The following is a 72,089-nucleotide window of genomic DNA, read 5'->3' on the forward strand; positions in this document are numbered from 1 at the left end:
TCACAAATTGTCAAAAGTTTGGGAAAAGTGGGGCAAAAAATATTATTTTTATCTAGAAATTTACAGAATTTTGATTTCTATTAGATTTTGCTGTTTTTCTATTAAGTTTTTAAATATTTTCATTCCCCTTTAAATTCGCATATAAGTGTTTAAATTAATCATTTTTTGAAAAATGGAATTTTAATATTATTTATATTAAGTTACAGAACAATACATGAATATGCTCAAAGCGATGCGATATACGTAGTATCGAGTTGGATGCATTCATTGAGAATTCCTTGAAAATGAATAGCAAGGACATTGTTAACCCTTAACTGGGGACGTGCGGTCTGTGAGACCGCTAGCGATAGATTTTCTATCCCCCCTATTCTATTTTTAGCTCAATTGAATGGATTGACCCTGCAGCTTCCTGTTTTGTGACCTTCAATACACATGCACATTTTCAACCGATTACAGCAGATGCTTTTTAAAATAATTCAGTTATTTCTTCGAGCGCGGTCTCTAAGACCGCATCTCCCTGTTAGTGTCCCAGTGATAAATAAGACTTGGCAGATGGCGCTGAAACTTGGGTCCCGAAATATCATCCAGTTTACTGATCCTATTATGAAGCAGCGCTCCAGACACTTATAAATGAAGCAGAAAGTGATTTTAGTGATAAGGATAATTGTACTGAAGAGTTTTTCGATAAAAGTTCGCATTGAACTGATTTTGATATGCATGTTCAAACATAATCAATTTTTCTAGTGATAATGTATTTTAAAAAATTTATAAAATATATTAATATACCAAGAGATATATATACAGAATTTTTAGATTGATTTTTATACTAGTTCTTATCCTGTATGTTTAAAATGCCCTAGAAAATCGGGCTATCTAAGTCATACAAGCCGATAAAAAAAGGGCCAATTTTACCCACTGTCATTTTTTTTTTCATATAACTGTTGAATTTTACATTATATTGTCTTCTATATACCTTCATATACTGTAAAAATAAATATTATTTAAAAAGTAAAAAGTAATAAGCGTTTTCAAGAATATTATTTATTGTAACGTGTAATTTGAGAGGAAAATGTATGTTCCAACGCATTTACTTTTTTTAATGAGAATATATTTTGAAAAATTTCTGAAACATATCTATATATTAAGAAAAATATCTGCAAAATGTATTGGTAATTTTCCATACTAATACATTAATTAGAAAATTTAATTCGAGTCTAAATGAAATGCGGTCTCGTAGACCGCACCTCCCCAGTTAAGTCCTAAAATTTCATCTCCCCAGTTAAGGGTTAAGTATTTTAATGCATTTCTTTGTGATTTTGTCTAGTACGATTAAGCCGAGAAGTCCAGTAAGCCAGATAACGACATAAAACTTGTTAGACCACTAAAAGGGCAATCACAAAGCGCCGGCAATAATACACAAAGAAAGCAATTAGAGAAGTTATCAACGAACACGTATCATCAAATCGTTATTTGAAAAGGAAGCAACTTCGCAAATAGAGACTTTGATTTGTGATAAACAATAACAATCCGAAGAGAAAATAAAAAAAAGAAAAAAAAATCAACAGAACTCTCTCTATTTATTTATCTTGACTTTACATAATCTTTGTAACAAGGTATGGAATTTTCTACACGAATCCACGTAAATCTTTTCCATTTGGTTTAATGGTTCCAATTGGTTAGTCGTATAAATGGATGCAATAACTGAAAATGTATACTATCACTTCATTGAAAGTGAATAATAAGGGCTTTGTTAAGAGTTATTTTGGCATTTCTATATATTTATTAGAGGGGCTGCTAAAATATTGAGTGCTGATATGTAAATCATTTTGTATGCCCGATGTCGATGACAACGCGCTTTGCATTGAAAAAAAAAAACCCGCACACAAAGCAATTGCAGAAATCATTAACATAAGGAAAGCAAATAAATAAATCCTTAGTCCTTTTATTTATTTATTTATTTATTTATTTATTTTTTTTTTTGAGGAGAGGGGGTTGCAGTCTCTCAATTTTTTAAAGAAATGAAAAATACTATTTCTTTTACCACTGAGGAATTTGAAAGTGAAAACGAACGAATAAAGCTCTCCCCCCCCCCCTGTAGTTTCTTGAAAAACCACAATATAGTAGAAACATGTTTCAGAAATCGGTTTACACCTGTCTGTAGTTGGAGGTTTGCTTATAAGAGGAGAGGAAAACATGGGAATTTTCAATTCCATTTACTTCTTCCATAAATGTTATCTTTACTTCTTGTATTACCTCTGATCATTTTCGGATAAAATGTTAAATCTTCTAGATGGTGGACAGATTTCGAAAACATTTCAAAGGAATAATTCTGCTCCACTACATTTTTAAATTTTAACGCAGGATTATCCCCCATCTTTGGAATATTATGGGTTTTGAAGATAAAAATTTTTTGAATCTTCTTATTGAAAAAACATTTTTCAAAGAGCTAGTGAAATATCATTTCCTAGATGTTCAAGACAGAAATGAAAAGGATATTTTTATTGGGAGAAATTTTTTTCTGAACATTAAAATCATCAGTAAACATTGGAATTATAAAAATTTGGTTTAAAAACATATTAATGTGTGTTGGTGTGTTTTCACTCATCTGATTTAGATGTGACATCTAAATTTGAAAAGATAAAGAAAAAGGAAGAAATGACATTGCCGTTGGACCTATTATTAGATGCAATCATTATTGATTAGAATTTTGAAATAAAATAAGAAATGATATTAAATTGGCGAAGGTTTTCAGCTTCAGGATTCTGAAGAAAATTGAGACATATGCAGTAATTGATAATTTATAAAGATAATACTGAATGACTACTTTGCTTACGACTCACAAAAAAAAACAAAAAAAACCGCCTTTTATATGATCCACATAATTAAAACAGTCTTAAATTAAATATTAAAATATCTTACATAGATCCCCCGTTAGTGTTATTTGATACTTTACTCCGCTCAAAAATTAGTGAAAAATATGTCACCTAGATGGCACCACCAGTATAAAAGGATTTAAATTGTTCTAGTTAATCAAGAAGCGAACTCGGGAACTACGTCACTATTCATTAGTTAAAAGAAATCGTAAGAAAAATGTCGAAATTCTCAAAGGCCACTTTTATTATGAAATCACAATGAAAAAGATGTAAAATTATAAATCTTGATATATTTTTAAGCATATACTCAAATTTAGCAATGCAACACTCCTATTTAAATATCCTCTTTTCATTTCTTTGAATTCATGCACTATTATACGCTGAGTATTATATGTATGAAGTAACATTAAGATTCTATGGCAGACATGCTAATGCATAAACTTATTAAAATATTATCTTTTGCCTCAAGAAATATATTAAATATTATATGCTATTAAAAACAAAAGATATGAATACTTCGAAATTAGTGTGAACAATTCTACAAAATGAATAAAAGATTTAACTTTTTCAATTTCTTTTTTTCTTGGTGTATCGACTTTTTTTAAGTAAAGACTAGACTTCTTATACTGAAAAAAATTGCATTCAGAAAATACTTCAAGTTATACATTTCTGAACAATATACGTAATTTATGCAATGACTTCAATCCAGAAAAAAGTGAAACAATTCACTGTATATTCTTCATTGATATATTTTAAATCAAATTGCCCCCCCCCCACTGAATACTGCAAGTAAATTGCCTTCCTCTCTTTAAAAAAACCAGTGCTTGCGCTAGCAATGTCTTGAATATTTAATATCTAAATGACTAAACATTTACTAAATCAAATGTTTCATTTAATTTGAAAGAAAAACTGTGTTTCAGTTTGGAGGATACTATACTATAATTTATATAAATAGTTTATTACAAATGTATGAAATAATTAGTTTTAAGAGATAAAAGAGAAGAGATTTAAGAGAATTTTTTCGATTTAAAAGGATATTTATTTTTAACAATATACATATCAAAATTGCAAAATTGTGATACCTTGCTTTGTTAGCGTTGAAAATATGAAAGAAAGAAATGAAACCGGTGAATGTAAAGCATATTATTTAAAAAAATGAGCGATGAATTATCACTGAAGTTTAATGATACGAAGAAAATAACATCGGAAACGACAAAGAAGTCTTAAAGTCTTATCAATACCCACAACTCAATCCTTTCCGTTAGATGCATGTAGTGTCATCGAAATGGAGATAATTCAACCAAAACCATTACATATCCAAAAGCTATAAGTAGTATAATTGCATCTCTCCCATCTTGCTCGTTACCCAATGTAAGATTATATTTAATTTAATCGTAATCATAAAAGTTACTAATAATCGTAATCGTAATCATAAAAGTTAAAGCCAAGAGAAATCTGATTGATCGAATAGCAGAGAAATGTGACATTGAGCACTGTGGTGAACAATAATTTTAATTCAATCTGAGTATGCACCCATATACAGAGATATAATCCGTCTTAGAAGTGGAGTTAACTCTATTCCTCATCATTTATTTACCCAACATGGAAGCAACATCCCCATATCTGAAGTTCCCCTATAGACATTATATTCCATTTAAAAGGGTGTCCCAAACTCGGATTGTTTATATGCTTTAAGAATAAACCAGGCATTCGCGTCTTGAACGTTGTTTAAATATGATAGAAACAAACTATTTTTTTGCAGTAAAATAAGGGTAGCAAATGCAAAACATATCTTCTAAAGAAAGATGTTTCTTCTTAAATTATGTAAAAGAAAAGGATAAACCAGATATTATATACAACACAGATTTAACGGAATAAAAATTTCAAATAGCACAAAAACAAAAATGGAGAAATAACAACATGAGAGGCATATATGTTCCAGATGATATGTTCTTTGAACCTCACTTGATGTTTTTCTGTTGATACTGAATTATATTTGTCTTTGTATATTATGTTAGAAATGCGATGCTCAAATTATAAATTCTTATATTTCCTGACTGGTCCCTATTGAAAATTGGCATTTCAACAAAACAGTATTGCATCTGGTGCATTATTTTCTTTTATTAATTTAACAAAACGTACAAATAAGATATTTTCCTTTGATTAATTTCACCAGCGGTGGGACACCTTAGAAATGGGTAAAAGGGATAAGGGAAATGGTATTGATTTTAGTCAACCTGGAGATATAGAAACGGTATAGGATTAGTAACTATCTGCCGATGATGGGAGGTGCCCTCTACGGGAAAGGTTGTATAGTTTACATAAAAATTACACAATAATTTTTAATTATTCTTCACCGTGTTTCAATTATTCATCATTTTCATCAAAATAAATTTTGTTTAATATTTCATAGATGTCTGTAAATTTGTCGCAACGACTACATACTAAGTTTCATCTGTCATGCTCAAAATGTTTATAAATTAGGAAATTAGTAGACACTGAGTAAGATGATCAGTTGATGTTTTAAAATGTGTTTTTCGGATTTACAGAAATATAAAATAAAAATAAAAATTATTAAATTGTAAAGTTCAATTTTTTTTTTTTTTTTTTTTGTCTTTACCATTGCAATAATTTCTCTTTGTATACCTCGCATAAGAGAAATGTAAGAGTTTTCCAATTCTGCGATATCTAAAAAGAGTAGATTCATAAAAATTTAAGAGCCAAAGCTCTTATATATCAAAAGCATATTTTTTTTTCTGGAATAAAATAAAAATCCGATTACAACATTCGAATCTTTGGAAATCATTGACTGCATTCAAAAAGTCGTTACCTGCAATTATTTTCATCAAATACCCAACCCAACCCTATGTATAAAAATTAGATTTGAATTATTTTCTGAAGAGGAAAAAAAATTAAATATTAATGTCCAGTTTGTTTGTATTATATGAATTTCGATGAAATAGCGAAGTATTTTTTTTAAATACTAGATATATATCAACAAAAGATTTGGATTCTTTATACTTTTGAGTCCTCTTCAAGCTTTTAAAGAAATGAAAAAATAATATTTCTTTCACCATTGAGGAATTTCAGAGTGAAGGCGAAAGAATAAAGCTTCCTTTTCTTCAATTTCTTTAAAACCACAATACAGCAGAAATGCGTTTCAGAAAATGGTTTATGCTTGTAGATAAAATTCTGGAGACTTTCTGTTTCATTTTATTTTTTCTTACGTTTTGTTGTTACTTGATGCATTTCCTTTCATCAGTTTTCGGATAAAGTGATAAATCTTCTAGATGCGGGACAGATTTTTGGAATGATTACTTGTATATAAAAAAGAAAGAATAACTCTGCTCGACTATATCTTTAAACTTTCACGAAAGATTAAAGTAAGATTAGAGCAGTTCAACATCATCTTTTTTAACATCATGCGTTCTAAAAATTAAAAATTTTATTTTTTACACATTTAAGAAATTTTTTTAATGTTTAAAGAATTATTTTATTTAGATGATAATTCCAAGACAGTGGGGAAAGGAATATTTTTACTGAAGAAGCATTTTTTCTGAGACCGTTAGCTTTCAAAATTCAAAGACAAATGAAGAAATAATACAGACAATGAATAAAATTGTATAATAAATTTTAAATTCCTATAATACTATTTAAAAGTCTGAATTAACTGAAGATTGCAGCTATACCTGAAGCATTATTTTTGCTTCTAGATTGGAACACTAATGTAAAATATTCCCATTAATGATAATTTAGGATGACATTATAACACTTTTTATCATTAAAAAATTATTTTTATCAAAATATATATTAGTGTTATATAGAACTTTATTCCGCTCAAGTGCATTCTCAATTTTGAAACATTAAATTTATACTATTGTTTGACGAAATTCAATCATATGTATGTATAAAATAGCTTCAAAACTGTCTGTAGATATGTAATAGTATTATTTATGATAATAAAGAGAAAATAATCTAATATGCCTTTCACTATACAAGTTTGCGCTAAATGAAAGAATGAATCCTTGGCGCATCATAAATTTCACTTACGTAAAGTCAAAATATTCATTGAATCGTCCGTGGAATGAGGTTTAAAAAATTTAGAAACTATCAGTATTTAACAGTCTTAATTTTTTGTTCCTTTAAAGTAGCGAAATATTTGTCTAAATGAACACTCATGAACACTGAAATTACTTTTTAAATTAATAATCTTTCTTTTATTCTTGGCAATGCATCATTGCCAAGAATATGATTTTAGATTATCTGTAAACGTCTTTACATGTTAAATTCAGACACTCATTCTGCTTCATTCTTATCTGGATTATTTCAAACATCTGATTGGAATTTGATTTTTTTAAATGACTAAAATAACAAATTATGAAACGTCATGACATATAAATTAGAAGTTTATTTACTAAGTCATAATTTATAAATTAGCAACAGCTAATATTCATTAATGGCATCACTACCTTCAAAACGCCTAGCTTATTATTCAAGTCGAGAAATGAACATAAGGGTTAAGCTATAGTTTACCGATAGAAAATTATCTATGTAAAAAAATTTAATACGCTATAGGTTTTATAACATATTTAATTTTTGTAAAGAAAGAATGAAAATAGCATAAATTAAACTGTTGTCAAGCAATCATAGTGTAAAATTTGAAACATTAGATAATTTGAAACATTAGATGTGTTGATATGTTTTAATGCTTATCCTCAAATTTAATAACAATAATACTTTTAAAAAATTATTATACCACATTTTTAAAGTGCACTAAAAAAAAAATCCTTTTTGTCTCATAAAGAGATTCCTATTCCCTAACAGATTGTCCTGAAAGTTTTTGATCACAAAGCTTCAGAATTATCAATCATTAATTTCCAACAGTCTTTACGGATTCTTAACACCATACACGCTGCATTGAAAATTTGTAATCATGGCTTCTTTTTACATTCCCACACAAAAGTTGTTCAGGAAAGTCTTTGTTGAGTTGGAAGAATTAAATTATACTTTTTAGTCGTTTTAGAAAGGCAGGATATAATAATATTTTTTTTATTGAAACAATTATTTTCTGCTTTTTAGTAATGTTTGTGTGGAATTTTGCACTTGATTGAAAAAAACCAAGTTAATGTTGTATTGGCATCAAATTCTACGTTATGTTTAAGCTTCAAGTCTCTAGTTTACGACTCGTCTTTTTTTAACATTCATTAAATTTACTCTACAGAATCTTTCATCGAAATGTGAAAGCCAAGATGTTATGTTTTTGTTTCTAATGGTATGTATCAGTGACAAGCCAACTGACTTTAGAAGTGATTTTAAGCCCAGGGTGCATCTCTTGTTTTCCAGTAGCGCATCTAGGGTCAGGAGTACGACTTAACGATACACACGTCACAACCCTATTTACGGGGCGGACTTCATTCAAGAATTTCATTCACTGATCCACAGATCGTAATTTAACCCTTAACTGGGGACGTGTGGTCTGTGACACCACTAGCGATGGATTTTCGGTCAATCCTATTCTATTTTTAGCTCAATTGAAGGGATTAACCCTGTAGCTTCCTGTTCTGTGACCTTCAATACACGTGCTCTTTTTCGACCGATTTCAGCGGATGCTTTTTAAAATAATTCAGTTATTTCTTTAAGCGCGGTCTCTAAGACCTCACCTCCCTGTTAGTGTCTCAGTGATGAACAAGGCTTAGCAGATGGCGCTAGAACTTGGGTCCCGAAATATGATCCAATTTAATAATCATTTTATGAAGCAGTGCTCCAGGCACTTTTAAATGAAGCAGAAAGTGATTTTAGTGATAAGAACAACTGTACAGAAGTTTTTTTTTCGATGAAAGTTCGCATGCAACTGATTCTGATATACATGTTCAAACATAATTAATTTTTCTAGTGATAATGTATTTTGAAAAATGTATTAAATATATTGATATACCAAGAGATATATATACAGAATTTATAGGTTGATTTTTATACTAGTTCTTAACCTCTATGTTTAAAATGCCCTAGAAAACAGTGCTATGAAAGTCATACAAGGCGATAAAAAAAAGGGTCAATTTTACCCATTGTCATTTTTTTTTATTTTTCATATAATTGTTGAGTTTTACATTATATGGTCTTCTATATACCTTCATATACTGTAAAAATAAATATGATTTAAAAAGTAAAAAGTAATATGTTTTTTCAAGAATATTATTTATTGTAACATGTATTTTGAGAAGAAAACGTACGTTCCAACGCATTTACTTTTTTCAATGATAATATATTTTGAAAAATTTCTAAAACATATCTATATATCAAGAAAACTATGTGCAAAATATATTGGCAGTTTTTCATACTAATACATTCATTAAAAAATTTAATTTGAGTGTAAATGAAATGCGGTCTCGTAGACCGCACTTCCCCAGTTAAGTCCTAAAATTTGACCTCCCCAGTTGAGGGTTAAACTTGAATCAGGGAACGATCACCCCTCATCCAGTACCCCCAGTGGTAATACTCTCGACATGGAGGACTTTGTGGACAGACTACCTACATGGAGGACATGGAGGACAGACTACCACACACGCGGAAAGCCTTCGGCCGGTGGGGTTCGAACTCGCAACCGAAGGGATGTGAAACCAACACCCTACCAAGCAGATTATCCCAGTCCTCGAGTTTTGCAGATCTATAATGGAAACCATGAGCAGTGAATAGATTGATTATTAAAAAGTAATGGTAATAATTTCATCTTTATTATTGCATCATTTTTCTATCCATATTAAAGATAGCCACCTTCACTGGCTGATTCACTCAATTATTATAACAATTCTATTTAAAATTTTCTAATTTAATTTCAAATAATGAAAACACAATCTTCATATTAAATTAAAGGTACTTTATATTCAATATGGCAGTGCTAACTTTACTTATTCTCACAAATACGGCAATAAAATCTCAAACAAAAATTAAGAATTAAATTTATAAAATAAATAATCAAGTATGAAACTGTATTGCTGTTTCTAAAGAATAAGAATATAAATTTAAAAATTATGTGCAAAAGAATTTTTTATCTTCTCTAAATGTTAATGTCTGTTTTTAAAGTGAAAGCCAAAGATAACGACCATATTATTAAAAAAAAATAATATGGTAAAATATTATTTTAAAAATAAATAGATTTTTAAAAGTAAGCATAAATTTAAAATATTATGTATTACATTTCATGAGTGTTTCCAACGTTCATTAAAAACTGGAACCAGAAATATGTACCTGATTTTTCTTTTGTAGAGCATTTTTCTTTTTGTAGAGAATTTTTTGTTGTTATTGAGCAGAATATGAAATACTTTCTAGTAAGAAGTAATGTTAGAATAATTTGTCTTTCTTAATAGATTGTATGTAGAAATAATTATAATGAAATGTAATTATATCTTTAATTACAAAAATCCACTCACCATATGAAAATCGTTTCCTGCTTAATGGATTTGATATTTCTTATTATTAACCAGAAGTCTACTTCAGAATTCTACTACTCAACAGATTGTTAATTTTACTATTTGTTGTGATACAAATTTCGAGTTATTTAACAATTTTGTTTTCTGTAAAATTAAATAATTGTGTAACATGTTCAGTATTTTTGTAGGTGAATAAACCTATATCAGCAAGTGTTTAAAAAGTATGTCTTAGTAAAGAATAAAACATTATTTTTTTTTTATAGAAAAAAGAATTAACTCTAAAGATAATAATGCAGAATTCTTGTTTCAAATCAATACCCTGAAACTGAGATTCAAATTTAATCTAACTTTCGTTCTGATTAATTGCATTAAAATAGAATATTTATTTTTATTTAATAAAAGAACAGCCCAAGTATAATTTTTAAAATGTCATTGATCTTACTTAATTAATTTATCATAAAAAATTAGTTTAAAGAACTTTTTGGCTTAATTGTCTAATTCAGCTATCATAAAAAGTTGACCATACAAAACACAACTAATTGTTCACTGGCTAACTTTGAAATTAAAATATTGCTTTCTTTATATATGAAGCGCTTATTTAAAGTAATTTCTAAGAGCACAATCTAAAATACAAAAAGTAAAAATATCGAAAAATAATTAAATATAAAATAAAGTTAATATAAATTTTCTCTTTCGTACTATTTATTAGCTAAATTTTGAAATTTCCAAAGATCTCGATAGTAGAAAAATTATTTAATTCTCACGAAAATTTGTGAAAATAATGTTCTAATTTATCTTGTTGTAGTGCATTACTCTATCTTTTCTTTCGGATAACAGATGGCGATGTCCGATTAGATATGCATCCCATGGTGCATTGTGATTTTAATTAGAATTAAAATGCTGTTCTGTTAAGATGCGCGCGTAAATGTCTTGTCTTGCCTTCATGTTTGTGTTTGTTTTGTGTGAAATGCGATCATTTAAGTAATGTTCCCAAAAACATGGCCCTCATGCTTTCACTGGACGGATCATAATGATCTTCATTCCATCACATTGTAAAATAATGTAATAAATAATTTTTTTATGTTTGAAGAAAATAGATTTTATTACCAATGTTGATAAATGTTTCTTCATAAAACATAGCATAGCATGTTATTTAAAAAAGGGAACGCATCAAAACAGTGTCTGCTCTGGAAAAGAACTTAAAAAGCACATTGGGAGATGTACTCATGCTATTCAGAAACATTTCAATAATCAAACTTTTGATGGGTTGTAGGTCCCGAATGATTTCTGTAATAGTCTTGGTGTGGATGTGCGAATAATTATGTGAGTCATCGGTCAAGAAAAGAGATGTGTGCTTTTCCATGAACACAATCCATTCGTGCCTTAACCTTTTACCAAATCCAGCATGCAAAGACTCAGCTTCTTCAGTTATCAAATGAAGATTTTCAGCAGACTTTCTCAGGATCATTCGCAGATGCTTTCGCATGAGTTTTCCTAAGATAGGCAGAGAATCGTTTTCGAAACTTTCTTTGGCTTTGTCAACAATGGATTGAGGAAGATGGATGATGGTACCAGGTGGAGTATTGTGTAATTGCCTCTTGTACATTTCATTCATCACCGGGGCGAACGCGGATTTCAACGACACTATCAATTTTATCATATCGAATCTAGTTTCAGGATCAGAAACGAGCTCGGTCACAGTTGGCAAAATTAGTTTGCTCATCACAGTATCCTGATCACCTGACAGGAAATTCAGAAAGCTGTCGAAAATATCCTCAGCAATAGGCCTTCCGATTGAACGTGCAAGATCATCTGTCCATCTTTTGTGTCTTGAATGAATTGCTTTTGCTGATAAATATTTTCCGAGTTGCAACACAGGCTTTAAATCATTAGAAACATCTGATACAATGTCTTCTACTGAAACAAGATTCACATGAGTAGAATTGCTCATTTCCCATGATTGGTAAGCTTTTTTGCATAGCCTTCCAATGAGTTTTTGAATGTATGTAACTGCTTTTGCCATCCTGGGTGAAACTGTTTGCTTGTAAAGGGGGAGAAGATCTTCCTCCAATGATTTAATCATGGGAAAGTAAGTTTTTATTAGTTCCTCGTGAATAGTTGGCATTGCTGATAGCAAAGCTTCATCCAGAGCCTCAACCATTTCTTTCAGTAATTTTTCAAAGCCAGATTTCAAATCTTCCAACGCAATTGAATGAACTTCTATAGACCTTTTCACTCTGTGGTGTTCCTCATCAACACATGTAACCGAGGCAGCTTCCATGCACTTCATTTTTTCACTATCAAAAGCTTGTCCGGAGGGGCATGTATGTGTGGTCATTGCAGATTTGTCACAGTAATGATATACCTGTAAAGATAAGGAAATTATGAATTCTAATCAGCATATAAAAAAATATGAAGAAAATATGTTTCTATTTATTGCAATGCTTTATTGTAAACTTGTTTCAAATTCTGTATATACATGTTTGGTATATTATTCATTTAAAAAAGTGTTTTCTATTTCTACTTCAAATTCTTAATATTTTATTAACTTCAAAATATTAATTTAAAATACAAATAAAATTGTAGTCAATAGTTTTATTTGATATGCTTCTTTGCATGCATTTACAACCGTTTCGTTCTTTCCAAACATTTCATCAATTTTAAGAGACATAATGATTTAAACTTACTTGCTAAAAAGAAATGAGCTAAATCTTTCAATTAATGGTTCAAATACACATAAACCTCTTGCTAACACAATATTTGAGTGACCAAGCTACAAGCTGTGTGTGTGTGTTTAAGAAAATATTTAGATACGAATCATACACGGATTACAGATGAATATTTTTCAACTTGTATCATTAATCAAATCAATGTGTATATATATATATATATATATATATATATATATATATATATATATATATATATATATATATATATATATATATATATATATATTATTGGGTTGGCAACTAAGTAATTACGGATTTTTTTTAGAAAATGAAAGACAATTTTTTCATGGAACTAAATAACTTTATTCTGTAATGTATTGCCCATTTTGATCAATGACCTTTTGCCATCTTTCAGGCAGCATCATAACCCCACGTTCATAAAACTTCTGGTTTTTATTAGCAAAAAACTGAATCAGGTACGATTTGACATCATCATCATTATTGAAATTTTTACCATTCAAGGAGTTTTGTAAAAATCGAAACAAAAAGTAATCAGACGGTGCAAGGTCAGGACTATATGGTGGATGTGGCAAAACATCCCAACCAAGCTCCAATAATTTTTGCCGAGTGACCAAAGATGTGTGTGGCCTTGCATTATCATGATGGAATACAACACCTTTTCGATTTGTCAATTCGGGCCGCTTTTCTTCAACTGCATTGTTTAATTTCGTTAGTTGTTCAATGTAGACATCAGAATTGATCGTTCGGTTGGGTGGTAAGAGTTCAAATTAGACAATTCCTTTGTAATCTCACCAAACTGATAACAAAACCTTCTTTTGATGAATATCAGCTTTTGATGTTGTTTGAGTTGGTTCACCTGGCCTGCTCCACGATCTTTTCCACTTGATATTGTTGTAAACAACCCATTTTTCATCGCCAGTTTAGCAAATCGCAGCTGTTAATGCGTTGCGTTAAATGCGTTTCTTTCAGTTCGTGAGGAACCCATGTATCGAGTTTTTGAACATAGCCAAGTTCTTTTAAGTGATTTTCAATGCATGTATGTGATACATGAAGCTTCTCTGCAATCTCACGTGTTGTATGTACTGTGACGATCCGAATCGATTATTGCTTTGATTAGGTCGTCATCAACTTCAACTGGACGACCAGAGCGTATTTCATCTTTGAGTGAAAAATCTCCAGAACGAAATTTGGCAAACCAATTTTGACACTGCCTTTCTTTTAAGGCTTCGTCACCATAAACAGCACATAACTTTTTGTGAGCTTGTGATGGGTTTTTCCCTTTGCGGAAATAAAAAAGCAAAATAAGACGAAAATGTTCCTTTTGATTTTCCATTTTTCAACGAAAGCCAAACGAAAACTACGCAACCGATCAAAAAACTTTTTTTATTGATTGGCAGCTGAATTGCCAACTGTCAAATAACAAAATGTGTTTTACATTTGTACTACGTCTGCAAACCTAAAAATTCAACTGAAGCCATCTATGAGTGAAATCCGCAATTACTTAGTTGCCAACCCAATACTTCTTCGGAATGGCTTCAGAAATATATTCAATTATGATATTGATTCCTGGCAATGATACTGATTCCCGTAAGAATAGAGAACTTATTCGCTATTAAAACCATCGGTAATCTGATATATAGGGTGTTCATTAATTATTGTTGAGTTTTCCGTACCTCATAACTTTCGAATTAAAAATATTACGCAAAAACCGATTACGTATTCGTAAATTACAACTCAAAGAATTTTATTAATGATATTAAAGTGTAAAGCTTGCACAATTTGCACTTTGTAGGCATTCAGCTGAAGGCGATTTTGTATTCGTAAATTCGCTGAACAAATTTTGACTTTTGATAGTCGTGCGGGTTCTCCGAGCCCCATATTCTACAGTTATGTTTATTCACTTTTTCTGACACATGAAAAGTGGATTCGTCACTGAAGAACCATTTCCGAAGGTAATTTTCATCATCCTCAATTCGAGTCAAAATTTGTTCAGCGAATTTACGAATACATAATCGCCTTCAGCTGAATACCTACAAAGTTCAAATTGTGCAAGATTTACACTTTAATATCATTAATAAAATTCTTTGAGTTGTAATTTACGAATACGTAATCGGTTTTTGCGTAATATTTTTCATTCGAAAGTTATGAGGTACGGAAACTCCGACAATAATTAATGAACACCCTATATATCCCAAACATGAAAAAATTTATTAATTCATAATCGAATTAATTTGGGAAATCTTTATAGTTTCTAATATTTTCTCCGAATTTCATTAATACAAAAAAAAAAAAAAACCACACAAATTTTTCCTTAAAGCTGATAACCGTGTGTAAACATTTGGAAACTACTTTGCTTTCAATTATTTCATATTTAAGATTTAGAAGGAGAAAGTTTTAAAAATATTGAGAAAGGGAACGAATAAATTATAATTATAATTGTTTCGAAAATTCTAAAATGTAAGAATTATTGCTTTTCAATCTCTTAAATATGCCACCTAACGAAAAAACACAACTTTAAGACTTTACTTTACTTGATCCATTTAATAGCTTTATTTATTTTTGAGCATTTAGCCCCAAATTAATAAATAAATAAAGTTACGAAACTATCGAAATAAATGTTGATGAATGGGGAGGAAGGAAAATCACAAAGTGTCGCAACCAGTAATGTAAGTAAAAAAAAATAAAATCCCTAATCAAAAGGACTGGAAATTTTTATGTTTCTAAACACCCTGCCGATAAAGAAAATTATCAGCTTGAAATTTGATAGTTACAGATAATACAGAATAAAAGCTATGGGGAAAAAACTCACTTTTTTTAAGAATTAATTTTTTTGTATTAATACACTAACGCACAAGCGTCATTTGTTTCTCAACGTTCTCTATTTTTATGCAGACGTTATTAAGTATTTGCATAGTCACTTTTGCTCTTTCATTCTTTATTTTATGTCTTCGACGCTGTTTATTTCTGTTTTTCCGATATCCCCAGAACAAGAAATCAAATTCCGAACAGGTTTCATATCGGAAGATTGTGGAGACGATAAATGTTTTTAAGCTCTATGTATGCATTGATCTGAGAATATATCATCAAGGAAATCATGGGCAGCCTTTATTGATACAAAAATTTGTCTTGCCTCTTGAAACTGTTTCAATCGCGATTTAATTGATTGTTTTTCTGGCGGAAGAAAAATCAATTTAAAACCCCTGCGAATTGTTTTAGTAAATTTTGTTTCCCGTAATCGTTTCAATCCCGCAATTTCTCACATTGCTTTCTCAAGGAAGTTGAAATTTTGTTTGAAACATTTAAGTTTCACTCTTACAATTCTAAAAATATATATATACAAATAAAATTCCTTGATTTAAATATTATATAGATGTAATTCATTTCCTCATCTATACTTATAATAAAGCTCAATGTGTGTGTGTGTGTGTGTGTTGGCGCTCTACAGGCCAGGTCATTTGACATACAGCTACCAAATTTGGTACATGTATACCTTAGAGGTCGGGAATGTGCACCTGGGGTCCCTTTTTTTGAAATTTTAATTAGAATTTTAATTATTAATTAAAAACTAACTTTCCCGCCAAAAATTCTTCCATTTTCCCCACCGCCAACTTTTCCGCCAAAATAATCTTCCATTTTCTCCAACGCCAAATGATTTAGGCTTTAGTTCTTTTTTTCTCCCAACAGTAATGAGGCTAGGGTTAAGATTTTTCGGCGAATTATTTCAAACGATTCTGTTTATTTTCTTAATGTTTTATGCATTTAAAATTAAACATTGTTAATTAATCCATGTTTCAGATTCATTCTGAAGTACTTTTGAATTAAAATAACACAGAATAAAGGAAATTAAAAATGTATAATCTGCATAGCGTTACCCCAACTGGAGTAGAAAAATTCACGCATTTGCGTTACCGTAAAAGGCGAAGAAAATTCACGCATGCGCACTGTGTTCTGATTGTTGGCATGGCAACCATTATCAACGGACGATTTAAATTACTTTTAGGTTAGTTGTATGCTTTTGTAAGCAAATTGTATTTATGTTAGTTATATATTTTTTGTATATGCTTATAGTTTTAAGTACATCGTTTTTTAAGTAGTTTTTTTTAACCTGTTTTCAATGATTTAAATTATTTTTAGGCTAATTGCATGCTTTTGTAATTAAATTGTATTTATGTTAGTTATATATTTTTTGATATATGCTTATAGTTTTAAGTACATCGTTTTTTAAGTAGTTTTTTTAAACCTGTTTTCGACCGATTATTTTAAACGATTCATTTTATTTTCTTAGTGTTTGATGCATTTAAAATGAAACATTGTTAATGAATCGATCCGTTCATGATGAATCTGAGAAAATTTTGTTGACAAATTCTTGAGATATTATATAAATTAAGAAAGATATTCTTTAGTGCCCATAAAGTTTAAACGCTCAGTGACTCTATTATCAGTAATCATATTATAAAAAAAATGCTTTGTTTCAGTAAAAAATATTATTATATTAATTGCAGATTAATCCTTTACACTTTAATGTAAAGCATAAATTCTATGAGGGGTAACAGAAAATTAGAGAGATACATATCACGTTATGACTGAAGGCCTTTATAATATTATGAGTGAATTATATGACTATCAAAATTTGAAGTTTTAAAATATTTTGCTGAAGAATCTATTAAAGTTGGAATTGCATAAAATATTTAATTATTAAAATTTTAACGAACATTAAGATTGGCGAACCGGCTGGTCGCCAAAGGCGGCTAGTATATCATAAAAATACTATTCAATTTAATTTTTTAATTTAATCTTAGAAACTAGATATTGATAAACGTTTTTCGCATTTATATTTTTGAATTCAATTCCATAAGTCTTCTTGGAATATTGAACAAAAAACAGAGATTTAAATTATATATATATATATATATATATATATATATATATCATTGATTAGAGCCAAAATGTAAATCACTTTGAAGACATTCAGTTGTAATTTCCATTGCTTATGTACAAAATAATTATTTTAATCTTAGAAACTAGATATTGATAAACGTTTTTCGCATTTATATTTTTGAATTCAATTCCACAAGTCTTCTTGGAATATTGAACAAAAAACACTGATTTAAATTCACTGATTAAACTATATATATATATATATATATGCTGCGATATTCTCAAACGTCACGGTGTAATTCACATATAGGTATATATATTTCACTTCTAACCTTCAAATCCATTTACAAAACAAACTTTATGGTAAAAACAATTTTTTCGTCCATAAAAGCATTTCTGGAAAACTTCAGAAGAAAGAAAAAGTGCACAACTTTTCTAAAATCTATACAAAAACTCGATGTCGCTATTCTATTCCATTTTGACATGCATTAGATATTTGCATAGTCTTTCCACACACGGCAGGGTACAATTCTCTCGAGATTGCCACGCTTCCGACTTGAAGACAAACATCAGTTGAGGGCTGGACTAGACAACAGGGTGCACTATCCATCGCTTCGTGATCTCACATATAAAGTCTCACTGAATTCTGTTGAGTGGGGTTGCTGAATAACAAATAGGTAGCATCCCGAGACGGCCATACATCGATTTCGTGGCTTTAGCTACAGGCGGTAAGTGTAGGTGACATGAAGATGACGATGGAGAAAGAGGAATGATCGATGTGTTTTGATATACATCGCGGATATTTTTTTTTTACTTTCTTTTGGAAGCGGAAAGGTGTTTTTCTCGGCATTATGCCGCAGATACTGAATAAATATGTGAAAGTTTGATGAAAGAATGTGTCATGGTTCTTTGAACTTGAATGACTCAGTCGTTTTAATAAGTAATGCGTTAAGTTTTTGAATATTGATATTTGAAATATTTTTTTTCTTTTATACTTTGAATAATGATAAAACAGCAAGAAAAAATTTATTAAAAATACGTATTATGAGAAGTATTTTAACTGATATAGTAAGAACTGTATGATACTTTTAAATTTATAATGCATCTATTACAATTATCGTGATTAATCCAGTTTTTAATAATAATAATAACATAAACATAATTTATAAGAACTGATCAATATGATAAATAGATTCCAGACTTTTACCAATTATTATTAAAAATACCCGATTGATCGCGATGATATTAACGCATATGCACTTTCATACTTTTTTTGCATAGTTGAAAAACCAGGAATTCAGTTGTAGGCTTTCTTCATTACATATATATATATATATATATATATATATATATATATATATATATATATATATATATATATATATATATATATATATATATATATATATATATATATATATATTTAATTTGAATATATTTTTTTCTATAACTTGCTATCGCATTTGTGCATCCGAATCGGTCTTTTCGATTCCAACTCCTTAATATAGTTACCAATCTATGTCCTTAATATAGTTACCAATCCGTGTGCAATAAAGGCATCACACATATACTATCCGGAATATTAGGTTCTGTCCAAAGAGTGACAGTAAACATTTTTTTTAATTAATTTACTGTTTTTCTTCCTTTACTATGCTACTGGGTCTTCTAATATTCAATAGAGATATCTGTTAGAAAAAGTATGAAGTTACTATATACAAATGCAGATCTTAATACAAGCTCCGAATGATATTAAAAAGTATATAAAGGTTTGGTAATATTAACGTCCCGTTTGAAGCAACACTAGGACTATTTTTGGGACGGACCTCGTAATTTCGAACCGCTGTCAGATGACGAGTACGACACCTGAGCTGGCACCCCCTCTCCACCCCACACCAGCTGGAGGACGTTGGTCATGACGGAATTAACGTGCAACAGACCCCCTTACACGACGGTTCTTCGGTGGTATCGGGTCACGAGCCTGAAACCATCTGGCTCCGAAGCCGAGACCTTACCACCAGGCCACCGCGGCCCCTAGTATATAAAGGTATGTGAATGTTTGTAAATACATGTGAATATTTTAGTTGCTCTAATTATATACCAAAAATGACAAATAAGTTCTGAAAATCAATTAAAAAACAAAGGAATGCAATAGAAATATATCCTTTATGGTTTTCCGTTTACTAAAGCAGAGGATTTTATCTTACCAAATTGCAAATTTACTTATTGCACCAACAAGCGAATATGCAAAATAAAAATAAAAATTGAAAACCGGTACGAAATGCAGTAAATTCTGATGCAAAAAATTATACAACGATGGTTTCAATATAACTATATACACAGAAGTTTAGAATGGCGATATTAAATATTTCATTTTATATACATCTATTGCATACCATCTGCAGTAGCATCCGTCAGTGTCAGATAATTTAAATTGCAACTTATTGGAATAAAATTTCATGATTTCTGAAATGCGAACAATACATTTCTATAAGATTCGTTTTATTATTATTATTTATTTTCAAATTCCATCAGTCACTTTTTGGACATCCATTTTTTTTTTTATAAAAAAGATATCAATAATAAAACAGAAGAAAGTGTCTTTATGCTAAAAGGATAAAGGTTATTTTATCATAATATTATATAATTGTTATAAATGTAATTAAATAGCCCTGTGTTATGTCCTTTTACTTCGATATTTGTTTCTATGCAATAAATTGATGAAATAAACTTATTTTAATGTAAGTAGATGAATAATTTATTATTTGTGGCTTTCAGCTAGGAATTACGAGCTTACTAAGAAACTCTTAAAGTTTATTTATTAAAAGGTTAAAAAATTGGCTGAAAATGTTACGGTTTCAAGAAATAAATATTGTTTATTAATTATTGTTGTCCAAAATTCTGCTTTCACATTCTTTCCTTCAAGATAACTGTTTTAAAAAAAATTACTATAATGATAAAGTTATTCACATTAACACATTTCTATTAAACCTTCAGTGAAAATTAACAGAGCATTAATCCTTTGTATTTTACGAGCATATTAAAAATTAGAGCATTTCATTCGCTAATAAATATAAATCAGTTTTCTTAACATTTTATACAAAAGGTTTTTGATTGTGGAATTATGTGAAAAGATGTATTCAGTATATATATGATTATACTGAATATGTGTATATTATATATATTATAGACACGGAAGGTAAATAAAAAAATTCTCTAAAAAACTTGTTTAATAATGAAAAATTACATTAGAAACATTTGAATTAAACTCAGCAATGTTAATTTAATTAAATCGTTATAGAAAAATGTAGCAGTTGTCAGTCAAGTATATTAAATGTGTAATAAAATCAATAAAATGAAAAATTAAATACCGTAATAAATCACTCAAATATAATTTACTGAAAACTGTAGAAATATACTTAAAAGTCTGAGAATAGATTAAAATTTAATTTTCACATTTGCTCTTAAAAGTTTGAATTCTTTTAAAAAATAAAAGAATAGCGGTTCAGCTTGTAAATATAATTATTTATCAAATTATAATTTTTCATATAAAAGAGGTCAAATAAATAGTAAATGCAAAAGTTCCTTATAATTTTTTTTTCTATTCTGCAAGCACCATTTTTTTAACAGCATTTGCTTAAAATTGAATTTCATCGATTTTTTTTAATTTCATTTAAAATAAGTGACTCATTATGAAATTTTTAACTTAAAAATCCTTTGAGAGTATATTAATTCATTTCGAATAGTACTTTTATTATGATTATATGATAAACGATACTCTAATAAATCTCGATGATTCTCAAATTTTTTCCGCCACTGTATATAATTTCCAAAACTATTATTTCAAGAAAATGGCTTTTGCATTGTATTAAAAGAATAAAAAATGCTTTTTTACTGATATCAATTTCATTTTTATATATTTCTCATTATTTTTAATCGTTTAATTATAATTTAATAAACAATATGTATGAATGTTTCCAATGTTGTAATTGAATTCGATGATCATACATCAAGATATTGAATCGTGGGCTAAAAGTAAGATATATATATATATATATTTTTTTTTGTGCATTTATCTGAAGTACGTTTCTCCATCTTTATTTTTAGTAAATACACTTTTTTAATTTGCACTCTTGGTAATTTGTCACAGATTAATTCGATTAAATTCATGTTTTTCAATAGTATCAAATAACAAAATGAAATTTTATCAAAAGCATTAAATAATAAATTTTTAACATCTTAAAAAGTCAATAATCTGTGTAAGAAATCTCGTCGCGAAAGAATCTTTAATTGCTAAATTAACGAAGTGATAATCAATGAATGTTAACTGCTTATTTAAAGTATATGAAAGTATCTTTAAATAAGCAATTAAAGCCGTGATATGTTTCTGTTGTGTTTAAAGAAATAGTTTTAAAAACCATGCTGACCTTCAACGTAACAGAAAAAAGGAGTCGAGATTCCCTCACGATTAAGAAAAGATATTAATAAACAAGCAAAGAATTCTCATTTTCATTTCAGAATTGATTAATTGCCATATGTAGGAACCATAGAACGATTTAAGCAGATAGTAAGCAGTTATTTTCCCAAGTCTCTGCTTTCATCTCTTACGTTTTAGAAAGGTAGCGCCACCTATCTGCTTGAAAGGTAACTTAGTCTCCAATAGCATGATATTAGAAATGACTACTCTTCTTGCATTAGTTTTAGATAATAAAAACTATCTTCATGTAGTAATGTAATCTTTTGAAAGAATATTATAAAATATATTTTCTAAATTGTATTATAAGCTTATTTTGCAATAATCTAAACCTCCAGGAATAAATTTAAAATAGAAATAGAAACTGATTGAAATTTTACAAAAGAAAAAAAATGAGACAAGTGACGAACATTGTTAAATTTGTGATTTTTCAATTAATTTAAATAACATTCATTACAAATTATTTAATTTTTAATAATTTATTTGACATATAATTTGGGTTATTATATGAAGAATATCGACAAGAAAATAATCATTCATTTTTGAAAACAATATTTTTTTTTAATCGAAATTCGTTAAACATACATTTATTCTTAATTTCTTTCAATTAAAAACTTTTGACATCTAAGCAATTTTAAATAATTTTTCTGTGCATAAATTGAAGTTTATTTGAAAGTTTAGCACAGACTCAGTAGCAAAATAATTATTTGTTAGAATTGTTTAGCAATTTTTATTGTTTGTTAGAATTGTTATTAATAAAATAAAAAGAATAGAATAAACTTTAGTTAAAACTTTGTTACTTCAGACTCTCCCTAAACATCTCCTGGCAGCTATTGATTTTCTCTATAATGTGCCTTTGTACTATCTATAAGGCACCACATTATTGAATATAACGTTAGGCAATTACCCTTTAATGATACTCCGGAGATCTTGAAGCGATGGCGTGGATGATGACAAGATAAATTTTACGTCTTTAATAGCCCTAGACAGAAGGGAATCAGATTGTACCCTAGGATGAATATAGTACAAAATAGTACCAGTTATCTATTTGTACGTATCTATTGAAATTAAATATTTTCATTTAACAATGTCTCAACTTGATGGTCTTTGATACAATTGTATTCCCATAAGATAATCTTAGCAATATAAATCCACGTTCATTACTTTAAAATTAAGGTATATTACTTAAAATAAATAAATATGTTCTTTTAGTAGTATCAAATGAATGGAATTAGACATATCGATATTATGAAGATTAAAACATAGATTTTCATTTTCTGCTCCACAGAAGCAAGCCAATTTATTTTCTCGTTTTATTAGTAAGAATATTAATATGTCGAACTTACTTTATTAATTATATATATAAATAAGAAGAAGAAGAATATATAATAATAAGAAGAAGAATATTAAAAATTCCATATGTCTACTGGCAATGCTCATATATGTTGGAAAAGAAGTATGCAAATTTATTTCAGTTTCCATATACACAGTGTAAGAAAAATAGTGGATCAATTTTTCCCCTCTAAATATTGTAACTAAACCTATGCGCCAAATTACAAAGTTCCATCCAAAAAACCGAATTACAAAGTCAGTGATTGTACAAAAATCTTTCATAAAAATCAAAACATTTCAACATTACACACAACATCTTTTCTTACATTCTTTTATGTACATAAAACGTTACACATTTATATCAGCAAAATTTGCAGATACATGCTTTTTTATAAATTTAGAAGAATTAATGACAAATTTGGATTTTAGGAACCCAAATTTATTCAGCAGAAAAAATGTGATACATAAATATTTATCTGATGGTATATATTACATTAATATTTATCTGATCATCATAATTTATATTTGTTTAGTCTATAATGACATATTTGTCCAATAGTCATCATGACTACTAATTTTCTAATATCCATCGAGGCTAATATTTGTCTAATTATCAGGATTTGATAGTGGTAATCACATATAATATGCTCACATTGATTGGTTGGCAATCATAACTTCAATTTTATAAAGAAGGGAAGAGAAAATTTAGAAAATTAACATATATTATATCTCAGAGAAATGCTCGAATACCGAATAAGAAAATAAAATCCTTTGCTCGCAACAGTGAACTTTTAAAAAATAGTTCATATTTCAAAAAAAGAGCGTTTGAAAATGCTGTATGTAATCATGACGTTAGCCTAGGTTGCAGAAAGTCATTTTCAGAATTTTTGGCATCTTTCTAGGACGTTTGTTTGCAGGAAGGATTAAAGATTAAAATTACAGAAATATTGCTTCACTGGAAAGGGACGGAGAAAATGAAGCATTTATACATGTGATGCAAAAAGCAACCTTTAGCTTATTTTTTAAATTCCTTTCATAGTATTTTGAGAACAATTAGTCTATAAATCCACATATCAAAACAGACAATGTAAAAATTATATCAGTGCACTAATAAATATCTATATAGTACACAACTCCGAGATCAATGTCTACAATAATTTTGAAGCTGAGCCCTTCTGTCGATAAAATCAAAATCTCCATTTCAGAGGAATACAATTTAGACAGACGAATGTTGCTTCACTCGAGATAGAAACATTAATCTTCAAAACTATGAGTTTTTTATGGTAAAAATCGTATTTTGAACATTATTCATTATCATTGGTAATTTTCTTTAAATATATTATGTATTCCTACTAAAAAAAATCTTTAATTCGTTCCATTTTGCACAACTGTATGCTGAGATATTTTCAGTTAGTTCTGATTGACATTATATTTAAATGAAAGGATGGATTGGTTTTTTCAGTACAGACTCTATAAAAATTTCCTGACAAATTCAAAAAGCCTGTGTTTATATCACTTATAATGAGCTCTATCATGTATGACCTCTATCATGTATGAGCTCTATCATGCATTTTAAACTCTTCATAGATGTCGATAGTGTTAATTTTGATTAGATTTTTAAGCACGCCATTTAATGTATTATTTGACTATTTTTTTTTAATTTAATGATATTTAAAAAGAAGTTATTACTTCTAATAATATTCCATGTTATTATATTATTCTTGAAATATATATCGAATACTGCTCTCAAACTCTGGTTAGAAGTACAGAAAAATGATTGAAGTCAACAAATTTGTCTCCTAATAACTAAATAAATTTCACAGATAGAAGCCTAAAACTTCGTATATGCATAGATGGATATAAAAAAATATTTTACTGATTGATAATTTTGCTGGAAAGGGCATATAAAAATTTTTTTTCAACATTTTATAATTTTACTGCAGAAGTGAAAATGTTTTCATGCATCTGAATACCATATTTGATGAAATTTTGGAACTTAAAGTGTATGTCTAATTACAATAATTATGGAAATAAATACTTGTTTCCCTTTTCTGTCGTATTATTTATATATTAATTACTAAGAATAACACGTTACAAGTAATGACCATTTTGAAAATAATCAAAAGTTTGTTTTTACAACCCGTATATCATTTGATTATAAACTCATCTAATTTATTTAAAAATAATAAATCCTTACCTGGCATGCAGTTGATGGATCGGCATGATAATAAGTACTGTCATCATTTTGGCAAACATAGCCATAAGCAGAAACGGAGCTTGCTAAGATAGCAACGACTATTGATAGAAGATTCATCATGGAGACTGGAAAAAAAATCAATTTATTGTCATTGTGAAACAATATGAAACTGTGCTATTACTCATTAAACTTTACTTTTTATTGTTTTTCTTATAGAATTTTGTAGCATATAATGATTTGATTGGCATTATATTTTTTTCGTGCATTCGGTTTAATCCATTCTTAAGACAAGAAAATCAAGCATACATAGGTTCATAAATTTTATTCCAAGGTTTTATTATCTATATAAGGTGTCCTGCACTAATTCCACAATTTTCGTTAAACTGAGCTAGGCATCATATTTTAGAAATACAGAGAATGGTGTGGGTGACCGTGCTACCATCTAGTGCAGGACAGTTGAAATTCGTTAGATGCCAATTTTTAAACGAAAATTCTCTTTGAATATGACACAAATGCTAACTTTAGCTAAATATGTAGACTGATGCAATCAAGTGCATCGCATTAGTTTTAAACGTAATGAAAATATCGAAAATGCACTATCGATGAAAAATTATCGAAAATGTACTATCGACGAAAAAAATATCGAAAATGTGCTATCGACGAAAACAAATGATTCTTGTAAAAAAAACTAACAAAACTTGTGCACAGATCTTAGAATTGAGCGGTTAAATTTATATAGCATTTAAAATTTTACAAATATGCACTTATTATGCACTATTAAATTGCGATTATATTTATATAGCACAAATATGCACTATTTAAATCGCTAAAATTAGATTTATTATTGTTTCTACCGAATTTGGAACCAAAATTGGAGGCATATTTTATTATTTTTATTTAATTTGTAACAAAATTATAGTTGATATGTTCCTAAGTTATAAAACCCTTATAATGATTTATTAACTCAGTATATAAAGGAATTGTGATCGAGTTCCTTGGTATTTATTTCTAACCTAGATGCACAGTTTTATACTTGAGAGGCAGAGCATTTTTTTTTAAGAACAAATGCGCTTACTATTATTTCCAAGTCATTTATATCAAAAAACAAGTGTCATCGTAGATAACCAAGAATGGCTAAAAATAGGTTTCTATATATTCAAAATAGCAAACCGATGGAAGAAATTGCCTTTTAGATTCATTGCATGGAGTTAATCAAAGGTTAAAAAAACGTTCGGAATATTTGGCTCAATTAAGGTGTACGTACACCCTAGAAGATTTTTTATTAAAATTTTAAATTGTAAAAATAAAGTTTTTTCACAGTAGGTCAGTAATATATGTTTAAACTCATTTCAGTGAGAAAAAAACCATAACACACTGATTATTAATTAATTAAATAAAATTGTATGAGCTAATTAGCATATTTTTTGAAACATGATATCTTACATTCTAATTTGTACAGACACACAATTCTAGTTGGAAATTATGCCTAATTTTAGTCTTCATGTTACCTGCCTCAATCAAGTTATAAAAATATATAGTTTTTTTAAAGAATTTTTTCATCAACAAGGAATAGAAAGCGAGTTTTTTCTGTCATTTTAACTTTAAAATATCAATTAAAAATTTATTTCTATAAATATACCTTTGATTGAGCACAAAACATCCGTATTATTTCATACAGATTATTTTGATATATAAATAACTCTATTTAGTTAATTTTTTGTTGAACTATGATTGTTTAAATGAAGCAACATAGTGGAAAAATATATATTCTTCATAAAATGAGTTTTAAAAAACCGCAACTAGAGTTTTTAATGAAAGCTCCTCAAAAAAAATAATTATAACTCGAGAAATATTTCGAATATTGACAACATCTTGGAATCGTTTGAAAGCTAAAGGATTAAAGAACATTATTAAGTAATAAAAAAATATTCGATATTTTGAAAGATTTTCGTAGATTCAAATGTGTATATATACCTTAAAGCTCACTATATTAGCAAAGTAACTTAAAAATTAAATTATCTATTATGGTACAAACTGTTAAATAAATTTAAACACACAACATTTATGCAATATATTATAATTTACAAACTAAAAGGAAATCTTTGATTCGATGAAAAATGTTCATTCTACTTATAAACAATGCAAGATTAAATCGATTTATAGCCGTATTGAAGAAATAATGCATTTCTAAAACAGCTTATAAAAATTGAATCCATGACTATATGCTTCTAAATTCTCATTTTAATAAAATGTAACTCGGCTTGTAAAAATAGATTAAATTTCAGCAAAAAATGGGATTTTTTTTTATTATTATTTATGTCATGTATTTAAGAGGAATCTTCGTGTTAATAAACAAATGAATAAAGTTTTTCATACATTTTTAACTCAATACTATATTAGATAGGCTCTCGAGTATTTTATATTTTTTTAATTCAATCAAAGTTAATACAAGTCAATAAAAAATATATGTTTACTGTTAAATTGAATGTAAATATATATATTTTTTCGGTTAATCTAAAAAAATTCATAATTATTAGTTTAATTTCAAATTACATATTTATAAAATATACCCATTTATCGAAAAACTAAGAAATAAAAAAAACTGTACTTACTCGATGAAAGCAAAGACTTATAAATAGTAATGGCTGCAGAGAGAGATTGTGAAATAATTTTGTAGTGTCCTTATATAGAAGAAGACTTACGCAGATAAGAATTGGGGGGAATCTGCAAATACCGAGTCATTGGTCAGGAAGCTATCGCTGTTGGTTTGGTTTGCAATTCGTCATATCTTCTCTTCTGGAAGGAGTCAAAGCGTGGACAAGGTCATGGAGGATTTAGATTAGAATTTTCATTCCTTATGACATATTTGAGAAACCAAGATAGATGATCCTACAATCTCTTCCTGTCTCTTGAAATATTTATTTTACATATAAATGGCTTGAAAAAGTTTTGACGTGATATTCATCTTTTTTAAATCCATTTTAGCATTTATACAATGGAACTTTAAACATTGGAATTTTAATTATTAGGATATGTTTGATGTTTAAATATATCATCAAGCACATTTTATCGATAAAAATCACATAAATTGAGAAGAAGAACGGACTTTGATTATATTTTCAAAAATAACTTTTTTATTGTATGCAGAATTACAATCGTTCGCCAAGATTATTTTTGTCATAATTAAATGCATATTACTTTATAAACAAGTTCAGTCACTCTAAGAAGAAAGCTTTGAATAATGAAGCCAATTATCCAATTATGGGATATTTTACAATCCAAATTATGGGATATTTTGCAATCCAAATTATGGGAAATTTTGCAATCCAAATTAAGTTTGGTCCAAATTTATCTGGATATTTGGAGTTAATCGTAATCGTCTATATACGGTAAAAATTTCGATCAACTCTAAAAATTTCATATTTTTACAGGCACAAAATTAAAAATTAAAAAGATCATTTTATTTTTAAATTTGTTATGAAATATATGCCATATATAGTTTTTAATAAATTCCATATTCCTCTTTCTCCAAACAAGAAATAAGTGAATGTATAATAATATTCATATAAATATTTCCAATTCCGAAGATCATTTTTTTAATGTTTTTAATCAATTTTTTCTTTTGAAAAAAATTTTTCAAAACAGTTTCCTTCATAAACTTCTATTTTAGAAAAAATAAAAAGTTAGATAGTATAATCTTTAAAAAGATGACTTGATTGTTGATTTTGAAAACATTTGAATATATTTGCGAACTTAAATATAAACTGGCATTAGATTTTAAATACTTTAAGTTAATAATGTTTAAACGGCAATAAGTTCAAATATATGATAGTCATAATAATAAAATTTTGTAAGTAAAATACTCAACAATTCAGACAAAGGTACCTAGATCTAACAATTTCAGCAGAAAATATTTCGGGGATATTAAGCGTTTGTTATGAAATATTTTCCAAAATTTTAATTAGATCCTTAATTAAAATTCATTCAACATTTTAAACCATTTTCTTAATAAAATAAGAGCCTATTATAGTGCATAAACTATTTTTCCCATTTTAATTTTTTTTTAAATTAATGTATTCAACATATCAAATTTATTTTCCCACAATTATTTTCAATGAGCTTTTTAAAACATTTTAGTTACATTTTACAATAATACTTTTCATAGTTTTAATGACTGGATTTCTAATTTTGCATGATGAGCCGATTTTAAATACATTTTTTATATCCACGCTATCGCTTATATATAATGATTGTAAAAAATTTTAAAACTGAAGTAAGAACAGACAATCAGCTTTAAAACATTATTCGATTTCAAAGTATGTAAAGTTCATAATTTATTTACTTTACATTTTCATTGAGTTAAATCCTATAAAAATTTGAGCACCGACTGATATGTCCTGATGTATTTTATAGTTTAAAGTTTGCTTCAAAATCTTTCTTGTATAAGACATTACTTTAATGAAAAATATAGGGAGGTTTTTTATTTGATTGCAAGGGAATTTTATTTATCTGTTTTGCTCCTTAATATTTCACTGCTTAAGACTTTAATTTGTTTATTAAGAAACCTTACATTTGATGAATGTCTTCTATTAATATTCTGATACTACTACTGCAAAATTTTAGTAGCAACTAATTCTTTTCTGTATTATCAAATTAAGCACTTAATTTTTTATACTGATAATACTAACTTATTCTATTAATATCACCATTCATAAATGTTTATAAATTGTAATGTTATATAAATGTATATGATATATAAATGGTTATAATTTTATATAAATGGTAATGTAATATAATGTATGTTATATAAATAGTTATAAGATTTCTTTAGATTCTAGTGCAGAAGAAATTTTTAAATAGGATGCAACAGTAAATACCGTTCACCTTTTCCCTCCACATTTATAAAATTCGAAAATATTGAAAAAAATCCCTTTCTTCTCAATTTTCAAAATATTTTTTATTAAAAAGATAATTAGTTTAAAACGTTATTCATTTTGAAATTTTGTTAATTACATCTTCAAACAGTACAGAATTTTGATGAATAGCACTCTACTTAAAAATTTAAATTTCGTAGACTCTAGAAAAGGATAGCATGAGGAGTTCACTTTGCATCATTCTTTGCATATTTGATACTTTATTCTTCCCATGTTTGCAAACCTTGAATGATTAAATCTAGTTTTATTTTCTAACAACAAAGGCCCTTTGCTTGAGTTGAAACAATTGGGATAAATCGAATAGTCGTTAAAGGGTTAAAAATTCAAATAATAATGTATTAAATGTTTAAGTATACAGATTTAAATTAATGATTTCATTCAATATTGTTAAGTCATTCTAATTCTATGTCTTGAAATGAAATGAGGTCTGTGTTTAGATGAATTGTTTAATTTTGACACATGGTGAGATGATGAGAAGCAACTGTCATTCTTCAGGCACATTTCTGAGCTCCATGTTAGTGATAACATTTAGCCCTTTAAGTCAGATATAAATTAAGCCAGTCCATAGCCAGTATATAAAGCGGCATTTTATTAGAAAAAAATGTTCAGTTCTATAATCCTATTGTTTTGAAATAAAGATCTTGCAATCAGCCCATCATGGCATCAAAGAATGTTTTGAAACATCATTCAATTTGTATGGGCATCACTGATTTATGTCAATTCTGTTAATATCTCAAAAATTAAAGTGTATTACAAAATTTTAAAACTTAAACTATAAAGGAATAAATCTAATTCTTTAGGCGTTTCCATTCAGCTTTACATTTTTATGAGAGAGCATCAAATTTCAAACAAATCGAATAAAATATAAAGGACATTCAAAGAGAAACTCAAAACAAAGAAAATTGAATTGGAAGTTTACCTTTTTACAATGTCATTTCTCAATAATTTGCTTTCCTGATGTTATACAGAATTTTTCAATTAGTGTGCGAAAAAGCTTCCAGTTTCTTCTTTTTTTTTTAACATTTAAAAGGAGACTGGAAAAGAAGAAGAAAAAAATATCAGGCAATTACTATCAGCAAACACATTTTTACTCCTGATTTAATTTAAAAAATACACTCGGTGGGATAAAACACATTTTCATTAAAAACTAACACGTGATTCTTTTAAAATATTCTAATCAGTGCTAAAAATATTTCACAATGTCACTGCAAACTAAAATTACAGCGTTCTAATTTTGTATTCCTCAAGTATTTTAGTAATCGAATAATAGAAAAAAATGGGGCACTGTGCATTTTGAATGTTCTTAATATGCAGATTTTAGACATTTCCCTCATACATATTCATAGTTAATTTTCCATGGAGGGTCATAAAGTAATGACAAGAAAAATAGAATTCATAGTAGCTTGATGTATTCTGAAAAGTAAACTGTATTAAAGTTTAGAGACAATAACAAAGAAAAAAGAAGTCGGCATATGTAAAAAATTCTTTAAGAATTTTTAACATTTAATTAACATTAAAAGTTAAAAGCATCTTTAAAAAACATTAAATTATACACAACTGATGTGTGAAAATATATAAAGTACATGCTAAAAATATTACATCCATAACTGTTGAAAAAATTCTGTCAATAATTTTGAGAGATATAAGTATAATTAATAGATTTATTTCTAAAAAATTATATTCTGCTAAAGAAATTTGTTTAAACTTTATTTAGAATCTGTTTTTTTAATTTATTTTTAAATGTACATCACTTATTTAAAAACAGTATTAACATAAATTAGTTTTGAATAAGATATTATTCATATTACTCGGGGACTCCGTTTATTTAAATTGATTCAGTGACTGATCAGCCGAACATCATATTCAACCATATATTCATTGCGGAATCATTCTATAATCAATCATGCACTATAAGAGCAATAGATGTTGAATGAATTTCTATGGCATAATCTGAAGACTCAGTCTTGCATGACTAGGTAATTGTTTTTGTACCGAAGGCCTATCCACCCCATTTGCACGATGATGTGTTCTACTACTGTCTTTATCAAATGAATGTAAAAGCTATTATACCCTTTAGAATTCTAAGGCCTGCTTTGTGTCTAATATAAGGCAATAAAATGATTTAATATACGTGCTCAAAAGTGATTACTCTGCTATTTGTAGAACAAACCAAGAACAATTATATCGTATGTACCTATATACAGCTCTTTATGCTTCCGAGGCCTGCTTTGTATCAAATGTAAGGCAAAAATAAAGGATTGTTTGATACACTGATGGTACAACTAATAAAAGACTTGTATCCACCATCTCTGCTATTTATGAGACAAGTCATGAGTAGTTATATCCAACAATGATTACTTTCTGCTATTTGTAGGACAAACCAGGAACAGTTATATCCAACAATGATTACTATCTATTATTTATGGAACAAGCCATAGACACTTATATCCAACATTGTATCCTCTGTGCAATTTTGTGGTATAAACCATGAGCGAATAGTCATATCCAACAATGATTACTTTCTGCTATTTGTGGTATAAACCATGAGCGAATAGTCATATCCAACAATGATTACTTTCTGCTATTTGTGGTATAACCCATGAGCGAATAGTCATATCCAACAATGATTACTTTCTGCTATTTGTGGTGAAACCCATGAATAGTTATATCCAGCAATGATTACTATTTACTATTTGTGGAGAAGACATGGTCACTTATATCCGACAATGAATTCGCTGTGCAATTTTTGTGGGACAAACCATGTGCGAATAGTTATATCCTACAATGATTACTCTCTGTTATTTGTGGTTAAAACAATGAATAGTTATATCTAACAATGATTACTATCTACTATTTGTGGAACAAGCCATTGACACTTATATCCGACAATGAATTCTCTGTGCAATTTTGTGGGACAAACCATTAGCGAATAGTTATAACCAACAATGATTACTATCTACTATTTGTGGAACAAGCCATTGACACGTATATCCAATAATGAGTTCTCTGTGCAATTTTGTGGGACAAACCATGAGCGAATAATTATATCCAACAATGATTGCTCTCTGCTCTTTGTGGTGAAAACCATGTTTAGACTCACTTAAACAAAGTACTATGGTTTTCTAGAAAACAATGAAGAGAACAGCAAAGCCTAACACATTACCCGCATGACGTACATAAATCTGTTTCTCTTCTTCTTTCTGTTTCTCGTACATGATTATCTTCTGCAGGCAGGGAACAGGCAATTTACACACGTGGACATTTGTTCACAGATTAATGTGACGTATCTGCAGTTATTTGTTACTGTATAGTGGAGAACTCTCTTCCGTTTATTATGAAGTGATAAGTTCAATTCTTAAATTCACCAGCACTCATATTGACGGTAAAAGAATGCAATTTAATTATATAAGATCCTTTAAAACTTTTAGTCTTTGGTGAGCAATTGGTTTGACATTATTAATAGTTGCCAAATTTAATATTAAATATTTTGAGTATATTATCAGCAAAATATTTTTTAATTTCAAATTTTGATGCAAATGTAATCAGCTTTAAAACAACTTTAGAAGTTTTAACGGTTTAAGAGCGTTGTTTAATTTAGAAATCTATTTATTGTACTGTATATTTCCCTAATATTCTTTCTGCATCCATATACATTCAATTTTAACTCAGGGAAGAACAGCGATATTTAAAGAACTAAAAATTTTCTCCATTTTTAATTTTGAATATAAACTTTAATTGCAAATATAATAAAAAAATCAAAAGTTATTAAAAATTCATATAAAAAATGATTTCGCATTAAAACTTATTTCAAATTGGAAAATCAGTCAAATCTTCACATTTTTCCTTCCATTAAAGGGAAAAAAGACATTGTGAATTAATAATAGAAGAATGATTGAATCTCACTTCAATAGTAAAATATATTGTTGTAAAATCTGTTAAAAACATACTTTTTTAAAAATTAATTAAAAGACGAAAACTTTATGAACTATGTGTGTGTGTGTTTTAATTGGAAATCATTTTTGTGCTGCCTATTTTTAGACTTTAAGTTAAATATAAAAAAAACTCAAAATTTGGGACATTTTATAATTAATTCAAACATTAATAGTGATTTCAAATAATAAAATTCTTTGAAGAGCACGTCTACGTACCAAAATATAAATGTGCTGAAATTGGTAGTTCCACAGCAAGCGATTTTTTTCTGTAAAGAGCCAACTACATACAGACACACATGCATTCATCATTAATAGTATAATCAAAATAAAATCTGAAAATTTCGTTTCATTAATAAGTATGTTAATTTAAAGAAGAAGTAAAATTATTTTGCACCAACCGTGTTTTTATTCATTTATTTTGTTATTTATTCATTCATAATGTCCAAAGCAAAAGTGTCATTTGTATTTTTTTATGAATAAGATTAAAAATGGAAAATTGGGCATAATCTTCTCGGATGAATAAGGTAATATCGATTGGTTTGCAATCGAAGTACTACTTTGTTCCTGCTATTGCTTCGTTCTTTTAGTGATTATTACAGTTGTCAACATAAAATATTAAAATAAAAAATAAAAAATGACATGTTTTCAGTTACATCTATGTCGGTATCGCAAAATTTAAAATTCAAATATCATTATTAAATTCCAATTTCAAATCTTACAAATTCCAAATGTCAGCTCTCTAGAGACTTTTTTTTTCAAGTCATTAAGTTCTTAGAAGTTTTATAATATAGGAGTCAATTCATTCATATTTCAGTTCTATTTATGATTAAAAATAATGTAGATTATTTGCTACGACATTTGAAATTAGAATTTATGCACATTCATAATGGTCTATAGAGGGATATATTTTTGAATCTGGAAACTTTTAGAGAGACCTTCTTCAAGTCATAATGATTTTCTGAATTTTATAATAAAAGAGACAAATACTTTGTCCTTCAGTTCCTTTTATTGCAAAAGATGATGTAGTATTTAATAAATGCTTTATGTATTATTAAATCTATTCAATTTTTATGATGGCCTTATCGAATCAAATTCCCATTATAAAAAGATTTATTTCTCTTGACGAAAAGTGTCTTGAAAGAAATAAAGTGCAAGTTCTTACAACTTTATTGATTCTTTTATGAAGTTTTCTATGATTGTCATTTGGCAAAGAAAAAAGACTAAAAAAGGAAGAAGAAATGACTAAAATTCCTTAAAAGGAATTTTTCAACAACAATATGAAAGAAAAATTCATTTTCATGCTTATATTTTATTGTTTTTGTTTTTTTTATTCATGAATGACATCTTTATTATGTCTGTAAATTTAATTCTTGCATTTTATGTCCTTATTTAAGATTAATAGTTACGAATAAGATCATTATTGTGATTTTCTTTCATCACTACAAACAATAGATCCTTCTTTTTGGTTATTTAAATTCGATTTGTGATACTGAAAATGGGAAAACCTGTGCTAAAAAATTATTCCTATCATAATTTAGAATAAAGCAAGTGAACACTAAGTAAATGCTGCTTTATATATTGCAATCTCCAACAAAATAATCTGAAATTTTCTGATGTAAATAGAAAAAATAATGATCTGTATGAAAAAAAAAATTAGATATAATCATTAGTAATCAGTAGTATTCCAGATAATAAAAACTTGATTTAAAAGGAAAATTCTCAAATTATGGGTAAATAATTTGAGAATTATTTACCCATAATTGTAGCGTAAGATAAAAAGAATATGTTTTTTTTTTCAATCCTTATGGGTCTGCTCATAAATAACAGCGTATTGTCATCTAGAGATGTCAATAATGGTGAACGTAAAAAAATTAAATTTTTCCGTTCTGATTTATTTAAATATTGAAAAACGTTATTTATTCTTGATTATAAAAATATATTTCAGTTATAATTATATATTTCAGCCTTGTTTTAAGAAGCATATGCAAATACATGTGTTTTCTTTTTCCTTTCATCACTGTTTACTATAAGCGATTGCTTTTTTTTCACCATTTTCTGTGAAAATGGTGAATTGAAGTTCATACACACAATTGAAGTTCATGCACACATGCAGAATTTTTTCCCTTCAGAAAAAGAAGTATTTTTAATTTTATTGCACTCGTTATTGAATCAACCTTTTACTACAACAATCTAAACAATACAAACACAAAACGATGGAGAAAAACAAAGGTTTTTAAAAAGAATGATTTATACAATTGATAAACAAATATTTACATACTAGATGTATTGATTCATGTTTGTGATTTGTTTAGTCTATCTAATCCGATAGCACCTTTATTTGTTCCACTATCTCTTAACTGTTGAAGAAAATGATAAATTTCAATCATCTAGTTGGAAAGCAGATGTGAATCACAGGTAACTCAAGTGATAACCAAATAGATATACTCAGTGCTATTGATACATTACATGCTTGAATGCCCTCGGCGAACTTTACTGAAATAGAATCATCTATGCAAATACTTGCATGGGGGTTTACACATTTCAGTGATTAAATAAATGTTTAAAATAAGATTTTCATTTCCAAGATTTTAGCAGTTGATTTATTGCTTAATCAACTGATTTTAAATAAATATTATGTTATATAAAGAAATTTTTTAATGTACTATCTAAAAGCCTCCATCCTGAATTATAAATATGTACCTAGATTTCCATGACAAAAGAAGTTTTCACAAAATTTACAACGGTTATTGGTTTCCGTTCCTCTTAAACTTCTTCCAGTAGTGGCACATTTATGTTTTTAAAGGCCGTTTTTCATAAGAAGAAAGACTCAGTTGTCCATATGTTTTATGTTTTATTCTTCTGCCTTAGGAAAACTCTAAAATAATAATAAATTACTAAAATTGCATTGAGGAAACCTGGATTATAATTTTTCTCTCTTTTTGATTATAAATAGACTACTTCAGTTGCAGCCATTTAGTCAAAACTATCATAGGTCTCAATGCATTTTCATATTCTCCTGCTAAACAGTTATCATGCAAGGATTCACAAACTTCACAAGGAACAAAACTATTTTACATTGAAACAAAAGTCTCTACAAAAACTGGCAAACATTATGCTTTTCAGCTTTTTATAAGTTGTAAAAATTTGTTTATAAATTTAATTATTACTAAAAATTGGCTTTTTAAATTTAATTATTAGTAAATTTATTACTAAAAATTATTACTTACTTACTTTAATTATTACTTATTACTAAAAAAGATGTATTCAAAATATTTTCAATGAATTTTTTGCCGATTCTGCAAGCAAAGACTCGTTTGCATGCACATTTTGAAAGAAGAATTAATTAAGCAACAACAACAAAAAAAACTCATTCCAAGTAATAAGATGTTTCTAGAAATTTGCTTTTTTTAAATTCGTTATTGAAATTGTTTTAAGAATATGTAAATACTTTCTGTAAAAGATGCCTAGAGAATGATATCATGCATAGATTTGGGGGGGGGGAATGTAAAAATAGGTTTGATATCGCATACGGAGCAAGAAGAATAATCTCTAATATATATGCATACATATAGCACCCTATCTGTTGTTTTATTATCAATTTATGAGCGCATTCTATTTTTCTACTGCTTGCGTCCTACGTCAATCTGATTTAAAAGAATATTGATTGTGTTTAATTCCAATTAAATGCCTGATGTATAAATGTGTTGATTATCATTTTCTTATCAACATGATTTTAAACATCAAAGTGTAAATGATCTTTGAATCATATTATTTTAATAGAATTTTAAATACAAATTTAAAAAAAATGTTCAAAAAACCCAAATTTCTAGCTGCAAATTTATATCTGTGCCAAATTTTTATTGACTCGATTATAACCGTTGGTCTGCAGAATACCAATACAAATAAATAAGTATACTTTTTTTTATCAATAATAGAAATAGAAGTAATTATTTAAATTCGTTTGTTCCAATTACTTCAATTCTCATTCATAAGGGAGTTATAGATGAGGATTTATCCTAACAAAATATTGACGCTATTACAAGAAAAAGGACGAGCGAATATTCATCACAATACGGTAGATTAAATTTCCTTGCTTCTAAAAGACAACATCGCTATATCATCTATGTTTGAAAATAATAATTCGATTTATTCAAAAGAATAACCTTCAGCATGTCATTATATGAAAACGTGCTCAAATGCACGTTCACCGGCCAAGACAAATCGATTTATAAGACGAGGAAGTACATGATACCAGTGAACGATGATAAATAATTTATCATACTCGAGAAACATCATGGCTTAGGAGGATCAAATACTATGCTCAGGAATCTATTGTATTAAGAGATAAGAAAAGATCCACTCTGCCATGATTAGTAGTGTCCTTAAGATAAGACACGACACGGGAGTGTATTTATTTTCTTCTGGAATGCAATTACTAGACAGATAGATCTGCAGCATGTAGCACTGATATGATCTGTCACTATGACAAGCTAATGAGTTTGTACTTAATTAGACTTAGAAAATCATCATCGTCATGGGTTTGTTTTCCTTAATAATAAATATCATGAATCAATCATTTTCAACTTGGGGGGGGAGTGTCTGTTTCTCTCTGGTTAGCTAGGAAGTATTCTGTGAAATGATTTTTGAAATTTAAATGATAGAAATCAAATTATCTTATTGCAAGACTAAATCCCGATCCCTCAAAAGTGGTAATGTTCAATATGGTAATGTAATTAATTAATTATCATTTTAAAAATGATTGCAAAAAATGGTAAGAAGAAAATTTTAATTATAGATGTGTTCAGTTAAAATTAGCATTAAAAATTGTATGTTGAATTTTAGATTCAGGAGAACTTTTATAATTAAATATGCTACTCCATAAATTAGATTCGAAATATGTTTTATCTTTACTTACTATAAGGTGTTGTTAAAATGTTTCAATGATTTAGAAAAACATTACAACCATAATTAAAATTTTGCAATTCAGTCAAACGGCGCATGTACACTATAATCCGAAATATACGCTTGAGTGTTGTAGATTTTTTTTATATAAAAGAAAGGATAGTTACTGCATGTTTTATTGTAAGAAACTGGTTGATTACTAATTATATCTGCTGAAAGGTCAAATCTTTAATGTGATTTACAATATGACAAGAAAGAAGAAAATAGTTGAAATGGAATAAATGCAAACAGTGATTAAAGAAGAATAATAACCCTTTTAATCATTGTTTGTCTTAATATTTTATTTTATGAAAGAAAGTAATCAATACTTTCTTTTTGGGCTTCAGAATGAAAAATGGGCCATCCATTATTAAGAAAAACGTAAATTTGAAAATTATTTACTGTCAGATATATTCATAGATAAATTTTCTAGAAAGTTCTTAGATTTTTGGCAAGAAATATTTATTTAATAATTCTGTGATAACTTATAAAAAGTACTCAAATGTTAATATTACATTTGGGTTTGTGGTACAGTCATATTTGTATTTTTGATTCAGTCACAAATAGACATTTTAAACATTTTAATTTTTTCTGCCAAAGTTTTAATAATGTTTAGTTTATGATAACGCCATAGAATGTTATGGAATGTAGGAAAATCATACCACTCACTAATAATTAATTCTATCGTAATTTGTAAACATTGTATAGTCTTTTTGACATGTGATTTGAAAGACCTCACGCAATATTTCTTAATAACACGAATCAAGATATGAAACATTATTTTTGAAAAAACTGTTAACTTTATTATAAAATTTAAATATCCGACAATAATTACTTATTTAGTATACTTCTGGAGAATTTTGGGGACATTTTTTTGCCTGTTTTATAGTTTTCTTTATTATAAAATAAAGTGAATCGAATATACTTTTTAGTTCACTGTCCGTTGACAAATTTAGTTCCGATTGAGATAGATATTTACAATTTTGATGCTTGGTATTCGAAAATTTAATTTTCAATGCTCCTGCGTTATTAAGTTCATACAGACATTCACGAAATTGTAGACAGGCTTCTTGCACAAGAATTCTTTTAAAATTTAATAAAGATTCTCAGTTTTCATGAAAGAACAGTTGAATATCTAAATGATCGACATTTTAAAAGCATAATTTTCCTGTAGACCGAATTCTAAAAACATATTTTTTTCATTACTTGAGGGATATCATAACTTGAGAGGAAATTAAAAACTCGAAGTCGAATATTTTAATGGTTACAGCAAAGAAATGGTAAAATATCTAGTATTAGTTTACCCTATTTAATTTTTACTGGCATTTTATATGAGCAAGACATTCGTAAAAATTCAATAACCTGTTGCTTATTTTAAGAGTCTTACTTATAAGAAGAGAAAATGCAATAAAACAATAAATATCCCTAAAATATATAAATATATATATCCTATGATAACGAAGTTGTCCCTCATAAATATTAGGGACATTTTGTAAAAAAAACATACATAATTCGAGTGCTAAGAATTTTATGCACAGAGCTTAGCATATAAACATTTTGTATTTAGTAGTATAAGGAAGAAAACTATCTCTGCATTTTGACGACATTTTCCTGGACAGATTGACATTAAAATTTGACCCAATAATACAAACAAAATGACATAAATAGTAATTAGATTATATGCTATATTTCATTTATTAAAGCCGTCACATTTTTTAGTTCTTCCAGTTATGCGCTTACAAATTGACAAATTAAAATGGCATTCCTTGACCAATTTGGTTTAAAATTTGATACAGCTTTGCACTTTAAATTCTGAATCTGTGTTTGAAATTTTATTTATCTATATATTTATGTTTTATTGTTATCAAAATCACTTAGCTTGAACAAACAAATACATTTGCTGCAAATAAATTTCATTGAAATTTCCGTAAAAATCGATAGAAAAGACCACTACTATTTCAAATTATAAATTATCCAACTACTTCAAAGAGTTTTTGATTTATCACTTGCACAAAATAATATAATTCAAAATTTGTGTTGTGTTTTGTTTTTTCTTTCTCAGTAAAGTCTGAAATGTAGTAATTCAACAAAATCTCAATTTCGAATTTTGCGTCAATTGCAATATTTTCGCCTTGTATTATATATAAAGAATAAATAATTGCTCTTTTATAAAAAGAATTAAAAAAAAGCAAAAATGATTAGCTAATTTCCGTCATTTCAGGCGTCGCGACTACTTTATTTTCTGCCTATCACGGTATCGCATATATCTTCGCAGAAAATAATCCCATATTTTCAAAAGAATTACCATCATTGTGACTTTACATGAGGACGTGCCCAGATGCACGTTCTTTTAAGTGGCATGGTGAAATCAATTTATAAGACGTGCATGTACACGTTACAAGTGATTGTTGATAAATTATTTATCTTTCCGAATAGCGCCATCGTTTTATCTGATCAACTATTATGTCCCGTAATCTGTTTTACACGAGATAAGAAAGGATCATCTTAGCAGGTTTACTCACATTCTATAGATAGGAAATATTTTTGAAGTATAGCTATTTCTGTGAACTGGAATTGCACTGATTGCAGTGGAATTTTTTAACTTTCATGATGCTTCCCTATCTTAAGTAATGTTTTGCACATAAATATTTAAATTAATTTTTAAAATGAATTAATATCTGATGAAGCTTGTGATTCTCAAATTGCTTGGATTGAAAAATCATAACGGGTTGGTTGAAATGCCCAGTGCTGATCAAAATGAAACTTTCACACATTTTACTAATGAAAAATGATTGGTCAAATAATTGGAACAAAGACTTCGTTAAAGGTTTACTTATGCTTCATTGTTTGCGAGGAAATTTTAATTATGGTCCACATACAAAAAAGCAACATTCTGTTTAATATTAGCAGTAGATATAACTTCAAAACTTCCGTTCCCAAAACTTTTAAATGATTTATTTCTAATGTAAAGGTATATTTTATTCAAAATATTACAAAGCTTAAAAGTAAATGTTAACATATAAAGCATTAAAGACATCTTTTTGTCCTCGGCTATATTATTCATAATTATAAAAATGTTAAAAATCATTTTTAAAAATGATATCGAAAATTATGTAAAATCTAAGACAGGAATGTTACGAAATAAAGGAATAAATAATTTTTCTCAAAAGTTCCCCATTGCCTATCAACGAATTATGTGTAAATTAATTTGTTTATTAAGAAATCATCTGCATCATCCTGTTAATTTTTTTTTATTTTTTTTTTAAATACTACAAAAATGGAAAGACAAATTGCCCTGAAGCGATCATTACCAAAAAAGAAATTTTTTCAATTTCTGATTCTATAAAAATATTTCTTGATGAGTAATTTGCTGTATAAAAAATCCAAAAACTCCAAAATTTCAATTAACTAAATATTTAGTTAATATTTCCATTTCGAAAATATGGCAACATTCCTTCACCATTTTAAATAAAAAAGAATGAAAAGTGTGGCTGGATTCCATCGATTTAGTTCTGAGGATATGTGATGAAAACATACAAACATAGCCACACTAAATTTTATTAATATTAAGCTAGTATTTATTATTCTTTAATAAAACATCAGTTAACTGTGGGTAATAACTAGTAGAAAACTGCTTGACTAAAACAATGTAATTATATATGCTGTATGTGTGTGTGTGTGTGTGTGTGTGTGTATATGTGTGTGTGTGTGTGTGTGTGTGTGTGCTTGTGTCTTATGGAAATGCCTTATTAATATATATATTTATATAAAAGTTTTAAACCAAATAAAATGTAAATGGTGAATAAAGGTGATTATTGCATTAATTGCTCACCAGGAGATAAAATCAATATGAACTACTGCATTGCCTGTGTTCTATATTTTCTTCCCTTTATATTCAATAATTTAGGCACACCTTTACGCCCGGTTACCGTGGGTGTTCACTATCATCATTATAATTATTTAAGGAGAAGCATGCGTGGAGTTCTTTTAACAATGGCTTTTATTCTTCAGGATGATATTAAATGAGTTCAAAAGTTATCCATTATTAAGATTTCTTTTCAAGAATCAGACTGCCCAATAAATGGAACAGAAAGGCAGAAGGCATTGAAAGCGAACGTGAGAAAATACTTTAAACTTTTATGTTTTCAAAAGAGAATTAGTTGAATTGGCATTTTCGTTCAACACGTGCTAAAATCACTTTTTAAAATAATAAACCTCGCAACTCAAAAGTTAGCAAATCCCGATTTCGTGTAGTTACAATTTTTTTTTAGAATGCGGATAAATGGAAATTTTAAGGTGTTTGTATTTAACGAATCTGTCAATATTTATAATAACAGATTAATCAGTAACTACAATATAAAATATAAAAATATAAATGGTAACTAAAATATAAAATCAAAATATATCAGTTAATTGAAGACCTCAGATGTTTTTTTAATGAAAACTTAGCAATTGAAATCATGCAGCATTATCAAGCATGACTTGCGATAAGCGTTAAAAATTCCAAGAGAGCATAAAAGCTTACTTAGCTTTCGTAAGTGAATCCACTTATTAAAACATCAAAGGCCTGTAGAATGACTATAAAATTATAAATGAAAGTTATTTTTAAATTTAAAATTTTATGAAAAAAAATTATAATGTTAAACAGTTATTATTTCTTCTAATTGTTATTAAATTATTGCTTTTCAATACTAAATTATAGTAAAATGTTTCATTTATTTTATGATGTGCTAATCTCATTAAAAATAATTGAATGTGGGAGATGATATGTTGCATAGTTTTTTCTAAACAATGAATATTGAATTTCAAAGTAAATAAAAAAATGATGGTAATTGAATTTTTTCTGGTGACAAATTATTGTGAAATGACAAAGAGATGATTCTGTCATGTGATTTATAGTAAAGACGTAAATAACTAATGATGGATAGTTTCTCTCCATCCAAAAATAGCACCGAGAAGGACGGGAGAATAATAATTCATTTTTTTCATAGGTCGTATCATTTTTCTTTTTTCTGTAAAGAAAGGCACTTTCTTGTTGATGTTAATGAAGGAGAAAAGAAAGAAAAACAAAACGAATAATACAAACTTAGTTCCTTTATCTTAAAACATTTTCTGAGAGGAAAATATATGGCGCCTTCTATACAGAATTTATGTTTTTTTTCGAGTATTAAGAATTGGGGAGGTGGGCAAAATGGTTCTAACAATACGAAACAAAATATACTTAAAAGAAGTCCCCCCCCCCTTTTTTTTTTCTTTGAACATCATTTCTTTCATATAAAACTCATAAAAGTTGTTCATTTCTTTATGGGAACATAGATTCCTTGGGAAATGAAATGCAAAAGTCTTTCAATATGACAAAAGAACTTCTTCCTCCTATCCTAAGTAGTTTTTAAAAATAATTAAGAATGTGTTTTGTTGCTTAAAATGGTAATAAAAAACAAGTGAAAGCTTTAAAAATTGATATTCAATTATTACATCATTCTTGATATTAAATTATCCTCAATGTTTCGCCTTTTTCAGAATCAAAAATATAATTTGTGTGTGTTTTTTTTCTTTAATGAAATATATTTTTATTTTATATTAGACATTCATTGTGTCATGAACTTTTAAAACGGAAACAGTATCATAATTTTATTTCAGTATTATAATAATCAAAATATGATTAATCCATTTTCTAAATTCAGTAATTTTGTAAATTCACTTTGTTTATTTGTCTTGTAAGTTATTTATGCAAATATTAAATATAATTCTTATTAGTTTTAATGTGATATTTATGGAAATTAATACTAAAAATTTTCAAAGCTTGTTTTAGCTTTCAATTAATTAATGTTTCAAAAATAAATCGCTCTGATCAGCACATTTCAAGCTCCAAGTACATACAAGCCAAATTTAGTTATTGTAGGTCAAATAGTCTTACCTGTAGAGCACCAACACACACACACACCTCACACATGCTTTCTTTTTCCTTATTAATAATCTCTACTAATAACATAATAAAAATTATTAGATTGCCATTAAAATAGCAGAAAATATCATTTTGCAATTTTATCATAGAAGAAAAAGCTGCAAAATACAAGCAGTAACTGATTTCATTTACAACACTATAAAAGAAAGGAATTTACTTCCAGTGATCATATATCTATTTGTTGATAATTTATACTGGTGAACCTCTCATTTTTAATTCAAGGCAATTCAATAATGACAAGCAGAACAAGGCAAAGAACTTCTGAGGTGGCAATTCGTATTAAAATTTGTTACTACATGAATTTATTATTTTATATACTCATATTTTATATAAATCTGAATAATTATTGATTATGAATAAAATAATTAATTTATTTTATGAACATTTTTTAAAATAGAATCGCAGGTTTTCAATCAAAATTACAATTTAAGTTCAGATACAAAGCTTAATCTTTTTATAAAAATATTTTTTTTTAATATTTCAGTGCTTGAAATTATTTGTAATTATCTTTTATTCAAATTTTTAATTACATTTTAAATAATTTCTAATTTATAACGAGGAGTTTGTAATAATTTTGATAAATTTAAAATCAAGGTTTTTAACTACGGATTTCAATGAAATATTTAAATTTCAGAGAATTAAAAACTATTTCTGTCTATAATTTTTTTTTTAAAGAAAAGGGCTTTTTTTCAGCACAATTTTTGAAAAATTATAAAATTAATCATCTCAATTCTAAATTTCATACATGGTAGGGCAACATTGCTTTTAGGCACTTTTTTTTTATTTAAGTTTGGTTTTTAATGAACATGAATATGGTATTCTGTAATCTATTTTTTTTTTTTATTGACTGTCTGGTATGCTAGTTTTTAAAATTATATATTTTTGTGTTTACAATGATACAACATAACATATGAATATTCACATATTTATTTTTGAATTTTAAGCTGTGTTGTCACTTGGTATTCAGTATGAGAAATCAAATTTTAAGCTTCTAGTCTTTATAATAATAAATTCTAAAAAAAAAAAAAAATAATAATAATAACATGAAAAAATCTTTTTTTTTTCTTAACCAATAAAAGAGCTTTCTCAAATTAAGTTGTTCATCTTTGATTTTTTTTTCTATAAAATTATTTTCATATTATGGGTTCAAAATCCAAGCAGCTTCCTACAAATGTTGATTAAAAAGGTGACAAACTGATCTTCCCTAAAAGCACGATAAAAGCGAAAGGAAATACAATTGACATTGTATAGACTAGAATAACAATTGTTGCTCCCACTGTATGGGGCATCAGAAATCCATTTGAAGTAAATGCTTTATCTTTGAAACAGGAAAAGGTGTCTGGCAGTTTGTTTCGAAAAGTTTCGAAGGTAAAGGAATTCTTTCTATTCTGTCTAGACTATAAGGTGCCAAAGAACTTTAAACGTGTTAAAGTAAATATATAACAATAAGCTTCGGACAATATATCAACTCTAAAAGGAACTATTGATTATTCGTTTATGTGTGTATAGTTGAATTTCACAAGGGTCGAATTCGGATAAGTGTCATGTCTCAATTTGTAAAAATGGTCTCAATTAAAATCTAATAAAAGTTTTTAATGTTTAATAATATAAACAATTCAAAACTGATATTTAGAGCTCAAAGTTACAAATAACATGCAAGTAAAATAAAAAGAAAGTTAAAATAATTGCCAAGAAGTTTAGAAAAAAAAATCCAAGTTGAAAATTGGTGATGAAAGCATATTTTTTTCAGGTTTTGGGTAGATAAAAAGGTAATTAGAGGCAGTATTATAGAAACAACATGGGCGACATCACTGATATATATATATAGTTTTAAAAACAGATGAAATCATATTGCTTTTGTAAGATACTGTTAAAAGAAGAAATACCATTTATCTCCCAGCTGTGCTGGCATAATTTAGAGATAAAAAAAAAGAAGAATTTCATTTTAATAAAAAAGGAAGAATTTTCACTAAAGGAGAATTTTATTTTAAATCTTTTTATCACCGGTTGCTAGGAAAGCATGACTGTGGCTATTCTTGCAGCTCGTTTCGGTGAACTGCTAATCAATGTTTGGAATTCAAGGCACTAACACATCTTTGCGAGCTAGCTATTTGTATTTCAGTGCTACTATCTGCGGCTGTGTCAAGATTTTGCTGTATCTTCATTTATCCTTTTCTTTTTAAATGCTATGTAGCTGCATCCTTTTTTCGATAAACAATAAAAGAACGATTTTTCGTTTTATATTTCTTATCTTTGATATCTGGCAAACTAGCTCTTGAATGAAGAATACGTTGATTGAAGCACGTGCACTTTCTTACAAAATGATCTTGAACTAAAACTGTTCAAAAGAAAAGTGGAACTTCTTTTTAAAGAAATAAAAAACGAAGGTGAAAAAGGTGCAAAGCAGTCAAAACGACAATCATAATAGAAACAAAAGTTTAACTGTGATATTTGCCAGCAATTTATGATTGTATGACATTCTGACAGAACCAATGATACAATGAAGTAAATACAAAACTGGCTGCTTGCTTTTTGTATCTAAATTCATCTTTTTTATTCCCATATTACTTCTTTAGTTTTGTATTAAAAATGTGCAGATGTCCGCTTCATTATCTGTTCATGGTTGAAAATTACTAAGTCGGTCCCAAAATAGCCCTAGTATTTCATTAAAGCGAGACATTAATATAAATAATCAAATCAAAATAAGTTTTACAAATGTGAAGATTTCAATTGAAATATTTGCGATTTAGTACATTTTAATATCCAGCTAAACTAATTATTTGGTCATTTCATATTCCTTATTAGAAAAAAATTGTTTAAAAATGCTATTATTGTTAATCTTTCAATAATTAAAACTTAATTATATAAACCACATAAAAATTTATATTTTATAATAGTGTACTTAGGACTTGCGCACTATCTTCGCATTGTTTTAATCGTGTAATTTAAGAACATCCTTTATTTTATAATGTATTGAAACATTATCTATTTATGGTATAGGAAATGTCCAGATATTATAGGGCAGTATAAAAAAAATATAACTTAGGGGGAAAAAACATCTGTCTGACAAGCTTTCCAAGGCTTAATTTTCTTTAAAATATATTTCCAAAACAAAATAAAGTTAAAAGAATCATTTATTATTATTTACAACATTTTCTAGAAGACAAATTCAGCTTGAATGTTTACTTTAAAAGACTGAAAATTATTTGGAAATCATTCTTTATTTGGAACGTTAAATCGAATTTATGTATCGAAAACAATCATTCATCAAATGCGTAATTGAAAGGATAGTACTGAAATTTTTCAAACGATCTATCATGTCTTGACTTGATAATTCCATTGAAACTAATGCTTCAATATGTTTTCCTTTAAATTATGTTTCATTTCTTGTTCTATTTGATTTTTAGATACTGCTCATTTCTTCAAAGAAGAAATGTAACAGATTAATCGGACAATATTCTTTTTATTAATCACATAAATGAATCTTCGTTAAATTATAAATTCGCTCTTTATATAATGATGAAATACAAAGGTTAAAATACATTTTTTTGTTAGACATATGCATACTTTTTATTTTTCTTATTTATACTTTATCTATTATCAACTTAAAATTAGATTACGAATCAAGGCCTGGCGAACTAGATCTGAATACATAAAATTCCATCACTATTTGTATTTATTTGGGGTTAAGGATTATCTACATCCCTCAGGATGAAAAGGAATGCTGAATGAAAATCATTCTTCAATGTTGGGGCATGTAAATTGTTTCTCGAAACTGATGGATGTAGTGTTTTTTCCCCCTCTAACTTTATGACGAATGAAAATATAAAGAATCGTTTCCTAATTACTACATTTTGAAGACAAAATTTTTAATATGTAGGAATTAGGAAATATGATTTTTTATTTTTCTTATTTATACTTTATCTATTATCAACTTAAAATTAGATTATGAATCAAGGCCTGGCGAACTAGATCTGAATACATAAAATTCCATCACTATTTGTATTTATTTGGGGTTAAGGATTATCTACATCCCTCAGGATGAAAAGGAATGCTGAATGAAAATCATTCTTCAATGTTGGGGCATGTAAATTGTTTCTCGAAACTGATGGATGTAGTGTTTTTTCCCCCTCTAACTTTATGACGAATGAAAATATAAAGAATCGTTTCCTAATTACTACATTTTGAAGACAAAATTTTTAATATGTAGGAATTAGGAAATATGATTTTTTATTTTTCTTATTTATACTTTATCTATTATCAACTTAAAATTAGATTATGAATCAAGGCCTGGCGAACTAGATCTGAATACATAAAATTCCATCACTATTTGTATTTATTTGGGGTTAAGGATTATCTACATCCCTCAGGATGAAAAGGAATGCTGAATGAAAATCATTCTTCAATATTAGGGCATGTAAATTGTTTCTCGAAACTGATGGATGTAGTGTTTTTCCCCCTCTAAATTTATGACGAATGAAAATATAAAGAATCGTTTCCTAATTACTACATTTTGAAGACAAAATTTTTAATATGCAGGAATTAGGAAATATGATTTTTTTCCAATTGATAACTTTTTTCATTTGCAAATCTTTATTCCTGCTTTGTAAAGGAGCTTCATATATTATAAAATAGGGAAGATAAAGTAGAATTTTTGAGATATAATATATCATCAAGGATTGAGTGAAGCTTATCTTAACAAAATTAAATGAAATAATTTCCCAAAGTAATTTTTAAGATTTATATAACATATATTTTCAATATTTGTATAATGAAATTTTAAAAAAAAATATTACATTCTGTAGTTTTGATAAAAGGAAATAATGCTGCCGTTTACAAAAAAAAAAAAAAAAAAAAAAAAAAAAAAAAAACCATGAAAATACTTAGAAAGATCAAAATGAAATAAGTAATAAGAAGGGGGGGAATAAGTGTCTAGATATCACTCTATTAACCTGGCGATTGGCTTGTGGGTAAATTAGAATTTACAATATTCAAGTCAGAAAATACTTTTATTAATTTTCTTGTAAAACTTTTCTGCATAATCACACATTGGTTACACCTATCCACCACTAAGGTACAAGAAAAAAATCTAAATGACAGGACCGCCAGGAACTAAGGCTGAGTCCTAAAGGTCATCACCAGCCACGATACAAGCCTTCCCATGGGAAGCAAAGTTCCATCATCGATGTAGGTAGCAATCCCACACCATTTCTACACCCATTTGGGTGTAGAAAACCAACCACCATACCTGAAGCTACTCATCTTCATATCTGAGGTACACTCCTTTGAAATTGTTTTCTGCATAAGGCATTTTCATCACAAGTGCAGTCACCGGGACTTTTAAATGTTTTAATAATGTTTTTCAGATATAATGTTTTTTCAGAGGTCATAGCCAGTGTTCTTTCCTATCAACAACCCTCTTCACATCCGGAATTTTCACTCATTCTTGGTCTCTAAAAATACTTCTTTCATGAGAAAGCCTGCTACAATGAAAAGAATCAGACTATTTTCTTCAAACAAAAGTTTTAATATTCCCCTTATTTTATTTACAATGCTTTCCTAACCCTTGTTTAATTGTCCTCAATTTTTATGTAATTATCTCTAGCCTAAATATTCAATTCATCACATGACACAACATTTCACTTTTTATTTTCTATTGGAGATTATGCAATGTTTCACGTTTTTATTCGTAGTGAATATTACAAATTTTATGCATCATTCAAAATATTTATTAAATTTCTCTTTTATCATTGTTGTCAACATATTTTCTCTACTTTTCTTTTTTCACAATATAGTCTACCTTCATAAATGCAAAAATGGTGGCATCAACGGAAGTATTAAAATGATAAGTTTTAACTTAAATCTCTATTCTACTATTGAGAGGATTTTTTTCTTGTGTTTCATGGTAAATACTAAATTTTCTTGAGTGTTTGCTGTTTGTAATTCCATCTGAAAGTATTTAAATAATAATGCAATTATTTTTTTTATTTACTTCCCCATTGTATGTGACATTTTCGACCAAAAGCATTACATAGTTAATAGATGAATTAAAAACTAAATTTTAATTACCGCATTATGATTTAGATTATGCTCAAATTTCTTACTTTATTACGCACGAAATATACAGGCAGTAACTTCAAAAACACGAAGCCGTGATTCTGACGAATTTCTACTTTTCAGACATCCTTGGTTTAAAAAAACAGCATATTTTTAGCATTTTGTCGGTCGTCTAACTCTGAACTTTAGAAAGCTGTGAGCTAAATGGATGAAATTTGATATAGAGAATCAAGATCACATTTATAGATTCTTGTCAAATTCTGAACGGCATTCATTCACAGAAAGTTCGCCTGACTAGCTGTTTGAATACAAGTGGACACAATAATTCCAAAATGCAAAAACCTAAGTAAATAAATTTTGCTACACAGGCTTAGCATCGAAAATATAGATTTTGATCATATTATAAACCAAATCTGTTTAAGGTTTTGATGTCTTTTGATTTGTACTTTCGCATACATGTAAACAATAACTCATAAAAGGAATACTTTAAATCAATGAAATTCAGTATGATATCAGTACAACTGTACAACTGAAATTCAGCACAACTGTAGCTCTGTGTTCAATTTTGATTTCATTCGCTCGGCAAAAAAAAAATACATAATCGCACGTTAGATTCATCAAAATTGTTAGATTTACAGCATAGATCTATATTTCTTAAATAGTTTTCGCTAATGTGAATTAAGGTATATGTGGCCTTAACAAAGCTGCAAAATTTTGAATGGTTTGGGGTAGGAATCGAATCTCAATTATAAAACACGAGAAATAGCTTCAGAGAGACTCTCTTGACTGATTAATTCATTGATATAGACAAAGACACTTTTTCGCAGATAAAAGAATAATTTTGCAAGCTGTCAACACATCAATTATAATCCTTCTTTCTTAATCGAAAATTTTCCTCAGATCAGTAAGAACTTTCCATCACAGCATATACAAGTTCTTATATACAAATCATTCTACAGATTCATCGCATTTAATTTCTTTCTTTTTTTTTTCATGTCTGATTACTACCATTTTTATGAGGTTCCAAAGGGAACAATTGACATTGATATATTGGCTAAAGAAGGGATATATATTAGTATGCAAAGTTAAATAATCCCTATTGAAATACAAATTCCTTAAAAATTGTTGTTTCTAATGGCACATGTCATACACAAGCCCACTGACTTAAGAAGTCAGTGATTTGAAGCCAAGGAAACATTTCTTGGTTTTTCGGTAGTGCCACCAAGGATCAAGAGTGCGATTTAGCTACACACACGTCACACCCCTTTTTACTTGGCGGACTTCATTCATGCATTTCATTCACTCATCCACAGATGGTAATTTAGACCTGAATCAAAGAACGATCACCCCTATTCCAGTACCCCCAGTGATACTACTCTCGACATGGAGGGCTTTGTGAGCACGATAGATTTATACGTGCGCCAGCCACCAAATATACGGAGAATCTTCTGCCGGCGGGGTTCAAACTCATTTCAGATTCTCTCTCCGTCCTACAAGCCATACAATCTTCTCACAATTGTAATAAGGAAATATGGACGATAAAAGAAAAGATAAAAAGTGTAAAAACTAACAAGTGGATAGAGTTGAATTGGGTTAAGGTCCATATTGGGATATATGGTAATGAAAAGGCGGATCAATATGCAAAGTTGGCGGCACAGAAAGAGGGTGTTGATATGGTTGTCCCCAAATCAAATGGTGTCTTAAAATGAGAATTAAGAGAAGAAATAAAGCTGGAATTGTTTGACAGATGGTATATGTCCAAAAACGGAAGAGTAACTTTCGATTTTATTCCTAATCCAGAAATAAAAATAAGAAGATACCATCCACTGATAATTCAAATTATATCAGGACATGGGAGATTTCCTGCATATTTCCAAAGATTTGGAAGAAGCAGGACAATAAATGCATTTGTGGAGGAATCGGTACTGTTTACCACTATTTAAAGGAATGTATTGAAATCTCGGAGTTAAGAAAAAATCTGAAAATTATAAATAATGACTTAAGTACAGTACTGATGGTACCAAGTAATCTTAAAACTCTGAAGGACATGATGTCAAAAATTGTCAGTTTTTTACCAACTATTTGAGAGTTTGTAGATAAGGAAGAAGGACAATAATTGACCACTTTGTGGCCAATTACCTCGAGGAGAATGTCAGTTTGACAAATCGGTCAATGCAAGGATGGACAATACTCAAGATAGCAGTCGGCCACAACAAATCCTGTCGATACTGCTACGATCAGTGGTGGCGGGGTGGTCGGCTGTACGCAAGAAGAAGAAGGGTTCAAACTCACAACCCAAAGCACATGAATCCAACGCCCTACCATCCAGGTTATCCCGGCCCATTCCTTAAAAAAATATATTAATTAAATATATAAACTTCATCATTGAATAGCAGAAATATATTTTGTGGAAAAAAATCCTATATATAAATAGGAATTTTTTATTCTTTAATTAAACATCGTTTTATGGCGTGTAAATGAATTTATTCATATCTCATATTGTGACACTCTTTTACTGCTCTGATAGATTTTAGAGAAAAATTTATTTAACCTTTCAGCATATCAGCAGATATTTTTTTCTCTTATTAAGAAAAGAAGAACTTTTCCAACGAAAGCAATTCATTTTATTTTGATATTCTACAGAGATAAATCCTACAGGGTTAGTTGTCGAAATTTATTGGAATAAAATTCTACTGAAAGAAATTCTCTGCATCATGACTAACGTCATTATTTATGACATTATTTATTCGACTTAATAAATAATATCATAAATAACGACTTTGAAAATTGATAAATTTGAAGAGCGAAGAATTTCATTAGCCACATTATTAATCATTCTAATTCAATAACAAGGAAGTACATATTCTTTGTCCATTCGTAAAGAAGCATGAAAACACATGTGCCGCTATAAAATGTTCCCATGTACATAAGGGACCGATCTGCATCGGCAAAAGCCTATATAATGGTGAGGGTCGAATGAGTTTTCTACTCAGTAATTTCCACGGTTTGATTAACAAACCGAATAAAACCCAATAGGAAAATAGTTTATAGTTATCGAACAAAGAAATGTGTTATTGTTGTTGTTTCTGATGGCACTTGCCATGGACAAGCCCCGCTGATCGAAGTTAGCGATTTTAAGACGAAAGAGAGCATCTCTTGTTTTAGTAGCGCCAACTAGGGCCAAGAGCACGATTTTGCTACTCGCGCATCACATTCGCTTGCACAGTCCTTTTTTACAGGGGGGCACTTTCACACATCTCACAGATAGAACAGCTGAAGAACAACCATGCCCGAACCTGGACTCGAATCCAGGAAGCCCAGATCAAGGGAAGACACGCTACCCCTATGCCAGGACGCCGGCCTAAAAAAATGTAGATGACTTTGTCCTTCGGAGGGACGTTCTTAATCAATGGCGAATTTTGGCACAAGGAAGTGCTTTAATAACTTGGTCAATTCAATTTCATTATTCGACACACTTTTAAAATGTTAATGATTTATTTTTGGTCAATGTTTTAATTTTATTTTCTTCATGCATATGTATTTATTTTCATTTATCTATTATAATTCCAGACAAATCGTATCTATTTTTGGATTCAATATTATTGAAATAGATATTTTATTTTGCATATAACTAAATAATAACTAAATGATTGTAATGATATATAAATGAACCTGAAAAATTATTCTTGGTAAATCGTAAAATATTATTCTAATATTTTATCATTCATAGGAATTTGTTTTCTTTGCAAACTTATTTATTTGGCAACTATAATAATAATTTAATTTAATACTTGCAGCCTCCTCTCAGCTTAATAGTCTCAGACAATTCCTTAGTTTGCTAAATTGGGGATCCGTTTCTACACAAAACCTATTTGAAAACAAAACCTACTTCATCCTTGCTGTTTAAAAAGGTCAAACGTCATTATGAAAATTGATATTTTGACACGTACTTCCTCTTCAGGTCATAAACTATATACCTTATTAAAAGTACATAGATATAAAAAAAATACTCTTGGAGATCATATATTTCAGACTTTCACTATTAGCACATCATAGTAGCTGTAACTAAATAGTATTTCATACAGCAGCAAATTTTTGAAGAACATTAAGTTCATCACTAATAACAAATTGCAGCGGCCAAACAGGCGATAAATGACTGTTTGTTTCGCCAACTGGCGATAAGCATCAATCACACCTTTGGAGATGAACTTTGCTCTCCAACGGATACGAGTGATTCACTTCCTGCCTTCGCCAGCTGGCTTAGAACGTCTGTCTCGTGCTGGTCGATGGAATTACGGCCAATGTATCATATTCTATATTTTTTAATTTAATTTGTAATTAAAATTTATTTTTGTTATTTACATGGCTGGCAGTTTTCATTAAGTAAAAAGGTTTTAATTAATTTAAAGTAATTTTGGCAATGCGTGTTAAACCACGCACCAAAAAATTATTGATTTTTTTTGAGAAATTTAATTGTTTGATTGAATTTAGAGGATAGCTTAATTCAAAAGGAATTATGAAGTAAATCGGTATTTATTACACATCATTTGTCACAACTTTCATTTCATAACTGCGTTAATAAATTTTTCAGTTCAATGGATGTTCGTGGAGAGATCTATTTCCTTATATAACTGTAACCTTAAGAATAGGCCCAGCCATTCATTTTCGCTTTTGACAGCAAATCAAAATGTCCTCGATTCCTTCTAATTTTTGTTTTGAGTTATAAAACTAGTATTTGAAGAATATTTAATCAATTTAATGCTTAAATACTCGATAGCTTCTCAGCGTATAAATATGCTCCCTGTTTTGTCAATAATTTGATAAATTGGTTTAAAAATCTATGTTAAACTAGAAATATCCTTAACTTCCATTTATTTTTAAAATTTAATTCAATAAAATCGAAATACGGTAAGTTTGAAATAAGTCATAGACTGACTCTCCGACCCGCCCGAATTCACATTAAACCTGAATGACCGGACCCCCACGAAAGCAACACTGGCGGGAACTGCGGTTGAGTCCTCAGGGTCATTAACGGCCACGGTACAACCTTTCCCTAAGGAAATACATTCCGAGAACTAACCACCATGTCAGAGCTTCTTATCCTCAATTACGAGGCACCCTCGGGGGATTAAGTTTGTAGTAAATAGAATAAGCAACATCATTAGTTTTATTTATATGTTCAAATGAGTATAAAGTAGTACCTTCCTTCCCTTCACCTTCGTTTTCAAATTGGAATAAATATCAGTTGAACGCAGTTTGTTGATTCGAAAGCAAAATAAGCAAATTTCTCATCTTCAATTCCTTAAACGTCTGACTACTGGAAAAATATTTATTAAAAAAGAGAGAGACTTTAAAATAAATCATTTTCTTTCAATTAGTATGTTTGGTTGTATGTATTTCTGCCGTTCTGCTGTAATCAAAACAACTGTAAAAAAGTTTCAGAGTAAAACATTTCCAATAATAAATGGTATTTAAAATGTACAGTTTTTCATCGTTTCTAGAAAAACTAATCTTTATTTCTAATAAAAAGGATAGCTTCATCTAAAATTGTGCTTAATAAAATAAGCAATCTATCTTTATTTTCAAAAGAGTGACTGTCTTGGAGATATTTTTATTTTCACTTACATAAAACGAATATCATTTATTTCGAATTTCCATAAATACTTTAGAATAAATTTTTTACAAACTAATCGTTTCTTTGCAAAATGGAAGCAATGAAGTGAATTTACTTTAAGATTCAATATTTCCTATTTTTATAAGCAATCGGAAAATGCAGAAATAAAATGGATTGTTCAACTAAAATTTATTGTTACTACTTTGCTATTCAATATATATATATATATATATATATATATATATATATATATATATATATATATATATATATATATATATATATATATATATATATATATATATATATATATATATATATATATATATATATATATATATATATATATATATATATATATATATATATATATATATATATGTAGGATCGTGTCCCCAATCGAAAGAAGACTACACGTTTGTCTTTTCCATATTTTAATAAACGAACACAGGACTACACGAACATTAAGCAAAAGAACAAAAGTATAAGGTTGGTTGCAGTTCAGGCGAACATAGCATGGCTGTTATCCTTCAACTTCAAAGTTCACACACTCTCGCACCAAGTGTCTCTCTTCTGCCGTTTTCCTCACTTATACTTCTAGTTGGAACACTACTGCCATCTGTCCCTCTAGTAGAAATTACAAAAATATATATAAATTTTGTATACATTGGGGCCACATTATTTAAAAGATATTCAGTGTCACATTTTTAAAAGTAAAAAGGAAAGTTATATAGACGGGAACTAAATAATAATAATTTGAAACTATTAAGAACAGTAATAAATAGTTAATTTATAATGTAATTAATAATATTTAATATAAATGTTCGTTTATTCAAGATCTTAAATCTTTTAAAGTTCTTCACTGATTGCTTTCAAATTTTGACACAAATTTACACTTGAATACGCTGTTGCTTTTATATGATTATATAAATGTCAAGCCTGTGATTGGCAAATATACACTTTTCGAAAAACTGCGCCATCTATTGGAAGTTATATTAAATATTTTACAATTCCATTTCAATGCTTCCGAATATTAAATTTAAACTTGCTTTATTTTCATTTTTATTTAATTATTTCGTTTCACATTGCGTTAGAATTAATCGGTGTCATTTACCATGCATTCATTTCTTGAGAATAGTTTATTTATTTTTATTTTTTTCTCTGTTTTTCATTTAATTTTTGAAACTGCTTCCCTAATTCTGCAGTTCTATTGGTGCTTATAAATCAATTGATTATCATTTGAATTCAAATCATATCCTTGAAATTGACCTATCCAGAGTGTTTGTTCGAATAGCTTGCAATGTTTCTTTTTTATACCATAGAAATTCATATGTGTAGATTGATCTGTGTTTGAATTAAATAATCAAACTAATACTTAAATAAGTTTAAACATTAAAAATAGCGATAATTATGCAATAATAATTTCTGTATAAATAAAAATATAAATCTTCATCATGACTTAAGTATTGCAAAGCTTTGGTGTATTCGGAAGCGTTTAAGTACTACATGGAATAAGAGAAGAAAAGTATTTGATTAATTTAAATGTGGAAAGTGAGTCGACGGAAACCTCAGCATATTCAGTAATACGATTTTTTAGTACTATACATCATTTGCGCTTAAGCATTAAAATGGTTGCCGTATTATAAAGCTTATCTTTATATATAAGCTTTGGCGCATTCCTAATCTTTTAACACCGTATCATTCAATACTAAGGAACAATACGCGAATAAATTACCCTAGGACTGCTATACAAAACTACTTTATTTATAAATGCCTTATATCTTTTAAAACCACTTCATGAACAACAGTTCAGCAAAATATTTCAAGTGTGCATAATATTATTTATTTGCTTTTTAATTAATTTTTTTTAACTTTTTTGCGTGTAAACTGTAAAAAGGAAAAGTTTTTATTGTCAAAAAACAAAATTTTATTTTAATTTCCACCTAATAATATCCTGAAGTCTGAAAAACACACTTTTGGAATTACATCTCTTAGCCTTTTTTTTGGACTTGATAACTCGAAAAGACTTTGAGCTAAACGCATAAACTTTTAAACTTGATATTTCACCAAATATTAGGTTTCCATTAAGTTTCGAACAAAACTACAAATAGAAAATAGAACGTCATAGAAAGCTTGGCGGACTGGTTGGCAGACAGTGTAAAAGTGAACACAATATTTACAAAACCCCCACAAACATGAAATTGATGAAATTTATTTCACAGGTTAAAAATTTAAAAATTAGGTTTTTAACAAATTTTGAACTTAATCCACCAATGATAAGACAATCTATCAGTTTGTACTTCGCATGCATACAAACTCATTAACTCACAATTAAAATTATAGTTATGCATCCAATTTTGATTTAATTCTTTTGAAAAAAAGATTATAATTCATATTCGGGTTTCTCTAAAGAACAAAGTCCTCATTTATGGAACTCTGAAAATAAAAATATGAGCATTGCTTCAGCAATTTTATGCGGGTCAGTAGTAATACTTTTAATAGAATGTATATTAGGAAAGTTTCAAGGTTGACTATATCCACAGGTACTGATGTGTATGTTAGGGAAGTTTCAGGGTTGACTATATCCTCAGGTACTGGTGTCTATGTTAGGGAAGTTTCAGGGTTGACAATATCTTCAGGTAATGATATATATAAGATTTTATGCATTAAAATATATATCCCTTTCTTCACCTTCTATTTATATAGATTCTAATACTGAATATGTAATGATTTTTATTATATAAAAGTAAAACAATACTCTCGAAGCCCATGCTTCGCCCGTTAAATAAACTCATCCAGATGGCTTTCGGGGACAAAATAGCTTTCTTGGAATTCTCAAAAGATGTCCAAATATATATTTGTTTAACAATCATTAGGTAAGCGGGGTTCTCTTTATTTATATCAACCATTGCGCACTTTATGTGGGGCGGAGAAGGGTAGGGAACATTTATTATCTTTGGAAGAGAAACTGGGGGGGGGGGCAGTAATCTGAGGTACCTGAACTCGAATGATCTTAGAAATAAGAAGTTTAAACTGCAGATGATTCCAAAAAATCGGAGTCTTTTTACAGCCACATTGCACATTTTAGAATTAAATAATGAGTGATACTAAAACCATGTAATTTTAATAGGCTTACACATATTCTGTTTATTGAATATTGTTTTATTCTGTTTATTACTAATGATGTCACCCTTGTTAATGATGATCATAGTTCTTAAAAGGCATAACTAAAGGGGTAAACGCAGATTACCTTTTGAGATAATTTCACTTTCTTATCCATCATCCTTAATTTTTATCCTTTAACCCAGCGTTTCTCAACCTTTCAGTATTCGTGACCCAGTTTTCAATCATAATTTTCATCTCGCCCCCCCCTACGCTTACAATAAAAAGTATACAACAATTATGTATATTGAGTATTTTGTATTCTGTTTTTAAATTAATTTTTACTAACTGCCAATAAAAGAGTAAAAGCGAGCCAACATTAGCGATAAACCACATCTGACTTTTTGCAAATCGGGCATTGAATAGATGAAGCGAGTGAAAGCGTGGAAAATTTAAATATTATATTTGAAATGAAAGCCAAATAGGGAGATAACGTTAAAAGAATATGAAAGTAGAAAATTATTTAATGAAAGTTAACCTAGATGGGGTGAGCTAAATTTAGAAAGTGGGAATACATTTTTTCGAATAATAAAAGAAATAAAACAGAAGCATGACTAAACAAAAGAGAAAAAAATAAGTAATGTTTCTGGAAGAGAATCCACACGACCGATGATGTCTCAAGCATGCGCAGATGCTTTCTCATAGGAAGAATGGAAATGTTTGATAACGCAAGTTTCAATTCCAGCCAGTCTCATTCGAGTCGATCCTTCTATCGCTATCGAATATATCGTGAATGTGTATGTTATATATGTTTTCGTGTTAATTGCATTATTAAATATTCACGGCTGTAGATTTATGCAGACTCGTGGTTAAATTTTTAAGCGGAAGTAAGCGAGAATTAGACGATTGTCAAGCACTAACAAATACACAGACGAGCGTGGTTCCGAAAATAAAACCAAGAAAATATTCTCAAGAATACTTAAATTTTGGGTTTATCAGTACTGAAGTAAATGAAGAAGAAAGGCCCCTGTGTATGATTTGCTCAAAAATGTTGTCCGTAGGCAGCATCAAATCTAATAAACGACATTTGGAAATACTTCATGTGAGTACGTCAATAAACCCAGATAATTCTTCGAATTAAAATTAAAATCATATAAAAAGAAAAAATCATTTTTTAAAGAAATTTTGTCTGTGAATAAAAAGGTTTTAATTGAATCTTACAAAGTTTCATATAAAATAGCCAGATGTAAAAAACCTCACACCATTGATGAAGAACTTAATTTGCCAGCAGCAATTGAGATTGTAGAAACTATGTTTGGAGATAATTTTTCAAAACAATTGCTGCCCGCACCTGTTTCAAATGATACTGTTGCTCGTCGAATTGGTGATATTGGTCAGCTTTTTTCGAAGTTGCGTGACAAATTTTTTTCAATACAGCTTGATGTAGCAACAGATAGCAATAAAGATGCTCATTTAATTGCCTATGTTCGATTTTGTGATAATATGTCAGTAGTAGAAGAACTACTTTTCTGCAAACCAATAGAACTCAAAGCAACGGCCCTCGCATTATTTGCTATTTTAAATGATTTTATGAACTAGGCAAACATAGAAAGGAAAAATTGCGTCGGAATATGTACCGATGGTGCTCATTCAATGTCCGGAAGATTCCAAGGTATACAAGCATTTGTAAAACAAAAATCGCCTCAGTGCGTCTGGACACATTGCATGATCCACAGAGAAGCTTTGGCTTCGAAAGAAATGAGTCCTGGTCTGAATATTGGGTTAACTACGGTTGTAACCGTAGTAAATTATGAGATCCCCTGAAATGAGACCCCCTGAAATCGAGAATCTTTTCCGCACTTTGTAAAGACATGGGTTCAGTACATTCATCTTTACTATTTTATTGCGAGGCAAGATGGTTATCATATGGTAAATTTTTGCAACGTGTTTATGAATTAAGAGAAGAAATAGCCATTATCCTAGAAGAGGAAGAAAACAGACCGGAGGCCGAAAATTTTCGCGATGGTTTATTTGTGATGAAATTGAGCTACTTGGTCGACATATTAGAGAAATTAAATAACTTGAATCTTCAACTCCGAGGAGAAAATACACATATGTTGGATATGAGTGGTAAAGTTAATGCTTTTTGTGGAAAATTGGAATTTTAGAGCAGAAATTTAAAGCAAAGAAATCTAACAATGTTTGCAAATGTGGATGATTGTACTAAAACTTACAAGGCTGAAGAATAATATGTAAAAGCTGTTTTTGTAACCACTGAAAATCATTTAGCCATGCTGGCAAAGAATTTTAAAAGGTATTTTCTTGCTGACGACAAACTGATACCAAGTTACGAGTAAGTCAGGGATCCATTTCATAAGACTCCTGAAGGGCTCTCAATTGATGAGGAAGAAAAATTCATAGACTTCACGACAAGTAGCGAAACTAGAAGACAATTTAGTAATAAATCAATATTTGAATTTTGGGCAGGAGTAGAGGATGATTATAATTGCACTAAAAACAAGGGTATTTCGCATTCTATTACCATTTTCACCATCCTACCTTTGAGAAACTGGATTTTCTGCTGTGGCTACTTTGAAGACAAAATATAGATCTCGGCAGAACTGAGAGTGGCTATTTCTAATATTAACCCTTTTTTCGAAAAACTTTGCTCTGCAAGACATGCCCCAGGAAGTCACTAATAATTATTAAATTTGTTTTAATTTAGTATGTTTTGATTAAGTAAGTTGTTTTACTTTAATAAGTTATTAAATGCATTTTGTTTTCTATGTGTATGTGTGCTTTCCTTTCAGTCAGTTAATCAATTTTTTTAAATAAAATTTTCTCTTGGATATTCTCGCGCCTCCCCTCGAGTGTGCTCGCGCCCCCTAGGGGGGCGCGCCCCACAGGTTGAGAATCGCTGCTTTAACGTTAAACAAGGAAAGCATTGCAGTGATAAAATATTTGAAGGAATAATGAAAGCGATTTACACTTCATTGCAATACTGAGAACCGTAGTTAAAAATCATAACAAGAATTATTTTTAAATCGGCCAAAATCAAAGAAAAAACTGTGACAACTAATTTTCATCGTTAAAAAGGCAATAATTGAATTTAAGAAGTAGAAAAATTATATTTTTGTTTAATGCCAATTTCATATATTACAGCGGAGAATGATAAAAATTAGATATTTTTTATTAATAAAAATTCTATTTAAAATTTAAAAATATTGCTAGGTATACATTCAGAAAATTTTGGCAGAAAATTCCTGCCAAATTTCTCTGATTTAAACGATTTGGCTTGTAGACTAGATAAATAAGTCTAAGAGATAAATAGAAATACTGATTCCAATATAGTTAGCTGCATATTTCATGGTTGCTATTATGTTTTTAATCTTTACTTTCAACATCTTTTTTGTGTCGGTTTTTATACAAAACTAAGCTTTTTTACAGTTTATTGTGTATTCCGTGAGGAATACGTGAAGTTTATTTACTTCCCTCTTTTCTTTAGTTTAATTAGCACTGTCTTGGCAGAAAATTAGTCAGATTTATTTTCAGTAACGAACTCATCGACGCATGACTCTAGAGAATATTTCACATAGACAATAATTAAAAATTTCATTCTGAAGTGTTTAACTATCATATTTAAGCTTATTTTTTTATGTAAAATGATCTTCAATTTCACTTTTTTTCCATTAATTTTAAACAGTGTTTGTTGTTCTCTAAGAGAAATGATGTCATACTAAAACCAAAGAAATGTTAGACTAGATAGAATAAATAATTAGAAGCCTAGAAAAATAATTGCTGAATGCTAAATATTTCTCAAGTGGCCATTTTAATGTAGAAAACAAAGACTTTGTATGTATTCAACAGAGAGTTGAGCGTTGAATTTTAATGTACATAAAGAAAGAATAGTGGCAGCATGCTTTTAATGAATGTCATTAATTTGAAGCTGAAAAGAAAGATAAGAGAATTTTAAGTTTGAATCCTTTAGATGTAAACTAAATATTTTTGCTTTTTGTGATGAATATGCATATAAGAAAAGAGAAAACCGCCCGACGTGGCATTAAATTCAAAGTGATATACAGTGGCAAGTAAAGTAATGAAGTCAAAATCTAATTTTTTGAAGAACTTTTGCTTATAACTTAAATAATATTCATATAAAAAGGGAAGGAGAAAATGTTTGTGATCTGAAATGATTGATGTTGTTTTTATATAAATAATTTGTAAATGAATTACTATACACTTGCATTTAACTTTATTTATTTTATGAGCTTGAAGATTGAATATTATGATTGATTATTCTTTTCGCTAACTGTTTCAAGTGCTAGAGCTTTGAAATTACGCAAATTTGATTATTTTCGAATAAAAATCTACCGTTGATAATTATCATAACGTAATTCATATATACTTCGATACGTTAATATAATTCGTATCGTCAATATTAACTCCATTTGGTTGGTTTTACAGTAAATTGAAATAAAATGGCATCATTATTCAGTGATATTTATGATAATAACTATCTATTTTCAATTAAAAGTCAACAGTTGAACATTCTCAAAACGTAATTAGTCATGAATACCTAAATTTAATTCGTATCGTTACTATTAACGCGATATGGGAGTTTCTATATTTATTGAAAAAAATTGGCATCATGATTCCGTCATATTTATGATAATAAAATCCAAATTAAGCATCATAAAATTCACATTTTTATTGCATTAAAAATTAGACCTTTTTTTAAATAATATGTATTTTAAAAGTTATTTTAATTTTAAATTTTACTAAAAATCAAAAATTATGAAAGCACAAAGACATTCTAATTGATACCTGTTTTTGCTAGTTGTTTTTTGAAAATACTGTGTAGTTGTTGTTTTGTTTTTTTTGCTTAGTCTATATTTTGATATAGTATCTATAAATATCAAGAATTTCTTACTAAGTTTATAAAAGAAACCTTATTTGTATCTTTTTAATGTAATAGGTAATAAATAAATTTCATGAAAAAGGACTCATTCCTTACACCCTACAAGTCTTCTTTATGTCCACTTAATATAATTGTTGGCAATTAAACTTCAGAATTACAAATGAGTCACAAAACTCACTCTATATCTAATGTTTTTGCTAAAAATGACAGTAAATTTTATTCGAGGAAATTTAAATCATGTTTTACCCAGAGGGCAGCTTGGCGGTCATTAAATGATAACCTTGCTAAAGCTTAAAAAACCCTCCTTAGAAAACTCCCTGGTGTAACAACCGTATGACCTTCAAAATATTAAATAGTTTGAATATAAATTTGAATTTTGAACCTTTTACCAGATCATTTCATTGCATGCTTATAACTAATCTTCTGCGTGAAAAAAATATATTTATATTAAAAATATAGGCTTTTAATTTCGTAGAACTTTTTCTGCAGCAAATATATGAGTGATGGTTTCCTGACCGGACAATCAATTTTGTCCGTTTAATATTTGTCTTTCAAGATTTTTCAAAGTTTACACTTCTAATAGAAAATCTATTTCGTTAAAAGAACACAAATTTCTTATAAATTAAAAAAAACTTTCAACATCAAGAATGCGAATAAAATTAAAATAATTTATAAAAAATACAATTGTTAATTTCTCTTAATTAAATTCTGTGAATCTCTTTCTTTTCATCAAAAATATTGTGGAGAAAATTCATTGCCAAATTTAAGTTTGCGTAGTATAATATAATCTCATCATAATTTTTTTAACTGCATGGCTAGCAAGTAATAAGAGAATAACGGATTTCAGAACCCATTGCAGGGGATTCAGGAATGTGTTCTATTAATCAAATGAAATAAAATTTTGGCTACAGATAATTCAAATAATATTCTTAATATTGATCAAAAATAGAGCAAAAATTCACATTTAGATGGCACTATAATCCAAATGTTTTTTTTTATTTGCATATATTGAAAAACTGAAATATTATTTGAATTACAGTGTATGTATATTTGCATTATTCTTTGGGCAAAATGAAGGCAGATTCTGCACAAGCATTAGTTACTTCTCTGCACATGAATTAAAAGTTGCAAGAAAAAGCACTCATGTTAAAATTGAGCTACCAGAACTCCGTTGCAAGTGTAAAAACAATTCCTCTCGCAAGTTGTAAGGCAAAAGTATATTCTTTTTCACCTAAGATACTATTTTTATATTCCTTTCAGTCCTTAATTAAAAACAAATAGGAATGGTTTTCTTGAGACATTCTCGCCTATGCTCGAATTAATCTCCCCATACTTCTTCCCGTATAAAATTGTGCGCCTTGGATAAGGTCACGAATACCTTCAATAACGTTTACTAATGCCATACAAAGTAATTGTCACTGATCTTTGGCTTGAATCTATCATCTTTACTGTATCTGCGCATACTACCGTCGCGCCATCTGTATGAAAAAAGAGTTTTTGAGTAAAACAGTGAGTTGAGTGGTGAGCAGCAGGGAAGAGATGTGTGTACCATCGGCCTTGTCAAATAATTGAATGTGGAATAAAAGTGAATTACAGTCCGCTAAATGAGCATTTATTTATTGAGTTTGAGTTCTTTTCATGAGCAACGACGGCATGATCCTTAAGTCGCTGGTTCGACTCCGGCTCGACGGACCATTTACTATGTCGATATTGAGAATATGTGTTTTGGACGGATAAAATACTGACGGACTGGAATAAAATTTAACACGGAACTACAATTGTAGTCACAAGGCTATATAACAAATTTCATTGATTTAAGACCATTGTGTTTATGAAATATCGCATATGCATGCATGAGAAAGTACAGAACGACAGATGGTCAACCGCTTGACAGATTTGATTCAAAATTTGATGCGGTTCTCTATTTCAGATGCTAAGCCTGCGTACCAAATTTTATTTACATGATTCTTTGCGTTTTGTAATTTTTGAGCATATTTGTACACAAATGATCAAACAGACAGACTTTCTCTGAACAGATTCTGTTCAACATGCGACAGATATTTATAAATTTGGCGAAATAACCTTATATGAAATTTCATTTGACTACCTCAAATCGTTTTTGAGTTATCTTTATTACAGACTGTCAAACTAACTGATTGACATACTGCCAAAAATAAGTTTTCCCGGTTCAGGGAAGTCCAATTCAAAAAGTTTCATCAAGATGTCGAGTTTGAATTTTTGGCGATTATAATACATTCTCTACATTGTCTTCTTATAATACCTTTTTTCGTTTAAAATGAAATAAAAATGAAAATCACATATTGAAGCAACTATAGGTAATCTATAAATTACTATCTAACAATTTAGTATTTATTGAAAAGTAAATAATATCAAAGTACGACTATTGTAAAAATAATATACAAATTTAGGCGTATTACAAAGTTTATATCTTTATAACACTTTGAAATTTTTAGGAAGACTAAAAGTTTGTATCAATCGGTAAATTATCGTTTGCAAATATTGCTTTTTAATTAAATACAAATAAAAAAATTTCATGATATTTATTGTAAATTTATCGTTTGATTTTTTAGGAAACAAATCGTTTGCTTTTCTTAATTAATATTGGAACTAAGATCTTATTATTGCGCATTTAAATATTTTAATTACAACTATTCATTGCAGTAAAAGAAAATGTATCATCAAATTTAAAAAAAATTCATCGGCATTATTTAATATATTATTAATTGCATGCCATTGGCAATCTTTAGGTAAAACCGCGTGACATTGTCGTATAGTCAATAGATTAGGATGATATATTTTTCGATCGTTTTTATTAACTAATTATTATTAATCGGTTAATAAAAATATCCATATTTGTGTTAAAGCTATAATGATTGCCTTTTATTATTACAATAATTTTTAACACAATAAGTAATGCGGCTGACATCAAACCAACATATCATGAATTTAACGAAATTCTCGGATTATCTATACAAATATAATATAAATATACAAATATATATATATATATATATATATATATATATATATATATATATATATACATATAAAAAATAAATATATAAAAAAGTATAAATATAAAAATATAATATATATATATATATATATATATATATATATAAAAGTATAATTATACAAATATAATATAAATATACAAAAAAAAAAAAAAAAAAAAACAGTTACTGTCTTCTGAAAATTTTTAAGCTGATAGTATTTACATATTGTTGCTTTTAAAACTTTTCTATCGTTATTTTTATTTAACTGGTTTTATTCAAGATTTTAATCTTTATTCTCTACGTGCATTTAAATAATTCCAAACTAAGGAAATAAAAGAAAAGTAAAAGCTTTATTTCATTCTTTTTTAATTGGTAACATAAATTTTTGATATTAGATACAGTCAAACTTAGAACTTGATAATCACTTTTTAGCCCCTAACTTTTAAATTATAAGTTATCAAAAAACTTCAAATACAATAGTTATTCGTCTTAATGTGGCGCTAGTCTGCCTAATTTGATTTACTTTTCTATCATCAATATTAGGAGAGTTCTAGCTAACTTCAAATCCCACCACCATTTCCACTCTCTTTGAGCTAGATGGCCGATTTACGAACTCATCCGATGTTTTTACATCTACGCAAGAAAATTCAGGAAATAGTTTCTTCACTAATCATCCATTTATTCATTCCGAGCCATTCTTTATTGTTATAGAATTTCCGATAAGCAATTCCATATCACGATTATATCATATTTCTTAAAGACAATAAAAATTATTTTCTGCATAAATTGCTAATTACACGAGAAACTCGCTGGGATCGTTAAAATAAATTTACTCTGCTTTTCCTCACGAGCAAAGAAAAAATACTTTCTGAGCAACTTTCAAAACAACGGGAATGCGCTGCCATCTGGGGTTAGGAAGGGGAACTAATCCCGACACTTATCATGAGAACTACTACAATCGGCTAGTCTTCCTATAAGAATCTAGCTAAAAAATAGAAAAAACTAGAAAGCATATCATTAGTTGTGAAAATATAAGAATATATATTATGAAATAGATGAACCTTCTCTTATTAAAACTTATATGTTGCAATAGTTTTGGGGAAAATCATCAAAAATTAAATTTTTAATAAGATTGTATGCTGCATCAATATAAGAAATTTTGCTGTTATATTTTTTTATCCTGTTAAATTGTGAGAAAATTAAATTTTTGAAAACTTTGAAGTTTAAATTAGAATGGTAATCTATAAGATTAATAACTTTGAAATGAAATTCATGACTTTTATCATAAATACACACCAAAGTTTTTCCAATAGAATTTTTTACTTTAAAATCCAAATAGGGAGCATTGTGTTTCTAGTATATAAACTATTCGAAAAGTATGAAAGTTTTTTTTCTCCATATAGGCTTATTATTGTGCTTTAATATTTTAATGAATATTAAAGCACAATAATAACCTAACAGCATATTACCATTAATAACAGCATATTGCCATTAAAGTATAATGTAAAGTATTTTCTAACCAGTGCTCTCCCTTTCTTAATATTACATACACTTTTTAAATGGTAAGATAAGGCACAAATTTCTATAAATTTCCATTTCCTTTAATGACAAATAATAGAATTGCTGAAATAAAAGAACAAAAAAGTTGCATATTTTTAAAATTTAACAAAAGAGAAAGAAATTAGAAATAATTTCTTTAAAGTTATGCTATTTAAAAAGTCTGTTTTAAGAAAATAAAGTAAAATTACCTTGAATGATAGCTTTGTAGCATTCTTGAAGCGATATCATATCCTCTTCCAATACCTTTCCGAGATTTTCCTTTCATTTATTGACGGAGAGAAATTTTGTTTACAGATTTGTTAAAAAAAAATAATAATAGCGAAAACTACGAAGTCTATAAGCAAATGACAAAAGATTGTATCAAGAAATAAGAAATAAAAATTTATCGTCTGCATTTCTAACTTATTAGAGGAAAATTAATATTGCTTGCAATTTATTGTCTGCATTTTAAGCATATTTTAAAAGATTAATTAACGCTTGCAATTTTTCTTCTCTCAATTAAACGAAGAGAATGAAGTTTTATTATAAAATTAAGAATTTATCAACTGATGTTTCAATTGTATTGGAGGAAAAAGCATCTGTTTTTTTTAATTAATATTAGAAATAGTTGTTGCGTATTTAAATATTTCAATTATAACTATTAATTAGATTAAAAGAAAGTTACTTATAACTATTAATTAGTTAAGGAGTTTTAAAATACATAAATACGTACATATTATATATACAAGTATATATATATATATATATATATATATATATATATCTTTTGCATTTACAGCAAAATAATCAATGATAAACATAATTAATTGAAAAACTTGATATCTTTGGCGATATTTTTTGGCGATTATTCGTTATTAGTTGTTTAATAAAATATTAAAGTTAAAGCCATAATGGTTGTCTATTATTATTACAATATTTTTAATGTCGTATATTCACAGTAATGCGGCAGTCATCAAGTCAAAGGAGCATCAAAATAAGAAAAACTCAGGATTTCAAATCCTGAGAATCCTCAAAATAAGAAAGTTCATTTAAATATATATATGTAAAGAACTGATAAACGCGTGGATTTTGGAATTTTTAAGTTGATCATTTTTACATAATATTGCCATTAAATCTTTATCTTCTTTATAATTATTTAATTAATTTTAATCAAGTACTTAATCTGTATTCCAAGTGTATTTAAACAATTTCAAACTATGGAAATGAAAGAAAAATAAAAGTTATATTCATTTTCTTCTCAAAATTGACAACGCAAGTTGTTGATGTTAAAAACAAATTAAGGATTTAAAAAGGCCTTCAAATTTAAGGCTTGAAAATGACTTTTTCAGCGCCTAATCTGTCAGCAGTTGCAGTACAATCGAAAGAGTTTAAATACAAAAGTTGTTCGTCTTATTGAGGTGCTATTAAGAGTGCTGAGGTCTATTAAGAAAGTCATAGCGAAATGAAAATTTCCACCCCCGCCACTTCCACCCCCCTTTAGCTAGATGACCTACGAACTTATCCGAGATTTTTACTTTTCTAAAATCATATTCCAAGCCTGTTAAAATTCAAACAAAATTACTCTATGTATCTTTTTCTCAAGATAACATTTTAAAAGCGTTATATTTATATATATTCTTTTGGGCGAAGGGTGTTTTGGGTTCTAGGTACTATGATCTGTGAAGATTTGCAGAAATTTAGAATGAAAACCATTACAATGGGTAGTCTTCCTATAAGGAATCTACCAAAAATTCCATCTTTAAAAGCATATACAAAGAAGTCCAATGTCTCTCATGTGCCCTTCACAAGACGATACAGAAATTTGAAGCAATTTTGTAACTTGGAATTCTCCCATTATGCGATGAAGGCAAATTCGATCTTCTAGAGCCGAAAATGTGGTTACCGAAGTCTCAGCAGACAATCCCTGTATGGTTGTGTGAATGTACCAATTATTTTCCATATATTGGATATTCTGTATTCCATTGTACGAAAATTCTTACAGAGGATTTTCCTTTTTCATTCCCACAAATTCAAGCCCACTCGCCTATTACAGGAGGACTACGCATATATATATTTTTTTTAATTTATATTGTTGGGGATGGTTGATGTCACTTGTACATGGAACAATCTCGTGGAATGACGACGCCTGCTTTTGCCTCAATGGGCAAATTAACATCCCCAACTATGGAATTTGGATCA

General features: G+C 28.4%; 1 protein-coding gene across 1 annotated transcript; it reads right to left on the reverse strand.

Moving 5' to 3' along the window:
* Positions 1–11,453: 11,453 nt before the first annotated feature.
* Positions 11,454–28,505, reverse strand: LOC129976471 (uncharacterized). Its single transcript, XM_056090073.1, has 3 exons — positions 28,484–28,505; positions 25,872–25,996; positions 11,454–12,665 (listed from the first exon to the last, which is right to left on the reverse strand). Exons 2-3 carry the CDS (start codon positions 25,989–25,991, stop codon positions 11,454–11,456), a joined length of 1,332 nt encoding a protein of 443 aa, XP_055946048.1. The 5' UTR covers positions 25,992–25,996; positions 28,484–28,505.
* Between the last annotated feature and the right edge of the window lie 43,584 nt (positions 28,506–72,089).

This window comes from Argiope bruennichi, chromosome 7, assembly GCF_947563725.1.
Source record: "Argiope bruennichi chromosome 7, qqArgBrue1.1, whole genome shotgun sequence".
NCBI classification, from domain to species: Eukaryota; Metazoa; Arthropoda; class Arachnida; order Araneae; family Araneidae; genus Argiope; species Argiope bruennichi.

Excerpts from the sequence above, each read along its gene's own strand:
- LOC129976471 (XM_056090073.1), bottom strand. The coding sequence starts at position 25,991 with ATGATGAATCTTCTATCAATAGTCGTTGCTATCTTAGCAAGCTCCGTT. Across the intron at positions 12,666-25,871 it reads ATCCATCAACTGCATGCCAG|GTATATCATTACTGTGACAA; the intron begins GTAAGGATTTAT and ends TTATCTTTACAG.